This window comes from Aquarana catesbeiana, linkage group LG04 (assembly GCF_042186555.1).
Source record: "Aquarana catesbeiana isolate 2022-GZ linkage group LG04, ASM4218655v1, whole genome shotgun sequence".
Taxonomy (NCBI): Eukaryota; Metazoa; Chordata; class Amphibia; order Anura; family Ranidae; genus Aquarana; species Aquarana catesbeiana.
Window position 1 is genome coordinate 106,535,521 of NC_133327.1, and position 56,204 is coordinate 106,591,724.

The 56,204-nt window shown below is 42.7% G+C and overlaps 2 protein-coding genes across 2 annotated transcripts; one reads left to right on the forward strand and one right to left on the reverse strand.

Annotated features, from left to right (window-relative positions):
* Positions 1 to 1,064: 1,064 nt before the first annotated feature.
* Positions 1,065 to 19,948, reverse strand: LOC141141189 (protein FAM200C-like). The gene is made up of 3 exons (XM_073628885.1): positions 18,556 to 19,948; positions 2,985 to 2,988; positions 1,065 to 2,888 (listed from the first exon to the last, which is right to left on the reverse strand). The coding sequence occupies exons 1-3, from the start codon at positions 19,946 to 19,948 to the stop codon at positions 1,073 to 1,075; spliced, it is 3,213 nt and encodes a 1,070-aa protein (XP_073484986.1). The 3' UTR covers positions 1,065 to 1,072.
* Positions 19,949 to 26,274: 6,326 nt separating this feature from the next.
* Positions 26,275 to 53,615, forward strand: ADI1 (acireductone dioxygenase 1). The gene is made up of 4 exons (XM_073625426.1): positions 26,275 to 26,475; positions 45,356 to 45,475; positions 47,050 to 47,229; positions 51,564 to 53,615. The coding sequence occupies exons 1-4, from the start codon at positions 26,356 to 26,358 to the stop codon at positions 51,681 to 51,683; spliced, it is 540 nt and encodes a 179-aa protein (XP_073481527.1). The 5' UTR covers positions 26,275 to 26,355; the 3' UTR covers positions 51,684 to 53,615.
* The last annotated feature ends 2,589 nt before the right edge of the window (positions 53,616 to 56,204 follow it).

Consider the following 56,204-nt stretch of genomic DNA (forward strand, 5'->3'; position numbering starts at 1 on the left):
AAAAGGCTTTTTTAAAATAAAAATATACGCACACGCACACACACGCCTTCAGATGGTAAATGGCTGGTCGCCGAATCCCTTGATAAATTTAGCAAGGAAGTTACCAGGAGAAAAGTAATTCTAGCCCACAATAAAACAGCCTACAGCTACTTCCTCTTAGTAAAAAAGATCCTTTCACTTCTCCCAGGTATCCATCCTTAATTTGAAGTTAAGTCCATACAATTGTTGCAAGCCTTGAACTCTCAAACCCTTCAAGCCTACCCAGATGCCCTCTTTACAATGGAGGGGTGCCCTTACTCCCCAGTGTTGGGGAAACCCTGTTGGCCTTTGTGTCAGTTTCACTCAGGCGTCCTGAACCTCTAGGTCCAATCTAATTTTCAGGGGCTACGAAATATACAGTGATTTCTGTTCCTGCCACTTCCTCAATTCTTATCCTTCAATCTGCTAGCTTCCCCTCAAAGACAAGCAGACTTGTAGGCTGCCCTGAATCAACTTAGTTCCTGCAGAAGAAATATTCAAAACGTTTCAATTAAATCTGATAAATATGGATAGCTGGGGGAGGAGGCAATAAGTTCCTCCTTTTGCTCTGTGAGTTTACTAGTACCACATCCTCTAATACAGTGGTTCTCAACCTTTCTAGTGCCGTGACCCCTTGATAAATTTTCCCAAGTTGTGGGGACCCCTAACAGTAAAATTATTTTCGTTGGTCCTTCATTGCTGTAATTTTGCGACTGTTATGAATCAAAATATAAATATCTGATACGCAGGATGTATTTTCATTCTTACAAATTTAACATTTTAAAGCGTAGTGATTAACCACAAAAACAATCTGTAATATATAGTGCGCAATATTTATAATTAACATATAAGTTACAAATGAATAAAATGTTTACGACCTTTGTTTATTTATTTTTTATTCATTGTGTATTGAAGTGTATTCACTGTATTGTATAATCATGTGAAAACAAAGCGTAACAACGGTAACAGTCTTAATTAGACAGTCTTAATAAAATAACAGTAAACGAAATTGCTACAAAATTTTTGCGAAACCATGCATCAAAAAACTAAAGCGTCAGTGCGAACGCTGAGGTTGCTTCTTTCTCACCAGATCAGAAATTCTCGGGGAGGTCTTTGCAAGAGCACAACGAAGATCATCTTCTGCAACAAGTCTACTTCTGTATTTAGACTTGATAACCAACAAGCTTGAAAAGCCTGTTTCACAAAGATATGTAGTTGGAAATGGAAGAAGAAGGCGCAACACAATCTCAGACAGAGCAGGATATGACTGCAAACATTTGATCCAGAATTTATTAAGGGACATGGAAGAGAAATAATTTTTTGCTGCATCGCTGGTAATGAGATCAATGAACTCCTCTTGTGCATTCTCAGGAACATCTTCAACTTTGACTGTGAATGGACTTCTAGCAAGTGCAAACGGGGTGTCAGGAAAATTTGGAAAGTACGATGAAATTTCGTCCGCAAGCATTTGCAAGTGTTCTTTGACAGAACTTATTGTTTTAATCCTTTTGTCAAGTTCAATGTCATTTTCCTCAAAGAAAGCAGATAAGTTGGGCAACATGTAAATTCTATTTTCATCCAATTTTTGTTGCCAAAGGTGAAGTTTCATTTGGAATGATCGGATCTTTTCAGACAAATCGAGGCATGTTGCATTTGGTCCTTGAAGAGATAAATTTAACTCGTTCAAGATTGCAAAGATGTCAACCAAGTAAGCTATTTTCTGCAGTTCATTTTCATCACTGAAAAGTGCTTCAAGCTGCGGTTTTGCTTTCTGATTAAAAAATGTTTTTAGTTCATTACGAAGATCAAAAACACGTTTTAAAACTTTTCCTCTTGACAACCATCTCACTTCAGTGTGAAATAACAGAACATTAGCAGAAGCTTCCAATTCATTACAAAGTTTTGAAAAGAGTCGACTGTTTAAAGCACTCGCTTTTACAAAATTGACAGCACTTATGACGCTTTTCATTACTTCTTGTAACTCTTGTGGCAATGTCTTGGTTGCTAACATTTGTCGATGAATCATACAGTGAGTTCCAATGGCTTTTGGCGATTCATTCAATACCAAACGTTGAAATCCAGACCGACATCCTAGCATAGCTGGAGCACCATCTGTGCAAACACCACAAACCTTTTCCCAAGAGATTTTGTGTTTTTCCAGAAATGAACCAATTGTGTCAAATACATCACGTGCAGTAGTTGTTGTTTCAAGAGGTTTGCAAAATAGAAATTCATCTTTAAAGTCGCCATCATGAATATACCTCACGTAAACCAGTAAATGAGAACAGTTTGCAACATCTGTAGATTCATCAAGCTGGATGCTAAATATTCCAAGTGGAGCAGATTTCATTTCCTGGATTACCTGATCAATAATATCAGCAGACATGCCATCTATTCTCCTGCTGACAGTGTCGTTAGATAAGGAAATTGCACTTAATTTCGTAACAAATTCGGCTCCAATCATAACTCGAACAATGTCTTTGACTGCTGGCAACAGCAAATCCTCGGCAATGGTGTGAGGTTTCTTAGCTCTGGCGATTCTGAGAGCCACTAAATATGAAGCTTCAACGGCTGCTAGGTTTTGCTTGTGGTACTTGCCACCAGTATCAAGTCTGCTTTTCTTGACGCCATCAGCTTTGTTTTTAAAATACTGGATATCCTTACCAGCAAAGCTCGGATGCTTGGTATCAAAATGACGTTTCAGTTTGTTGGGCTTCATAGATTCGGCTGATAGAACTTTATTACAAATAATGCATTGCGGTTTCTCAATTCCTGCTGCAATTATTGAAGTAAAACCATACTTGAAAAAATCGTCACTGTAGCTTCTCTTCTTAAGGTTCTTCTCTCTATGATCCATTATCATGGGCTCACTGATAAAAATATTATAAGAATAGCTTCAATAACACAGACTATTAACACTTAAGACTCCCCCCATCCCAAGATCTCATCCATGTCTTTTGACTTACACATCTACAGACAGAATTACAAAAGATAAATTCCCTTTCAAAAATCCATGTGCTCAGCCACATAGCTCGGTAAAAAAAATTACATCATAGCGGACCACACCAAGTTCTCAGACAGTGTGAGTCTGATCAACAAGCTGTTTATATGCAAATCATAAAATATTACTTACCTAAGACTACCCTGCCTACAGGGTGACACCGCCGCTGTGTGATTTCACTGCAGAACATGGATCGTTGTCACTCTCCTCCAGGAACAGGAAAAATAATAGCTGCACTGGCAGGGCAACAGGTGATAAAACTGCTACAGGGGATTCAGGGATACCAAACATTGCAGTGTGATGTTAGTGACAGAGCACATCATAGATGGCAGTGTCATCTTCCCTAGAGTTCCACCTGAAGGCATCGGGAGCAAGCTTGAGGACAGCAGGAGACACTGCCTGGGAGTCTCCATGGAGGAAGCAGACATGTGGTCTGGGGAGTTCAGTCAGAGGACTGAAGAGCATGCCTGATGGGACTGGGAGCAGTCTGGGATGGATGGAAGGTCAGTCAGGAGGACTGTGGAGTGGGCAGGAGAAAGGGGCAGCTGCAGCCAGGAGGGCTGGCAGTGCCTGAAGAGGTAGTACTGGGCTGCCAGGCAGACGGCAGGCTGAAGGGCACAGTGGCGGCATTTGATGGCACAGTGGTGACAATTGACGAGCACAGTGGCTGCATTTGATGGCACAGTGGCGGCGTTTGCTGGCACAGTGGCGACAATTGATGGGCACAGTGGCGACAATTGATGGGCACAGTGGCTGCACAGTGGCGACGTTTGCTGGCACAGTGGCGACAATTGATGGGCACAGTGGCTGTGTTTGCTGGCACAATGGCGACAATTGATGAGCACAGTGGCTGCATTTGATGGCACAGTGGCGGCGTTTGGCACAGTGGCAACAATTGATGGGCACAGTGGTGACAATTGATGGGCACAGTGGCTGCACAGTGGCGACGTTTGCTGGCACAGTGGCGACAATTGATGGGCACAGTGGCTGCATTTGATGGCACAGTGGCGGTGTTGCTGGCAGTGGTGACAATTGATGGGCACAGTGGCTGTGTTTGATGGCACAGTGGCGACAATTGATGGGCACAGTGGCTGCATTTGGCACAGTGGCAACAATTAAAGGGCACAGTTCCTGCGTTTAATGGCACAGTGGCAGCGTTTGCTGGCACAGTGGCGACAATTGATGAGCACAGTGGCTGCATTTGATGGCACAGTGGCGGCGTTTGCTGGCACAGTGGTGACAATTGATGGGCACAGTGGCGACAATTGATGGGCACAGTGGCTGCACAGTGGCGACATTTGCTGGCACAGTGGCAACAATTGATGGGCACAGTGGCTGCGTTTGCTGGCACAGTGGCGACAATTGATGAGCACAGTGGCTGCATTTGATGGCACAGTGGCGGCGTTTGCTGGCACAGTGGCGACAATTGATGGGCACAGTGGCGACAATTGATGGGCACAGTGGCTGCACAGTGGCGACGTTTGCTGGCACAGTGGCGACAATTGATGGGCACAGTGGCTGTGTTTGCTGGCACAATGGCGACAATTGATGAGCACAGTGGCTGCATTTGATGGCACAGTGGCGGCGTTTGCTGGCACAGTGGCGACAATTGATGGGCACAGTGGCGACAATTGATGGGCACAGTGGCGACGTTTGCTGGCACAGTGGTGACAATTGATGGGCACAGTGGCTGCGTTTGATGGCACAGTGGCGACATTTGATGGGCACAGTGGCTGCACAGTGGTGACGTTTGCTGGCACAGTGGCGACAATTGATGGGCACAGTGGCTGTGTTTGGCACAGTGGCAACAATTAAAGGGCACAGTGGCTGCGTTTGATGGCATAGTGGCGGCGTTTGCTGGCACAGTGGCGACAATTGATGGGCACAGTGGCTGCATTTGATGGCACAGTTGCAGCGTTTTAATGGGGGGTTGGGGGTTCTGATTTTTTCAGTTTGTTTGCGCCCCCACCACTTATTTATATATAAACGTCCCAGTTGGTTCCTCAAAAGTGGTTATTCCGTGCCAGTGCTAGATACACAAAGTGTATAGCACCCAAACATGTATCTAGCACTGGCACGGAATAAACACTTTTGAGGAACCAACTGGGACATTTATATATATATATACGTTTATATATATATAAATGTTAAGTAACATAATGAAAAAAATGTTATCTTGTCAGCTTCTCCTGTGTGTCTGACTTACCAGATGTCACAGTGACACAGGTGTTCTTTTTCAGGAGTTTCGTTGCCTCCCTCTTGGTACACTCATCCAGCAAGCGGACTTCGGTGGGTGTAACAAGATGTCCGCTTGCCGACTTCTAAGTCAGCATTACTGTGGACGAGAGTACCAAGATGGCGGCGACGGAACGTCACTTCCGTGCAGTCTCTCCTCTGCAGGAAGTGACATCTCGCTGGCCGAGACGGACGGACTCCGGCTGTAACTTCGGGTCTGTCTCAGCCAGCATCTCAGGCAGCATCTCGGCCAGCATCCGCGACCCCCTGGAGAATCGGCAATCGACCCCCCAGGGGGTCGCGACCCCCAGGTTGAGAACCGCTGCTCTAATATATAAAAGGTTAAAATCATCTCATCAGGGAAAGCCCAACATATGAAAGCAAAGGACTAAGACCGATCTATAGAGATCCCATATGGAAGTAAAGAACACCAACACACATATATATACATACACACACATACACACATACACACACATACACACATACACACACACACACACACACACACACACACACACACACACACACACACCGGCCACTTTATTAGGTACACCTGCTCAATTGCTTGGTAACACAAATTGCTGATCTGCCAATCACATGGCAACATCGCAATGCATTTAGGCAACTAGATGTGGTGAAGATGACTTGCTATAAAGTTCAAATCGAGCATTAGAAAGGGGATTTAAGTGATTTTGAACGTGGCATGATTGTTGGAGCCAGACGGGCTGATCTGAGTATTTCAAAAACTGCTGATCTACTGGGATTTTCACACACAACCATCTTTACAGTTTTAACCAAAATAAAGGCATTACGGCGCTACTCCTAAACCAATAAAGTGAACATAAGGTATTAGTGCAAAACTCCCTATACAAAATATTTACATAAGGTGGGCAAAAAATCTAAATTTTGTATCTGCTCGAGTACAATATGTAAAAAAACACAAAAACTGACCAGTGAGACCAAACAAATATTTTAAAAAGTTGTAATTATCCACCCCAATACAGTGCACATGCACCCCCTTCCTGCCCAGACCAATTTTCAGCTTTCAGCGCTCACACTTTGAATGACAAGTACTCAGTCATGCAACACTGTACCCATATGAAATTTGTGTCCTTTTTTTTTTACACACAAATAGAGCTTTCTTTTGGTGGTATTTAATCACTAGTGGGTTTTTTATTTTTTGCGCTATAAATAAAAAAATACCGGAAATTTTGTGAAAAAAAAGCCCCTTTCTTTGTTTCTGTCATAAAATTTTGCTAATTGGTAATTTTTCTTCATAAATTTTGTCCAAATTAGTGTATATTATTTGGTCTTTGTGAAAGTTAGGCTGGCCATACACTATACAATTTTCTGATTCAATTTCCTTTAGATTTACCTTCAACTATGTAGTGCAAGGGCCTGTCTGATTGCATACAAATTGAAAGGGTTTAGGTTTGACCTCATATTATATGGTTTTGGTAAATCTAAAGGAAAGTTGAACAGGAAAATTGTATAGTGTATGGCCACCTTAAGAGTCTACAAACTATGGTGCCAATCACTGACAATTGATCACACCTGATTAGGCCTTCAGTATATCAGGTGAATCTCATTTCTTGAGACACTAACAAGTCAGGAAAGTAAGGCTGGCCATACACTATACAATTTTCTGATTCAATTTCCTTTAGATTTACCTTCAACTATGTAGTGCAAGGGCCTGTCTGATTGCATACAAATTGAAAGGGTTTAGGTTTGACCTCATAATATATGGTTTTGGTAAATCTAAAGGAAAGTTGAACAGGAAAATTGTATAGTGTATGGCCAGCTTATAACCCCCCCTCCCCCAAATGACCCCTTTTTAGAAAGTAGACATTCCAAGGTATTAAGTAGCATGGTGAGTTTTTTTTATGTTGTCATTTTTTCCCACAATTCTTTGCAAAATGAAGATTATTTATTTTTACAAAATTGTCATATTATCAAGTTATTTCTCACACACACAGCATATGCATACAACAAATTAAACCCCAAAATACATTATGCTACTCTTCCCGAGTATGGAGATACCACATGTGTGAGACTTTTACACAGCCTGGCCACAACATTGAAGTAGCACCTTCAGGCGTTCTAGGAGCATAAATTGCACCTCTCATTTCATTTCTACCTATCACACTTTAGAAGGTCCTTGAGCACTAAGACAGTGGAATTACCCACAAAATAACCCCATTTTGGATAGCAAACACCCCAACTTATATTCTATGAGGCATGGGCTTCAGATAGGTACTCGGGTACTCTGATGGGCTGCAGAGAGGTACTCTGATGGGCTGGAGACACGTACTTGGGTAACTTGATGAGCTGCAGACAGGTACTCCGGTACTCTGATGGGCTGGTGACAGGTACTCGATTACTCTGATGGGCTGGTGACAGGTATTCAAGGAACTCTGATGGCCTAGTGACAGGTACTCGGGTACTCTGATGGCCTGGTGACTGGTATTCGGGTACTCTGTACTCATATGAACTGCGACGGGTACTCAGATGGACTGTAAAAGGTACTCGGGTATTCGGATGGACAGTGACAGGTACTTTGATGGGTGGTGACAGGTCCTCTTTATTGGGGGGGGGGGGGGGCAATCAGTGTGTGTTGGTGTACACTGTAAGAGGTAGCGGGATGTTACCGCAATCTCCTCTGTTTACATTTAGTGAACGGCTGTGAAAGGATCACAGCCGATCACATGGTAAACAGCGGAACGGATCACAGCCAATCACGTGGTAAACAGCAATCGGCCAATGGCTGTTTACCAGCGTCGGTGACGAGCAGTGTTCCCGGGAACACGCTGCCACCTATGTGCACGCGCAGCGCGATTGCGCACATGCTCCGTGCAAAGTGGGGCGGTATGGTTTAACTGGACGAACGTCCTAGGACGCCCACCCAGAACAAGAGCCGCGCCGCCTGGCCGTCATATGAGGGCGGGCAGTAAGCAGTTAAGTAATGTGTTGCTTGGGGATCAAATACTTTTTTTTTTTTTTCTCGATTTTTGGTTGCTAATTTCTATCATTTAAAATACACTTAGGATAAAAATAATAGACCCTTCATTTCTTTGTAAGTGGGCAAGCTTACAAAATCTGCAGGGGATCAAATAATTATTTTTCTCACTGTATATCTGTCCCTTTACGTCTGTCTCCTCCTGATGCACTTTTCTTATTTAGTTGGAAGGCCTGGGATTTTGGGGTCCGTTCAGTCAATTGCTTTGCTGTTCCTCATTGGTTTTTATGATATGACATGCTCTGTCAACCTTTTATAGTGGCTAATATGCATTAACCACTTGCTGACCCCGCCACAAACTCCTCTCCACCGCGATCATTCTCCATGGCTTCTGAGTATAAAAAGCTCCTGACCTATACTCAGGAGCCATGGAGAATATACCTTAAATACACGGTGAGCGGAGACCAATTTGGATACTTCAGATGATCGCGGTGGAGAGGAGTTTGTGGCCGTGATATCCTATGCTGTTTGCCCCTTTTGGGGTTGCGGGATTCGGTGAGTGGGGACCCGTGAGGGGGAGCACAATAAGTCACCATTATCATCTGAAAGCACCTCAGTCACAGTTCCTTTGGAAATTATTTTGAACATTGGATGAAGATTTTGATTACCATATGGACTATAATTATTTAATATTTATTATTATTACTAATTGCTTTGCACACACTTGCACTAATCTGAGTAAAAATGCACTTGGAAGTTCATGTGATATAAGGGAAAATCAATGATCTAGTACACTTAGGACTATTACCACTGGTTATATTATTTATTAATTTAATTTGGTTTAAGGTGTATGTATGGTTTTTGTGAATAAGTCACTAATATTTATGCTGGCTTGTTGGTGAAGATCTATCATATAATTAGGGGTTCAGCATATAACCCCCCCCCCCCCTGCTTTCAGGGTGGTCACATGTATGATTCATGAATATTGGAAATGTTTAGTTTCTTTACTTATTTACTTTTTCTAATGTGGTCACATGTATGAGTTATGAATTGCTTCATTGAAGATTGCACTGCTGCACATTAGGTTTTTTGCACTTTATAGGGTTGATGGTATTCTGTACCACCATTAGGGGTACAGTTGGAGTAAATAACTAGTCACAAGGAATCGCACAACAAAAACCCCCCCTACTACTCTACTACCCTATACCCTAAAGGGAGCGCCATACCCCATTATACAATTTAAACACTTTGCGGAGTCTCCTTAAGGAAGCTTCTTTAGGGGGGCTGCATACCTTACATTCTGTTATAAGCGCAGCGGTTTCAGATACACTTAAATAGAGCCAAATGGAGGCCATCTTGCCCTCACTCGACTTCCTGCCCAGCAAACGGCTGCATTGGATTATTTCCGGGCTTAACGGACGGCTCTGGTAAGCACAAGCGATCGGGTTGGGGGCACTTTTCTTGCCGCCTCTAAATGCAATCTCACGGCTGGGATTACTTTTATCGGAAAGCCAGTTGTCTAACAAAAAAAAAAAAGATACCTGGGTTATGGCATCCAACTGCAGCCATAACCCCAGTATTTAACATCAAAAACATGATGTGCATTTACAGTTAGGTGGTCGGCAAGTGGTTAAATAGTTAATTCACATATACGCCACCTGTATGTCTGAATTAAGTTAATATGGTAGGTGATCTGTGTCTTCATATGTATAGTAAAAAGCTTTGTCCTTCTTGAAGAAGTAGGTCTTGCGTCGAAGAAACCACCTTGACTCCCCGTTTATTTTTGGGGTTACAATACATCATATTTGTCCAGTGTGGTACCGACTATGCAAATTGCTTCAGGTTGTTGCATATGGAATTTATCACCTTTTTAAGATTGTATTATTAACCATTTCAATACAGGGCATTTATGCACCCTTCCTGACCAGACCAATTTTTAGCTTTCAGCGCTCTCACACTTTGAATGACAATTACTCAGTCACGCAACACTGTACCCAAACAAAATTTGTATCATTTTTTCATACAAATAGAACTTTCTTTTGGTGGTATTTAATCACCACTGGGTTTTTTTTCTTTTTTTGTGACATAAGTGAAAAAAGAGCAAAGATTTTGAAAAAAAAACTTTTTTTAGTTTCTAGGATAAAATTTTACACATAAGTAATTTTTGTTCCAAAATTTGGGCCAAAATTTATACCGCTACATCTCTTTGGTAAAAATAACACAAATTAGTGGATATTATTTGGTCTCTGTGAAAGTTATAGAGTCCACAAGCTATGGTGCAAATCATTGAAAATTGATCACATCTGATGAACTGACGACCTATTTCATTTCTTGAGGTCCTGAAATGTCAGGAAAGTACAAATACCCCACAAATGACCCCTTTTTGAAAAGTAGACAGTCAAAGGTATGTAAGAGGCATGGTGAGTTTTTTGAAGTTGTAATTTTTTCCCACAATTCTTGGGAAAATGAATTTTTTTTTCGTCATAAAAACAAGTTATTTCTCACACACAGCATATGCATACTTCCAATTACACCCCAAAATACATTCTACTACTCTCGAGTATGGCGATACCACGTGTGTGGCTTTTACACAGCCTAGCCACACAGAGGTCCAACATGCAGGGAGCACCATCAGAGGTTTTAGGAGCATAAATTGCACCTCCAATTTCCTAACGACCTATTAAATTTGTGAAGGCCCTGGAGCGCCAGGACAATGGAATTGCCCACAAAATGACCCCATTTTGGAAAGCAAACACCCCAACATTATTCTGTGAGGCATAATGAGTCTTTTACATAGTTACATACATAGTGGGTGAGGTTGAAAAAAGACACAAGTCCATCAAGTCCAACCTATGTATGTGATTATGTGTCAGTATTACATTATATATCCCTGTATGTTGCGGTCATTCAGGTGCTTATCTAATAGTTTCTTGAAGCTATCGATGCTCCCCGCTGAGACCACCACCTGTGGAAGGGAATTCCACATCCTTGCCGCTCTTACAGTAAAGAACCCTCTACGTAGTTTAAGGTTAAACCTCTTTTCTTCTAATTTTAATGAGTGTCCGCGAGTCTTGTTAAACTCTCTTCTGTGAAAAAGTTTTATTTCTATTGTAGGGTTACCAGTACAGTATTTGTATATCGAAATCATATCCCCTCTCAAGCATCTCTTCTCCAGAGAGAATAAGTTTAGTGCTCACAACCTTTCCTCATAACTAAGATCCTCCAGACCCTTTATTAGCTTTGTTGCCCTTCTTTGTACTCGCTCCATTTCCAGTATATCCTTCCTGAGGACTGGTGCCCAAAACTGGACAGCATACTCTAGGTGCGGCCGGACCAGAGTCTTGTAGAGTGGAAGAATTGTCGTTTTATCTCTGGAGTTGATCCCCTTTTTAATGCATGCCAATATTCTGTTTGCTTTGTTAGCAGCAGCTTGGCATTGCATGCCATTGCTGAGCCTATCATCTACTAGGACCCCCAGGTCCTTTTCCATCCTAGATTCCCCCAGATGTTCTCCCCTCCCCCAGTGTATAGATTGCATTCATATTTTTGCCACCCAAATGCATTATTTTTCATTTTTCTACATTGAACCTTATTTGCCATGTAGTTGCCCACCCCATTAATTTGTTCAGATCTTTTTGCAAGGTTTCCACGTCCTGCGGAGAAGTTATTGCCCTGCTTAGTTTAGTATCGTCTGCAAATACAGAGATTGAACCGTTTATCCCATCCTCCAGGTCGTTTATGAACAAATTAAATAGGATTGGTCCCAGCACAGAACCCTGGGGAACCCCACTACCCACCCCTGACCATTCTGAGTACTCCCTATTTATCACCACTGAACTCGCCCTTGTAGCCAGTTTTCAATCCATGTACTCACCCTATGGTCCATGCCAACGGACCTTATTTTGTACAGTAAATGGGGAACTGTCAAATGCTTTTGCAAAATCCAGATACACCACGTCTACGGGCCTTCCTTTATCTAGATCAGTGTTTCTCAACTCCAGTCCTCAAGGCGCCCCAACAGGTCATGTTTTCAGGATTTCCCTCAGATGAAAGAGCTGTGGTAATTACTAAGGCAGTGAAACTGATCAAATCACCTGTGCAAAATAATGGTAAGCCTGAAAACGACCTGTTGGGGCGCCTTGAGGACTGGAGTTGAGAAACTGATCTAGATGGCAACTCACCTCATCATAGAAGGTTAGTAGATTGGTTTGGCAAGAACGATTCTTCATGAATCCATGCTGATTACTGCTAATGATACCGTTGTTATTACTAAAATCTTGTATATAGTCCCTTATCATCCCCTCTGCACCTAAATGAGGAGGGTGCAGATCTGCTGGGAATGAAGATGGCCAAAAAGTTAGAGGGGTTGGATATTCCAGAGGGTAGTATTGGGGGCATTAGTGGTAAGTTAACCAAAGCACAAAAACACAAGGTAAGTATAGTAGCAAGTCCTAGTTGCAATCTCGAAACACCCAATACAAGGACAATATGCGACCAGTCTAAACTATGTGGCATGTTCACCAATGCCAGGAGCATGGCGGACAAGATGGGTGAACTAGAGATACTGTTGTACGAGAAGGATTTGGATTTTGTGGGAATTTCAGAGACATGGTTCAACAGCTCTCATGATTGGCTGGCAAACATTCAAGGGTATACCCTTTACTACAAGGATAGAGAGGGTAAAAAAGGGGGAGGGGTATGCCTATATATCAAGAATAATGTACAAGTGAATGTGAGAGATGACATCACTGAGGGAGCTAGTGAGGAGGTGGAATCCTTATGGGTAGAGCTCCAAAGGGATGAAGCTAAGGGGAAAATAATACTGGGAGTATGCTATAGGCCCCCTAACCTGAGGGAGGAAGTGGAGACGGATCTCCTATCACAAATTGGATTAGCAGCAAGGATGGGAAGTGTTATAATAATGGGGGATTTTAATTATCCAGACATAGACTGGGCGGAGAGAACCGCGCATTCATTTAAGGCTCGCCAGTTCCTTAATGTCTTGCAGGACAATTTTATGGGTCAGATGGTAGACGCACCAACTAGAAATAAAACATTACTGGATCTACTGATTACCAACAATACAGACCTGATCACAGATGTGGAAATACGGGGCAATTTAGGTAACAGCGATCACAGGTCAATTAGTTTCAGTATAAGTCACACAAATAGGAAACATGAAGGGAACACAAAGACACTGAATTTCAAAAGAGCCAACTTCCCTAAACTACAAACCTTGCTAAAAGGCATAAATTGGGATAAAATATTAGGAACAAAGAATACGGAGGAGAGATGGGTTTGCTTTAAGAGCATATTAAATAAGGGCATTAGCCAATGTATCCCATTGGGTAATAAATTAAAAGAGCGAACAAAAATCCTGGATGGCTTAACTCCAATGTAAAAATGCATATAAAAGCAAAGGAGAAGGCCTTCAAAAAATACAAGGTTGAGGGATCGTCCTCAGCATTCAGACTTTATAAAGAATGCAATAAGAAATGTAAGAGTGCAATTAGGACGGCTAAGATAGAACATGAAAGACACATAGCGGAGGAGAGCAAAAACAATCCCAAGAAATTCTTTAAGTATGTAAACAGTAAAAAAGGGAGGACAGACCATATTGGTCCCATAAAGAATGATGAAGGACATCTGGTTACAAAGGATGGGGAGATGGCAAAGGTATTGAATTTATTCTTCTCAGTATTCACGAGTGAATCGGGGGGCTTCAGTAACCAAAACTGCAGTGTTTATCCTCAGGACACAACACAGGAATCACCTACATGGTTAACAGAGGACGGAATTAAAATTAGACTTGAGAAACTTAACATTAATAAATCACCGGGACCAGATGGCTTGCATCCGAGGGTACTTAGGGAACTCAGTCAGGTGATTGCCAGACCGTTGTTCCTAATTTTTACAGACAGTCTATTGACTGGAATGGTACCAGCTGATTGGAGAAAAGCCAATGTAGCACCAATATTTAAAAAGGGCCCAAAAAACATCCCTGGGAATTACAGACAGTATTCGCCCTCGATCGGATGATCAAGGAATGCATACATGCATGTACATACATGTACAAAGAGTCGCCTCTCCACACCCGCCGGGCATCGTACCTATTAAATTTAGTGAGGATTAGGGATTATACCCTGTCCAAATTACCTAACACCTAACTTCCTGGCACTAATACTCAAGACAATACACAGGTACACAAGACAATACACAAGTACTCAGACCTACGTGCACTCGCAATACACAAGTATACAGTACACAAGTACTAACGATCCACACACACTACTCAGACAACACTCAGGTACTCACACTACACAGGTACTATGACCCCTGTTATAACCTCCTGTTTTAAACTCTGGTTTTAACTCACCACTTAGACCAGTTCCACTAACTCTGGTTTTAACTCACCACTTAGACCAGTTCCACTAACTCTGGTTTTAACTCACCACTTAGACCAGTTCCACTTGGACTGAGTTCCAACAGCCTCACAAATGAGCAGGCTCAGTATGAGTCCTACACAATGTTATATAGGCCTTAAGCACCTGTGAACAATTAACCACTCTCCTTAATTGGTAGTCTGAAGGAACCAAGAAAAAAAAAAGCTATTTAAAAAGTGACAGAAAAAGGTGATGGAAAAGCCCCAAAAATGCAATCCAGCAATCAAAAAGCAAGACTTGTTCACTCTCCACTCAAGGTCCCCCTCCCCTCTGGTTTTAAGAAAAATATATCGCGGCCTAAGTTGCAGATAGTAGTAGATAAAGGTACCATCATCCCAAAACGTCATGATTAAAGAAAGTGGGAGTGTGAAGACGCAGTCGCAGTTGCTGCTACTGACGACTCCTGTCTTGACCCCCCTAATAAATAGAAAAAGTGGGACTATTCCGGTACTCAAATATTGGTGTATCGTAATTAATGTAATGATAAGTTAAAAAACCTTATAAAAATATAAATTTTAATCAAAACAACAGAATAAAATTACAGGGGGGAAAAAAGGGGGGGGGGGAGGACAAGAGATAGACTAACCAGACCACCACCAAAAGAAGGAGGGGATACTAAGGGCTCAAAATGATAGTTCAAAACAGGGCTACACACTGGTAACAGGCGCTAGCACTCACCAACTATGCATTGATTACTGTAAGACGCATGAGCTAGATAGGTTGCAGAAGTTCCACTTATAGAAATTGTAGGTAGAGGTGATCATATAAAGCCATCAAAAGTACTGCTTCCGACACCCAAATTAGCAGGCTAGTGGGTGCATCATATTAAAGCCAATCCAACTAGGAATAAAATTGTAAACGTCTAAGTGAACTACTAGTATACATATATATATATATATATATAAGGATATATAAGGAAAGGCTAATAATTGGAATGTAGGGCAAAGAGTGTTGCACACATAGATCCCATAGCTAGCACGCCTGCTAGGATATATGTAAGGAGTGAAAAGTACAATGACAGGCAGTAAAGATGATAATAGTACAGCCCAGCTAAAGCTGCAGGGGCAGAGACACAGGGCAATATCAGTTTAGTCTGACATTGAAACTAAACCAGTGTACTGGGTAAGCATGATAGTAACATGAAAGAAGCAAGATTTTTGTGTATGGAGAAAGACCGTACACAATAAACAAAAGTATAGCAGTCAAATAGAAGGAGTGGTAAACTGACCAGTTAGGGAACGAAGCCAAACACAGCTCTGCGTCAGGAGGCTGTCAGGCTCAAATAGCGTCCAGAATGGCTGCCATTTGAGCTCCCCAACCCGGAAGTCAGGGCACGCCAAGGTGAGCGGCCTCTGACGTCACTGGGTCAGTTTGCCCGCACAGCGCAGGTGCACCTCGTTCTGCTACTGCGCATGCGCGTGCTCCGGTCAAAGGGAATCGCGTTCCCAGACCAGGAGACACAAGCAGCCAAAAGGGCTGCCAGGGCAAACATGTGTCCGCCGCAGGGGAAAGGGCATGAATCCAGCAACCACTGAACAACACCTGAGGAAGGGGGGAAGGGAGGGGATGGGGAAGGGTGAGGGGGGCGAGGAGGGAGGAAAGAGGGGAAAGGGAAGGGAAAGGAGAGGTTGTCCTTGTACAGCAATTGATTAAACATATGCAAAAACAAACATTTACAAAAATAAAGCAACATGGGTTATATTTTACATATAATGATAACAATTACAATGTCACCCAGGGCTAGTAATGTCCCAACAGCACCAGGGGAGGTCTCAGATCAATATTGAATATTAGGATATATACAACATAGAGCCACCCCAAATAGAAATTGGGGGGGGGGGGAACCCAAATTCACAAAAATGCCTTATATGATACTGCCTCATTGAGGCCGGGCGGAAGGGTGGCGTTGAGTCGCTCGATCCACAGGGACTCCTTCTGAAGAACCGAGCGATCCCAATCACCACCCCTGGGGCTGGGCTGGACCACCTCAAGGACCAAAAATTTGACGACCGTATTGTCAAATCTGTGGTACAAACCGATGTGGCGGCCAGTGGTAGTTAATTTCCCATTTTCAGAGTCATAAAGATGGTCGCCGATTCTTTGTCTAAATTTCGGATTGTTTTTCCTACATAAAATGCTTTGCATCTATAGATCATTAAGTAGATCACCCCTTTAGTGGCACAATTAGCAAATGTGCGGGGGACCAGAAAGCTCCCCGTTGGGTAGGACAAAGTGTCTGCTCTCATGGACCCAAGGGCACCGGGGGCAATCCCCGCATTGGAAGGTGCCGTTTGGTCCAGTTCTCTGAGGTTTTTTGGAAATATAATGACTGGAGGTCAGTTTATCCCGCAAGGATCGAGCCCTCTGAAAAACCACTTCTGGGGTGGATCGTACATATTTGGCCAGCGTATAATGCTCAGCCAAAAGGTGCCAATTTTTGGTTAAAATGTTACGAAGCAGGTTATGATGTGCGGAATAAGTCGTAATAAACCTCACAGTGTCCTTGGGAGGGGAAGGTTCCTTATGTTTGAAGAGAAGGGAAGTCCGAGAACGTGACACTGCTTTGTTATAAGCTTTCCGAAGATTGGTGGGGGAATAATCGCGTAACAATAAACGTTCGCGCAGTGCCCTAGCCTGAAGTCGGTGTCTCGTGTACAATTTCTGCGTAAGCGCAGGTACTGGGCATATGGTATGCTCCGTACCAAAGCGCTTGGGTGCGCACTGGTAGCAAACAGGAGCGTATTGCCAGCAGTCGGCTTTCTGTAGAGGTCAGTGCCCAAAGTCCCGTCCGGTTGTTTCATAATATTTAGATCTAGAAAGGAGATCTGCTCTGGGTCAATCTTAAAGGTAAACTTTAGATTTAAATCATTGATGTCTAGTTCACGGAGAAATTGTAATAGTTTGTCCCTTGAGCCTGTCCAGACCAATAGTAGGTCATCAATGAAACGATACCACAAAAGGATATCGTCTAGAAATTCAGAGTATTTATCGTTAGCATGGATATATTTCTCCCAGCCACCCAGATATAAGTTTGCGTAGGCTGGGGCGCATGACGTCCCCATTGCAACTCCCTGTATTTGCAAAAATAATTGGTTGTTGAAAGTAAAATAGTTTTTTGTTAGTATGAAATGCAATAATGCAAGTATGAAGTGATTCAGGGGCCATGTAGTTGTGTCTTGTTCGAACAAAAAGGAACCAGCTTTCCGTACGCCCTGCTCGTGGGGAATACTCGAGTAGAGAGCCTCGATATCAACAGCCACGAGCAGGGCGTCCGGAGGGATCTGGATTCCCTCGAGGCGTTGTAGTAAATCGGTAGTGTCTTTGATATAGGACGGAAGACTATGGACTTGGGGCATCAAGAATGCATCAACAAATTTACTGGCATTATCAGTTAAGGAGCCTATCCCTGAAACAATAGGTCTTCCCGGAGGGGTTTGCAAATTTTTGTGTCTTGGGTAGGGAATAAAAGGTCGGGGTACGGGGAAATTTGGGGACCAGGAACTCCAAGGTGTCTTTGTCAATGAGGCCCGAAAAATAGGCCTCAGTGCAAAGAGCCTGGAGTTCCTGTGCAAAGGATGATACATGGGATTGGGTGATGGATGTGTACCAATTTCTATTATTAAGGATGGCAAGGCACATTGATTGATATTGGTAGTGTGTCATAAGGACAATATTCCCGCCCTTGTCCGATTGTTTAATAACCACGTCTGGGCGTCTCTGTAGGGACTGGAGAGCTCGGATTTGATTAGGATTGAGGTTAGAATGAAAGTCAGACCATTTTTGTTTTTTGAGATCGCTAATAGTTGCTCGAAGAAAGGACCAGATCTCGGGACACGTATTTAGGTCAGGGAACCTTCGAGAACGTAAACGAAAAGATTTAGTAGGTAGCATTTGCTTACGGGTAGTCAGGCTAGAAGCATTAGTTTGAGAAATAGCAGACGGGGGGAGCGCCCCCCTCTGAGATTCACTTGGGGAGATATCATCGGGGGACCCGTCATTTTGAGACGGGACAGGGTCCCCGGTGTCACCTTCGTCAAACAGGAGCATGAGGTCACGGAGCGCCCAAAACTCCTCCATGGAGAAGCCTCTGGTGCGCTCCGTGAGCTCACGCTCCAGACCGAGGTTAACACGATCTTTATCATACATGAATCTAAAAGTTAAGTTACGTGCAAACAAGTATAGATCCTTGATTGTCTCCGTAACTTTAAGCGCATCCAGAGGACAAAAGCCAAGTCCTAATTGTAACAATAAAATTTCTTTGTCATTAAGTGTATATGGAGTAAGGTTAATTACGTTGAGATTGGTGTGATGTGAGGAAGGGGATTCTGTTGGGGTTGTGGAGGTTTCAAAATATAGGTGTCTAGGTTGCTCTGTTGTTTCTTCAGGTCTAAAAAAAATCGCATCCTCATTGATTTTGGTGTATTTGTTGGTCATAGTGGTTGAATTTAGAATTTTAGGGATCGTGCCGTGTAGTGTAGAGTGACCAACTGCCCCCTCTAAAGGGGTAGTGGTATCATTAGGGGTTTGTGTTGAGGGTGCCAGTGTAAATCTAGGGCCTTTGGGGCCTTTCTTGTCTTTTTTAGGGTTCGTTGGGGGAGTGTTGCCTCCAAAGCGAAGTCTCTTGCGTGAAGAATTAAGTGCAGATGAGGCATTGGGTTGAATAGTGCTTAGGGAGGACAGGGTGGAAGATAAGGAAGAGTCTGATTCAATGTCTGTAGTGGAATTCCTGCTACTGTTGGTGCGAGGTGGGCCCCGTCTACCCTGGTTCCTACCGGGCCAGCGGTAGGCCAGGCCCTCAGCAAAGGCTAATTTATCTTTCCCAAATTTTATTTGTTTCTTGACTATAATATCTCTATTTATGCTTTCCAATCGTTCTTTGAGTTCTTTCCATTTGTCCTTGAATACCACATTGTCGTTTAGATGAGAGTACTCAACATTGAGTCGCTCAACGTCACTATCAAGAACGGTCATATCACGAACATACTGAGTGACAAGAAGTCCTATCAAATCAAGACTGCTCCTTGTTAATACATCTTCCCCTGCTTTCTTAAAGTCAGCTGAAGGGTCTTTTAAGGTAGGGAATATCTGGCCCCTTAACCCGAGGGGGCAGATATTCTCACTAACATAAAGTTTAAAGTATTCAATGTGCCAATGTAAGTGTGACTTACGTTTAAGAAGTTTCGACATTCGGGCAAAGAAAGCCTGGATGTCATCATCAATTTTGTGTTCATTCAAGCAAGCAGTCTTAAGGTTTGACATAAAGCCTACCCAATCCGTGCCTAGGATGTCCATGTTGTATTTGGCTGTAACCTAAAGCCCTTAGATTATGTTGGGGTGACAAGGGATACAGAAACTAATAAGTAAATAACTGAATCATAAAGGAAAAATAAAGGCACAAGCAAAGACGAAGTATTGAATGGGATACTTAAACAAAAACAAAAAATGGGTGTATTATCCACCCTATGTATACTAGAAAAATATATTGCGGCCTAAGTTGCAAAATAGTTAATAGTAGATAAAGGTACCATCATCCCAAAACGTCATGATTAAAGAAAGTGAGAGTGTGAAGACGCAGTCGCAGTTGCTGCTACTGACGACTCCTGTCTTGACCCCCCTAATAAATAGAAAAAGTGGGACTATTCCGGTACTCAAATATTGGTGTATCGTAATTAATGTAAGGATAAGTTAAAAAACCTCCTCGCCCCCCTCACCCTTCCCCATCCCCTCCCTCCCTCCCTTCCCCCCTTCCTCAGGTGTTGTTCAGTGGTTGCTGGATTCATGCCCTTTCCCCTGCGGCGGACACATGTTTGCCCTGGCAGCCCTTTTGGCTGCTTGTGTCTCCTGGTCTGGGAACGCGATTCCCTTTGACCGGAGCGCGCGCATGCGCAGTAGCACGACGAGGTGCACCTGTGCTGTGCGGGCAAACTGACCCAGTGACATCAGAGGCCGCTCACGTTGGCGTGCCCTGACTTCCGGGTTGGGGAGCTCAAATGGCGGCCATTCCGGCCGCTATTCGAGCCTGATAGCCTCCTGACGCAGAGCTGTGTTTGGCTTCGTTCCCTAACAGGTCAGTTTACCACTCCTTCTATTTGACTGCTATACTTTTTGTTCATTGTGTACTGTCTTTCTCCATACACCCAAATCTTGCTTCTTTCATGTTACTATCATGCTTACCCAGTACACTGGTTTAGTTTCAATGTCAGACTAAACTGATATTGCCCTGTGTCTCTGCCCCTGCAGCTTTAGCTGGGCTGTACTATTATCATCTTTACTGCCTGTCATTGTACTTTTCACTCCTTACATATATCCTAGCAGGCGTGCTAGCTATGGGATCTATGTGTGCAACACTCTTTGCCCTACATTCCAATTATTAGCCTTTCCTTATATATCCTTATATATATATATATGTATACTAGTAGTCCATTTGGACGTTTACAATTTTATTCCTAGTTGGATTGGCTTTAATGTGATGCGCCCACTAGCCTGCTAATTTGGGTGTCGGAAGCAGTACTTTTGATGGCTTTATATGATCACCTCTACCTACAATTTCTATAAGTGGAACTTCTGCAACCTATCTAGCTCATGTGTCTTACAGTAATCAATGCATAGTTGGTGAGTGCTAGCGCCTGTTACCACTGTGTAGCCCTGTTTTGAACTATTAGAATCCCCTCCTTCTTTTGGTGGTGGTCTGGTTAGTCTATCTCTTGTCCTTCCCCTTTCCCCTTCCCCTTTCCCCCTCCCCCCCCCCCCCTCCCCCGCCCTTTTCTCCCCCCCCCTTCCCTCCTCTTCCTCCTCCTCTTACCCCTCTCCCCCTTGCCCCCCTTACCCCCCCCCTTATTTCCTTGGATCTTAGAATTATCCTCTATACCGACACTGAAGGCTCTTTATAATCTTACGGCTATGGCACACCCCTTTAGGATCCCACTGGCACTGAGATGCTTACAGTTTGGTTACTTATACTCTTATCCATCAGAGGCTGTCTGTCATCCCCTGTGTCCGCAGCGGGGGGATTTTTATTGGGTTCTGCATACTTACGGAAACCGCCTGACTGGGTGAGCTTGTCCTTATTTTTACTATACGTGTATGATGTATTTGATTATTTTTGGTAAACAATGTTGCTGCAATGATTTTTTGTATTTTTTGTATTTGCTTGTATATGCTAAAACTATGTTACATCATGTTCTAGATTGCTTCTCCTGAGGAAGCGGTGTTTAACCGCGAAACCGGTCGAGATTTAAAGCTCCACATACACTTCTCATCTAAATCTTGCAGAATCCACCTGTTTTGCTTGTGTGGTATTTCCCTTTTATGATGATATGGAGTGATGTTGTCTATAATTGCAATTGCAACTGTAACTGTTATTTTATTCTGTTGTTTTGATTCAAATTTATATTTTTATAAGGTTTTTTAACTTATCCTTACATTAATTACGATACACCAATATTTGAGTACCGGAATAGTCCCACTTTTTCTATTTATTAGGGGGGTCAAGACAGGAGTCGTCAGTAGCAGCAACTGCGACTTCACACTCTCACTTTCTTTAATCCCTCTGGTTTTAACTCATCACTTAGACCAGTTCCACTTGGACTGAGTTCCAAAAGCCTCACAAATGAGCAGGCTCAGTACGAGTCCTACACAAAGTAGGACTTTTGAACGGTTCATTTTTTTCCACAAGTCTTCGGAAAATGTGGAAAGAAAATGAAAACTTTTTTTTTTTTTTTAATACAAAAAGTGGTCAGGTTATAAGATATTTCTAACTCAAAGCATGTATATAGCAAAAATGACACCCCAAAAAACATTCTGCTACTCCTGAATATGGCGATACCACATGTGTGAGACTTTTGCACAGCCTGGCCACATACAGAGGCCCAACATGGAGGGAGCACCGTCAGGCATTCTAGGAGCATACATTACACCTCTAATTTCCTAACAACCTATTACACTTTTGAAGGCCCTGGAGCACCAGGACAATGGAATTACTCACAAAATGACCCCCTTTTGAAAAACAAACACCCCAATGTATATTCTATGAAGCATTATGAGTCTTTTGAATGGTTCATTTTTTTTTACACTTCTGAAAACGTCGAAATAAAATGAAAATCTTTTTTTTTTTTCTACACAGTTGTCAATTTATAAGATGTTTCTAACACATAGCATGTATATAACAAAAATTACACCCCAAAACACATTCTGCTACTCCTCCTGAGTATGGCGTTACCACGTGTGAGACTTTTACACAACCTGGCCACATACAGAGGCCCAACATTGAAGTAGTACCTGCAGGCGTTCTAGGAGCATAAATTACACATCTCATTTCATTCCTACCTATCACGCTTTTGAAGGTCCTTGAGCACCAGGACAGTGGAATTACCCACAAAATGACCCCATTTTGGATAGCAAACACCCCAACGTATATTCTTTGAGGCATGGACTGCAGATAGGTACTCTGTTACTCTGATGGGCTGGAGACAGGTACTCTGATGGGCTGGAGACAGGTACTCGGTTACACTGATGGGCTGGTGACAGGTACTCGATTACTCTGGGCTGGTGACAGGTACTTGGGTACTCTGATGGCCTGGTGACAGGTACTTGGGTACTCTGATGGTCTGGTGACAGGTACTCGGGTACTCTGATGGGCTACAGATAGGTACTTGGGTACTCTGATGGGCTAGCGACTGGTACTCAGGTACTCTGGGTGGTGACAGGTACTCGGTTACTCAGATGGGCGGTGACATGTACTCAGATGGGCGGTGACATGTACTCAGATGGGCGGTGACATGTACTCAGATGGGCTGCGACAGGTACTCAGATGGGCTGCGACAGGTACTCATGAACTGTGACAGATACTCAGATGGGCTGTGACAGGTACTCGTGTACTCAGATGAACTGTGACAGGTACTCGTGTACTCAGATGAACTGTGACAGGTACTCGTGTACTCAGATAAACTGTAACAGATACTCAGATGGACTGTGACAGGTACTCGGGTACTCAGATGAACTGTGACAGGTAATCGGGTACTCAGATGAACTGTGACAGGTATTCGGATGAACTGTGACAGGTACTCTGGTACTCAGATGGGTTGTGACAGGTACTCAGATGAACTGTGACAGGTACTCAGATGAACTGTGACAGGTACTCAGATGAACTGTGACATGTACTTTGATGGGTGGTGACAGGTCCTCTTAGGTGGGGGCAATCAGTGTGGTTGGTGTACACTGTAAGCAGTAACGAGATGTTACCGCAATCTTCTCACACACGTTTGGTGTGTGAGGAGGAGAACCCGGTAACATCTTGTTACCGCGGTTTGTTGACATTCTGTGACCGGCTGTGATTGGACACAGCCGGTCACGTGGTAAAGAGCCAATTTAATTGGCACTTTACTGCGATCAGGGCTGGGCTGTGTCAGCGTGACAAGCCTTGTCCCAGACGCCGCTCTGCGGGCGCCCTAGGGGCGTGCACATGGACAGTACATGTGACCGACTGTGATTGGACACAGCCGGTCACGTGGTAAAGAGCCATCCTTTATTGGCTCTTTACACGGATCTGGGATGGGCTGTGTCCGAGGGACATGCATCATCCCCGATTGCCGCACTGCAGGGGCCCGCAGGAGCGGCGAGAAGCTGAGGACGTCATATGACTCCCCGCCTAGGATGGGAGATCCCATCTGCAGACATCATATGACTGGCCCAGTATTGAAGTGGTTAAAGATGACTTTTAATATAATTATGGTGTGGTACCATTAAAGTCCTATTTTGTTTTGTTTAGGGAATTATTTTTTTTTGCTCAAACCTATTTATGGTCCCAAATCCGAATGGAGGTATTCACCCTATTTTGGACTTGACATCCTTGAACAAATATCTGCATGCCCTCAAATTTCACATAGAGTCCACAAAATCTGTCATTGATTCTCTCAGATCAGGAGAATTTCTGGCATCAGTGGATATCCAAGATGCCCAACTTCTTATTCCCAATTTTCCCCATACACCAGCTTTCTATACTTTGCTGTGGGAGACCAACACTCAGTTTTTCCTTCTTTTTGGACTTTTTTCTGCACCAAGAGTCTTCAAAAGGTGCTTATTCCCCTCTTGGCACTGCTGAGATCTCAGGGGATTCATATCATGGATTACCTAGACGACCTGCTGCTGAAATACTTCTCAGCCACAGTTCTGTCTTTCAACATATTTAAAGGGTGATTCAGTTTCCTCAAACATCAACCACGGGTTGCAAGAAAGGAAATTTGCATAATTCCCCCACCAACACTGACAGTGCTAGTCCTCCTGCGAAGCTCATGTCTGCTCCTGCCATCCCCGCTGTGAGAAGACAGTGATTACGATAATTGTAAGAGAATCAGGTAGGCTGGTTGTACCCAAGTTGATCGATTTAATCAACTTGGTTCATTCAGCCTGCCCATTAATGGTTCAAGTTTCGGCCAGTTCCTGCTGATCATGCGGAGATTTGAGAACCGTGTATGGTCCGGCCTTCGTTCTGTTGGGTGTGGTTGGGTATTCTGCCCTTCCAGCTAAGGTCGTTACCACAATCATGCAGGACTTTAAACTCAAATTAATCAGCAGACAAACACACTCCCACAGCTTCTCTAGCAGATTCTGTTTCTGACTTATTTTCCTTCTCATTCATTGGGGGGGGGCGCCACAGGATACAGAGACAACTGTGTTATTCTGTCGCCTTTTGAAGGTTATAAATAACTGGCAAAAAAAAATGTGATCAGCCTGATATAACCCCCTGGACTGCCATTAGAAATCATGGGACCCTGTACAGTCTACTTGGCAGGCCAAATCCCCCCCTGCTCTGTGTAACTGTCAGTGCTAGCGTATGCAATGTGTTGAGTTTTGTTGCTGAGTAGTACACATAGTAAGTGTGATGAACAGTATGCAGTGCAGAGCTATGGAGTTGGGTGGTATGTAACAAGAGGAAAGTGCAGAGCAAAGAGTATGCAGTAGTAAAGAATTTCAGGGCCATGCACAGTACCTAATGTCTTTTCAGAGCAGGCAGTGAGCCTGCTCCAGTATATATACTATAGTTTGTAGACGCTATAACTTTCACGCAAACCAATCAATATACATTTATTGGGTTTTTTTTGTTTTTTTTTACCAAAGACCTGTAGCAAAATACATTTGCCAAAATGTATAAGGAAATTTCATTTATTTTTTTATTAGATATGTTTTGTAGAAGAAAGTAAATGTTTTTTTTTTTTCTGTCCTTTTTTAGTTTATATCATAAAAAACCCAGAGGCCATTATTACTACCAAAAGAAAGCTCTATTTATATAACTTTTGTTTGCGTAAAGTGTTGCATGACCAGGCAATCGCTAGTTAAAACAGCACGGTGCCGAACTGCAAATAATGGCCTGGTCATGAAGGGGGGGGGGGGGGGGTACAACCTGCTAGAGCGGAAGTGGTTAAATTCTAGTGTGTGTGTGTATGTATGTATATGTACATGTGTGTATGTGTGTATATATATATATATATATATATATATATATATATATATATTCATATTCTTTTCCTGTTAGGCTGGGATAGTACTGTGTCTTATCCAGGAGCAGTCATGTGCTGAGCTGAAAGAGAGAAGCAAAAGGGTGCTGGCCCTTTAATTTTCCCAGGCTCTGTGTTTACGCCTTCCAGTCTCCACCCACCTCATGGCTGACATCACTTCCCTGTCCTTGCTGGTGGGCAGTCAGCATGGTGCAGGCTTGGTACATGGATGATTCTGATGAGGATCAGAGGAGAGAGCATCGGCTGAAGCCAGACCAGCCTGTGTCAGTGGAGGAGCTGCGAGCACTGGGGGTCTTCTACCACAAGGTGAGAGCAGGATCTGCCTGCAATGTGTGCTGGGAGTCAAGGATCTGTCACAGGGCATGGTGAGGACTCACATCTTATACATGAACTACCTGATTACTTACAAGTGTCCAGACAAGGCAGCTGATCTGTTTGGTAGATTCAGGTTTATTCTGGTAGCCATACACACAGCAATGTTCTCTCCATGTCAACCACATTGTAAAATCAACTAAGCGAGGGGGACCCACCAGTATGATTGTCTAATACAAAGATGACAGTGGTGACAGACAGTCATCATTCAGTAATTTTGCTAGATTGGAGTGTGTACGACAAATAGTGCTGATTTTATTTAAAGGGTAACTCCACTTTTTGTGGGAAAAATATAGCTAATTAAAAAAGATAATATTGCACATATAATTGCTATACAGACCATTATAATCATGTAATGTTATTAAAAATGTATCTTTCATTTTAAGTCTGTAGTGCTATAAGTTTTCTCTAAAATTCAATGCAATACGGCAACCTAGAGGTGTTCTGTACACAGATGGTATATAAAACTAGGGTTGCACCAGTATCGGTGCCAAGTCCAAGCATTTGCACAAGTACTCGTGCAAATGCTCCGATAACTAAAACTGATACCTTTTTGTGGTGCGATTTGAGCCCATATAAAATGGGTTCAAATCGCACTGCAAAAAACTGCATGTGATTTGAACAGGAATGCATTGTGATTTGTGTCCGAATCACAAGCGGCTTCTGTATGATCCCAGGTTTGTCATAGAGATTTCAGCCTGCGTTCACACAGGAGCAGTGCGCAAAACCACATGTGATTAAGGGAGGTATCGCAACGCATTCCTGTTCAAATCGCATGCGATTCTTTGCAGTGTTATTTGAGCCCATTATTTTGTATGGTCGGTCGGTACTCAGTATCGGCAACTACTTGACCGAAAGTATCGGGACTCATCAGTAAAAAAAAAAAAAAAAAATGGTATTGGTACAACCCTATACAGAACACTTTCAGAAATGTCATTCCCTGCTTTTGTGATTGGCTAACTGATTTTCTCAGAAGTCTGCACAAAGATACAAGTCAGATTTTAGGCATCCTCTGTAATACAAATTTTATTTTTGCTGGGATGCTCTAAAGCAAGGATATGCAATTAGTGGACCTCCAGCTTTTGCATAACTACAAGTCCCATCATGCCTCTGGGTGTCATTCTTGTGGCTGTCAGTCTTGCTATGCCTCATGGGCCTCATAGTTCTGTAACAGCTGGAGGTCCGCAAATTGCTTATCCCTGCTCTAAAGGGTTAATCACTTCTAGTGGGATGTAGACTGTGCAGCTTTCCTCGTTGGAACACTGCAAGTGCATAAGCTGATCAATTATGAAAAAAAAATCACTCCTATTCAGATATAGTATCCAAAGACAGAAAGTGGAACAGCCAACCTTTTTTCTCAGAGTGGAAGCAGGTAGCAAAAGTTTTAAGTCTGTAACAAAGTTTGTTAGAAACTTTTTTTATTTTTTAGGAACGAGTGCAAGTACCAATATTTGTACTCACCGATACCCTGTGTGAACCCAGGCTGAAGTCACTATGACAAGCCTGGGTTCATACAGGAGCTGGGTGGAAAACGCATGCGATTTTTGGACAGGGAAACACACCGCATTCCTATTCAAATCACATGCATTTGCAGTGCAGTGCGATTTGAGCCCATTCATTTTTGTATGGGCTCAAATCACATCGCAAAGGCAGCCCTCAAAAATTCCACTCACCTGCTCACATTTTGTGTGTGTGTGTGGGGGGGGGGCTTGGTGCATGCACTGACGGCAGCCTGGGTTGAATGGGAGTCCTCCCAGTGATCAAGGAGGGAAAGAGAGGTCAGCCGCCCGGATGATCAGAGCGTAAGGAACACATCGATAACGGCTTTCATTTCACATTGCTGTGTTCCCCGCTGTCACATATAGCCCCTCACCTGTTCTATCCGGGGCGGGCGATCTGTCAATCAAAGTTCCCCGGCCAGGGGGCAGGACTGTATGTGACATTGAACGTCGGGAACACAGCAATTGAAATAAAAGCTGCTTTCCCTGCGCTATGATCATCTGGGCGGCTCTCTTGTTCCTCTCCTCCCCTGCACAGGTAGGCTGCATGGTGGACACAGGAAGAGTTGTTAAATGTTTTATGCAAAATTAAGTTATAAATATTAAGTGTCATTTCATGAGATAATTTATGAGGGTGTGTTTAGGGGTGGGGCATGGTTCGGTGGGACAACCCTTGAGGCGTGGCTAGTAGCTCAGGACTTGAAATTTTGAGCCCAAAGGTATTGGTTTTAGATATCGGAGCATTTGCACGAGTACAAGTACTCGTGCAAATGATTAGTATCAGCATAGGTGCAACCCTATTAGAAGAAGTCTATAATTTTAATGGTAGATTCATTTTAACAGTGAGACACAGAATAACAACAAAAATATCCAGAAAAACGCATTTCAAAAAAGTTATAAATTGATTTGCATTTTAATGAGTGAAAAAAGTATTTAATCCCCTACCAAAATCAGCAAGATTTTTGGCTCCCAGATGTCTTTTATACAGATAACGAGCTGAGATTAGGAGCACTCCCTTAACCACTTGCTTACCGGGCACTTAAACCCCCCTCCTATCCAGACTAATTTTCAGCTTTCAGCGCTGACGCACTTTGAATGACAATTGCGCGGTCATGTAACACTGTACCCAAACGAAATTTTTATCATTTTTTCCCCACAAATAGAGCTTTCTTTTGGTGGCATTTGATCACCTCTGCGGTTTTTATTTTTTGTTAAAAAAATTTAAAAAGACCGAATTTTTAAAAAAAAAAATTATTTTTTTTTATATTTTGTTATAAAATTTTTTAAAAGGGTAATTTTTCTCCTTCATTGATGTACGCTGATGAGGCAGCACCAATGGGCACTGATGGGTGGCAGTGATGGGCACTGATGGGTGGCAGTGATGGGCACTGATGGGTGGCAATAATGGGCACTGATCTTGTACACTGCTAGGTGGCACTGATTGGCACCACTGGTGGGCATTGATAGGTGGCACTTGTAGGCATTGATAGGTGGCAATGGTGGGCATTGATAGGTGGCAATGGTGGGCATTGATACGTGGCACTGGTGGGCACTGTGATGTGGCAATGTCAGGTTGCACTGTCAGTGGGTACTGTTGGCACAATTGAGGCATTATTGCCTCCTCCTCTTCGGGACCGATGTCCCTTGCTGCTGAGCCGGTGATCGGCTTTTTTTTTTCTCCTCGCACTGTCAGCCCCTGTCAGCCCGAGGAGGAAAAAAAAACGATCACAGAGCTTTTGTTTTGATCATGTGATCAGCTGTCATTGGCTGACAGCTGATCACATGGTAAGGGGCCGGGACCGGCCCCTTACACAGATCGGTGATCACCCGAGTCTCAGTGACTCGGTGATCACAGCGCGCTCCACGCGCGCCCTGCAGGGCACGTGCACAGGGGAGGCCGTCATATGACGGCCTCCCGGGAATTCAGGTCCGCGCTGTAGCCGTCATTCGGCTATAGCGCGGATGCCAAGCGGTTAAAAAGGGTGCTCCTAATCTCAGCCATTTACCTGTATAAAAGACACCTTTCCACAGAAGCAATCGGATTCCAATCTCTCCACCATGGCCAAGATCAAAGAGGTGTCCAAGAATGTCGCGGACAAGATTGTAGACCTACACAAGGCTGGAATGGGCTACAAGACCATCCCCAAGCAGCTTGGTGAGAGGGTGACATTAGTTGGTGCAATTATTCACAAATGGAAGAAACACAAAATAACTTTCAATCTCCTTCGTTCTGGGGCTCCATGCAGGATCTCACCTTGTGGAGTTTCAATGATCATGAGAAAAGTGAGGAATCAGCCCAGATATACACGATTGGTAACACACTATGCTGAGAAGGACTGAAATCCTGCAGTGCCCGAAAAGGCCCCCCTGCTCAAGAAAGCACATGTACAGGCCCATCTGAAATTTTCTAATGATCATCTGAATGATTCAGAGGAGAACTGGGTGAAAGTGTTGTGGTCAGATGAGACCAAAATCGAGGTCTTTGACGTCGGCTCAACTCGCCGTGTTTGGAGGAGGAGGAATGCTGCCTATGGACTCAAGAAAACCATCCCCACCGTCAAACATGGAGGTGAAACCATTATGCTTTGGGGGTGTTTTTCAGCTAAGGGGACAGGGCAACTTCACTGCATCAAAGGGATGATGGATGTAGCCACGCACCATCAAATTTTGGGTGTGAACCTCCTTCCCAGGGCATTAAAAATGGGTTGTGGATGGGTATTCCAGCATGACAATGACCCAAAACACGTGGTTAAGGCAACAAAGTGGCTCAAAAAGAAGCACATTAAGTTCCTGGAGTGGCCTAGCCAGTCTCCAGAACTTTAATCCCTTAGAAAATATGTGAAGGGAGCTAAAGGTTCACGTTACTAAATGTCCGCCTCAAAACCTTAATGACTTGGATAGGATCTGCAAAGAGGAGTCGGACAAAATCCCTCCTGAGATGTGTGCAAACCTGGTGGCCAACTACAAGAAACGTCTGACTTCTGTGATTGCCAACAAGGGTTTTGCCACCAAGTACTAAGTCATGTTTTGCGAAGGGGTCAAATACTTATTTCACTCATTAAAATGCAAATCCATGAATAACTCCTGTTTTAAATGCGTTTTTCTGGATTTTTTTTTGTCTCACTGTTAAAATAAACCTACCATTTAAAATTATAGACTGATAATTTTTTTCAGTGGGCAAACGTACAAAATCAGCAGGGGATAAAATACCCTTTTCCCTCACTGTATTTCACACCAACAGTTTGGCCAGGACTTTACAATAAAGGAAGAAAGTACAGTTACAATCTAATTCAATACAGGAGGGTTAGGAAGTATGATCTGTATTTCATACTTGGATTGGTCCAGGTTATTAGCACAATGTAGCTATGCATATCTAATATCTAAAGGGAAGATGGGAAGGTTGAAAATCACTAGAAGTCGGTGCTACTACAGTGATAACTATGAGCATCCACATCCTCTGCCCTACTGCACATTGACCACAGGGGGCCACTCAGCACCCCTGTCATTCACAGCGGGCCTTGTATTTTTTTTCAATGAATACAAGGCATTCTCTAATTGGATGAGATAGAGAGGAGGGGCAGTGATGTCATAATCTCCACCTTGGCTAATCAGAGAATGTCTTGTATTCATTAAACAATTACAAGGTGTACTTTGAATGGTGGCAGTGCCAAATAAGCGACCCCCCTGTGGTCAGTGTGCAGAGGTGTAGCCACTCGGCACAGGACTTGAAAGATTGCAACTATCACTAATAGTGCTGACTACTACAGTGATTTCCAGTTTCCCCAGTGCTCTAATGGCTGGCTGGTGGGTGGGTCTGGGCCCAAGTTTCCTTTTAGTACAATAAGGTCTTTAGTACAATAAAGATGACAAAGGGTTGCAGCAAAAGAGGCACAGGAACAATGGCTTCAGCACTGGCTACTCCCCCCATAGAAACATCTGCGCAGTAATATTTAATTTTTTGATTTTTTGGCCCAAAGAAGCACCCATAAATTAGGCTTCAGCCTGGGGTGGAGCTACAGTGAGCAGAAAATAAATGTTATTTTATTACCAAACCACAGCATGGATCCGAAAAGAATGAAGTGCTATGTGTACTGGGCCCCCTGGGGGATTCAAGAAGGATTTTAAACTTCTGGTGATGCCACTTCTTTAATGGTACTTTAGCTTCCAATTTGTGTGGTTCTTACTCTCTGTGAGTCCTTGTTGATACCATATAGTAAGCTCTAACGAGCAGGGCCCTCTGATTCCTCCTGTATTGAATTGTATTGTACTTGTACTGTCTGCCCTAATGTTGTAAAGCGCTGCGTAAACTGTCGGCGCTATATAAATCCTGTATAATAATAATATAATACATGAGATCCATATAGCATAAAGAGAGCTCCATGATTTGGATAGCAATGTGTTCTTGCAGATGCACCATGGATGTGCTATCCGTTTAAATGCATACACAAACGTTTCATAAGAGTACTAGGGATTTTAGCTGTACATCTATTTCTTTTATTGCTATGTTCAGAACCAATTAGCTGGGTAAACGGTTGCAGAACTTTTGTTTCCATTCAAAAAGTCTGCGTTTTTGTATTTTACAATAAAACCAACACAGCAGTTTGAGATTAGAGAGGGAATAGTTAAGGGCTGTCGCTCCTGCAAATAGATGAAGAATTATCTATTCTTCATCTATTTACGAGTTTGGTCTGGTCATATGTTAATCACATACAGAGGGAATATTCTTTAACAAGTGCCAAGACAATGCAGCTCCTTTGTTGTTTATAAGCAGATAAGACCTCATACTTTATGTTCCATAATCATGACTGGATACAGTATTTAAAGGGACCCAATAGAGGGTTCTCACTTACTATAGTGGCCTACTGTATGAATATCTCCAGATTGTCCTAGCAACCTCAGATTTGGATCCCCAAAAATGCAAATGGTGACCACAGCTTCCTGACCTCTACATGTTATGTTTAGCCATCAAATGGGATGTGTGGCTTCACTGGCAAGGGAAGAAGGGTTGCAATATATCTAGAAATGGAGATATATAGAGCTGTACCGAAGCAATGCATTTCAAATCCTCTCCACATAATCAGTTTGGAATGAAACAGTGAACTGAAAATATTCTTAAAGCTGAATTCCGGGTTAGCCCAAAATATTTAAATCTGTCCCCCCCACCCTCCAACATACACTGGGGAAGATAATTTATTTGATCTCCTGCAGATTTTGTAAGTTTGCCCACTTACAAAGAAATGAAGAGTCTATAATTGTTATCATAGGTGTATTTTAAATGATAGAGACAGAATATCAACCAAAAATCCAGAAAAACAAATTTTTCCGCTAGCGACAGAAGAAAGCGTTAAAACCGCTCGTGTTGGGGTGCTTCCAAAGCACTGCCTATTCATTCCAATGGGCAGGGGCGGTGTAGAAGCACTGTATACAGCACTGCTACACCGCCACAAAGATGCTGCTTGCGGGACTTTTTTCCCGTCCTGCAAACGCACCGTCCCAGTGTGAAAGCATGAGGCAGTTTTCAGGAGCTTTACAGGTGCTATTTTTAGAGCTAAAACGCCTGAAAACTGTCTCAGTGTGAAAGGGGTTAGTATTTGATCCCCTACCAACCAACAATAATTCTGGCTCCCACAGACTGGCTACAGTATGTGCTCATGTGTTACACAGATTAGCCTTGTCAATTTAACCACTTGACCACTGGGCACTTAAACCCCCTTCCTAACCAGACCAATTTTCAGCTTTCGGTGCTCTCACATTTTGAATGACAATTACTCAGTCATACAACACTGTACCCATATGAAATTTGTGTCCTTTTTTTCACACAAATAGAACTTTCTTTTGGTGGTATTTAATCACCGTTTTGGGTTTTTTATTTTTTGCGCTATGAGCCCGGTTTCACACATGTGCGGTGATAAATGTGATAAAAATCTCCTGTTCAAAGGAATCACTGCGTTTATAGCTCAGGATCAGTGAGCAGGGAGAGGGGGAGGTGTAGTGAGGAGAAGTAGAAAATCCATGTTCAGAACGCAATGCATCTGCGAAGCAGATGCGTTCCCATAGAAGATAAGGGGCTTCTTAATTTGCACCGCAATGCCCCGAAAACGCACACGTTTTTTGTGCAATGCGCAGTGCGAATGCAACGCACATATGTGAACCAGATGCATTCATATGAATGTATTTTAAAATGTCCTGCGAATTAGATGCTGTGTAAGCCGCATCTAATTCGCATAGGTGTGAACCTGGGCTAAAAGAAAAAAGACTGAAAATTCGGTAAACAATTGCTAGAAAATTACATAGAACCCCAAAACATTATATATGGTTTTTTTAGCAAAGACCCTAGAGAATACAATGGTGGTTGTTGCAACTTTTTATCTCGCGGTATTTGCGCAGCAATTTAAAAAAATTTTTTTTTTTTAAATAATTTTTATTCAGAATTTTGTCAGTTTACAAAGATATACATCACATTTACATGGTGCAGACGATATCGTAAACTGGAGTAAAAGAAAAATAAGAAAAAAACAAACAAACAATAGAGGCTAACAGATACATATAACTTTGTAGGTTCAGTACAATACTTTTAATTTTGAAGAATAGAGCAAGGCAGGAGAGACTATATACCTCCGCCAGTCACCCCCTTGGGAACTAACTGTGGCACAGCGGAGGTACAGCCTACACATGCCTACATGTCCACATCAGTATTAATCATTTTATTTCTGTTCGCATTTATATAACAAGAGCATATAGCTCATAACTAGAAAAAAAGTAACTATTGTGTGAATTATACAGGATCAATTCAGAAGCCATATGGAAAGGGAAGGATAAGGTTCTTGGAGAGCAGAAAAGTTTGAAATAATTCACCCTAGTGGTAGTAAGTGGGATCATATTGGTTTACGATGGGTGTTGTACCAATTAATCCAGTGTTGCCAACGTGGGAGAAATATGTTGTACTTTCCACTAATGGATGCTAACATCCTCTCATAAGTGTAATGCAAAGACAATGTAGTTACAGTCTCTTCTATATCAGGTGGATCTAACGATCTCCATTTTCTTAGAATCACTAGTTTAGCAGCTAGGAATAAGTGAGTAGTAAATTTTCTATACAATGGCGGGATATTTTCTATGCCTATGTTTAGGATGGCTAATGAAGAGGAGTTATTTATGTTGAGATTTGTTGTTTGATGTAGGATTTTGAAGATGTGGTACCAATATGAGGTCAGGTGTTTACATTCCCGTAGGAAGTGATAGATAGTGCCCGGATGCCCACAATTCCTCCAACAAGTGGAAGGTGTGGAGCGGTCAAATTTAGCTAATCTATAGGGTGTTAAATACCATCGTTGTGTGATCTTATGTGAGAGTTCCCAGAGGTTGGTGCTCTTGGTGGCTGAATGGATATGTTGCAAAGCCTTGTGCCATTGTTGTGGGGAAAAGGAGTCGTTGAGATCTCTTTCCCACGCTAGCATGGAGTTTGTTTTGGTAAATATACTTTTATCATGAAGATAAGTATAGAATAATGATATACCTCCTTTTACGAGGTAGTCTGGCATTTAAGTATACATGAATCTGCCAAAATAACTTGTAATGGATGTCATGTGTTTTGAGATAAGAGGCAATTCTGAAATGCTGAAATCTGTCTGAAATAGGTAGGTCATAGAATGTTTGGCATTTATGCTAGATCGTTTGACGATCTACAGAGTACACATCTGAAACCCATTGTATTCCTTTCGCTACCCATTTAGTCACGGGTATATCTGGGATCAATAGAGCCAATGTTGATAGAGGGATTGACAGAGATTTGGTAGGGGATGATCTAGATTTGGTATTTATCAAGGTCTTCCATGAGTTTAGTGTTGCTAGAATCGGGAGAGAGAGGTCAGAAGGTTTAGATTTAAGATGCATAAAAGCTAACAAATAATCAGAGGTTGCCACCTAGTATTGTAGATTGTTCAGTAATGCACCAAAGCGGTGGTTGGTGGTGGGGAAACCACCCTCTTAGTTGTGCCAGGATTGCAGCTAGATGGTAGTCAGCTAATATCGGTAAGCCAACCCCTCCTGCTGTTTTTGTTTTACGGAGGATGATTAGGGGACTTCTAGCTTTTTTGCCTTCCCATAAGTATCTAGAAAGTGTGGATTGTAAAGTTTTAAAGTGCTGTTGAGGGACTGGAATGGGAACTGTACGAAATATATAGAGTATTTGTGGCAAGATTTGCATTTTAAAGGCGGCCAGTCTACCGGACCAAGACAATGTGCGCCTGCTTATGGATTGTAGACCCGTATTTAAAGAACGTATCAACGGAAGGTAATTAGCATGAAATAGTTACGCAGGACGGGACATTGGTTTAATACCTAAATAGGTTATTTCATGGGAGTCCCATATATACGGGTATCTGTTTTGCAAAATTATTCTATCGTTTGCCGCTACACCAAGATCCAATATATAAGATTTGGTTTCGTTTACTTTGTAGTATGATATTGAGCCATATTCGTGCAGTAAATGAGACACGTGTTGCAGGGAAGACACCGGATTTGTTAACATGAGGATCACATCGTCTGCGAAGAGACTTATGACATGTTTGCGGTTATTAATGGAAAAGCCTTGTATAGTAGGGTTTTGCCTTATGCTGGACGCTAGTGGTTCCATTAAGAGGTTGAAAATGAGTGGGGAAAGGGGACATCCCTGGCGGGTGCCATTTGTGATCTTAAGAGGTTTAGATAGCATACATGAAGTGTATACCCTGGATGATGGTGAAGAATATAGAGATAGTATGGCAGACAGTATGTGGCCTTTAAAACCAAATTTTTCCAAGGTGCTTGCAAGATATGTCCAATGTACTCTGTTGAATGCCTTCTCTGCATCCAGAGCAAGAAGCAGAGAAGGCGTCCCGAGTACCAACTATATGAATCACATCTATTAATCTCCTAGTAGCGTCAGATGTTTGTCTGCCCTTAGTGAATCCACATTGGTCTGGGTCGATTATAGTAGGGAGAATGTCAATGAGCCTTAACGCTATCATTTTAGCATAAAGCTTTAGGTCAGTATTCAGTAATGAAATCGGTCTAAAGTTTTGAGGAACATCCGGTGTCTTCCCTGGTTTAGGCAGCGTAACTATCAAAGCCTCTAACATCTCAGAAGGAAAAGAAGATGAGACAGCAGCGGCTTCAAACACCTTAAGGAGGTATGGTCCTAAATATTGTTTAAAATTCCTATAATATTCCTCTGTCAGACCATCCGGTCCTGGTGACTTATTGGTGGGTAGAGTGTCAATAACATTCAGTAACTCAGTGTGAAAGGGGAATTCAAGGCTTGGATTTGAGAAGTGGAGAGACTAGGTAGATTAATATCTTTTAGGAAATCATTTATGGCGTTTTGTGACGGTTGGTTGATAAGATTGTCTTGATTTAAGTTGTAGAGAGAACAGTAGTATTTGCTAAATGCATTGGCAATGCTTTGAGGGTCAAACACTTTTTGTTTGGAGGAAGGGCTTATGATGTAAGGTATTTTAGTTTTGAAGCGTTGACCTTGTAGTTTGCGAGCCAATTCTTTCCCAGCTTTGTTGCTGGTCGAATAGAATGACATTTTGAGTAGTCGTTCCTTTTGCTCAAAGGAGTGGAGTAGTTCTCATCTGAGATCATGTCGCAGAATTGTCAGTTGTTTACTAATCAGGCGTGTAGGGTTTTTTTTATCTAGGTCCTCCTAGAAATTTTATATCTGCAAGAAGGGTATAAAGCCGCTGCTGTCTCTGTCTCTTAAGTTTTGAGGCCAATTGAATAAATATTCCTCTAATGTATGCCTTGTGAGCATTCCATAAAACAAACGGATCATTTGTGGAAGAGGAATTGATCTGGAAGTAATCAGACAAGTGGTTTTCTAACAGTTTTTTAGTGGCTGCTGTTTGTATTACTTGAGGGTTTGCGCGCCAGAGAAATGCCCCATTAGTAGGGTATTTATCCCCAAGTGTCAGGAGGATAGAGGCGTGGTCCGACCATGTGATGTTATTTATTTTAATTTGAGATACCTTTTGTAGCTACCACTTGTCCATCAAGACCAGATCGATCCTCGAATAAATACAATGTCTATGGGAATAAAATGTGAAATCTCGTTCACTAGCATACGTGTAGGAAAGCAGTTAGAGAAGGAGATTTTTTGGAATAGGTCGAGTCCATGTGTGGGTCAGGAGTAATATTGAAGTCCCCACTAATTATAAGGGATCCTTGTTGGATTCTCTTTAGCTTTTTCATCAAACTGTTGAGGAAGTGAATTTGTTTGGTATTAGGAACATACACATTCTCCAGAGTATAACGGGTGGAATTGATGTCGCATACAAGTATGAGGTACCGGCCCGCTTCGTCAGATATTTCGGAGTGAAGTTGAAACGATATAGAGTCTTTAATAGCCACCATAACTCCTCTCTTTTTCGCTTTCATACTGGAGAAGAAGTAGTGTTGGAAATTTCTATGCATTTTGGTGAGGCTGCGTGATGGAAGTGTGTCTCTTGAGCGCATAGAATATCGCATTGGGAAGAGTCAACTTCTTTCCAAAGAGATGCTCTCTTGGCTGGGTGGTTTAAACCGTGGGCGTTGATGGATAAAATTTTAACTGGCATGAGGCATGTTGGAGGGTATGCTATACGTCAAGGGTTGATAGTACTCACGTTCAATAAATGACTGCTGTACCAGGTTGGCTTTGCCTCTAGAATATCCCTTGAAGCGGACATTTGGAGTACAAAGGTTGTAGGTTACTTTCCATAATAGCGTAGGTGCGTATGGCTCTGTAGATGGTTGTTGATCCATAAAAACAGTAAAAAAAGAACAAAACAAGTTAGTGGGAATAAAAGGAAAGGTTACAGGGTGATAGGAGAATCCACAGGGGGATTCTTGATCAATAAACACTGTTCAATAAGGTTGAGGGGTATTGGAAAAATTTCCAAGTGTGCCTGCACCGGGGGAGTGTAGACATAAGGATCTAGTAAAATTATTAGGAGCAATCGGACATTTAAGCAGGTTTTTTGTCGCTTTTTTTTCTTTTCACCACCTGCCATTCTGCCTGCATGTATTGAGGAAAGTCAACTTGTATAGGAGATGGAGATGCTTCCAGCAATATTCCCCATTGCCTGAGGATGTGCAGACCTTCTTCCATGGTGGAGAACGTGGTGGTCGTGCTGTTATGTGTGATTGAGAGCGCAGCCGGATACTTCCACCTGTGAAGTATGCGATGGTTACGTAACGCTTTAGTAATGGTGGCTAAATTACGGCGTTTCTGGAGGGTATGCCTAGACAAATCGGGGAGTAGCTGAAGAGATGCATATTGAGGTGGGCGCTGATCGGGGTTGCGGAATGAAGCCAAAATGGTTTCTTTCGTTTTATAAAAGTGGAGCCTCAGCAGAACATCTCTGGGTACATCATCGGGCAAAAAGGACGGTTTCGGTATTCTGTGCACCCTATCCACCGTGAGCTCCAATGCAGACATTGCAGGGAGCAGCACCGTGAATAATTCTTGGACATATTGCGGTAATTGCAGTGCAGAGACAGATTCAGGAATGCCTCTTATTTTGAGGTTATTCCTTCTGGATCTGTCTTCAAGATAATTTATCTTTGATCCAGGAAATGTCATCTGAGTGAATGGTATGAGCATCCACCATTTTGTTCAAAGAGGATGCATGTGAGACTAGGGTATTCTCAATTTGATCCACCCTTCCTCCTAATGCATGTACTTCAGCCTGGCATTTTTGTACTGTCATCAGCATATCTTGATGTAGAGATGACCTTAGGGACATTAGCATCTCTTTAAGTACAGTATCTGAAATAGGTTGTCCTGAGGTGGGGAATCCCTCTATGGGATCTGAGGTTGCTGAGGCCTGAGAATGTGAGGTAATGTGTGCGCTCACCTCCAGGTATGGAGTGTTCATCAGGTATTTAAATGTTTACATTTAATTCATCTTCTCTTGAAAATCATATCTTAACCCAAAGACCCTGATTTCTGACTATAGCCATGTCAAAGTGAACCTCTACTGTCTCCATTTGATGCAACGTCCACTGATCTTCCACTGGATCCCCCTTGAAAATAGGTATGGGGTGTACATCCACCCTTCCTCCACTTCCCAGAGTGCCCGAGTGACCTGTCACCAGCCCAGCGCAAATGCTGACTTTGTCTAGGATTTTCCTTTCAGCAGTTGTCTCATTCCTTTGTATTGAAGATAGTACAGGATCTTTTTGAAAGTATTTGGTTTTTTTTTCTTCTCCAATAAGGTAATAGTAGGAATTCAGGATGTACTGATACTGGTATCAGTGCCAATATTGAGTATTTTCAGAAGTACTTGTACTCATGAAAATGCTCCCGAAACCAATATTTTCCAGTGTGATTTACATCCATACAAAATGAATGGGCGCAAAACCACACTGCACGGAATCTCGTGCAATATGAACAGGAATGCTGTGTGATTCCTCCCACCACTCGTGTGTGTGTGTGTGTGTGTGTGAACCCAGTAAAGAAAGTGAAGGGCCGTGTAGTGCAGCAATAGACAGTTTATTAAAATGTTATAACAACTCACAAAGTAAATATCTAGTCAAATCCATATCTGCAGTGTCCCCGTCCCGCTGATTATAGCAAACCACGGCCACTGGAGATGCTCACAGGGCTGGAGGAGAAGTTCCGGGACTCCTGTTGGTATAAGGCAGAAGTGATCGCTTTCTTTACTGGGTTCACACACACACACACACAGGAGCTGTGGGGGGAAATCACATGTGATTCAGACAGGAATCACACTGCATTCCTGTTCAAATTGCATGCAATTCTGTGCAGTGCGATTTGTGCACATTCATTTTGTATGGAAGCAAATCACACCGGAAAGTATTGGTTTCGGTATTGGGAGCGTTTTCACGAGTACTCTTGACAAAAATACTCAATATCGACACTGATACTGGTATTGGGACATCCCTAATTCCTACTATTACGTTGTTGGATAAAAAGAGCAGTGGGGAAATCGCATGCAATTCGGACAGGAATTGCACTGCATTCCTGTTCAAATCGCATGCAATTCTTTTCAGTGCGATTTGCGCAAATTCATTTTGTATGGATGCAAATCGCACTGAAAAGTATCAGTACTTGGTATCGGCGAGCACTTGAGCAAGAGTATCAGTATTCGCCGTTAGAAAAACGGGTACCTGTGCATCCCTAGTAGGAATATTGTGTGTCTGCTTTAAGACAAATCATTTTACAATTTGAAAAAGCCTGACAGGTTCACTTAAAAATAAAAATGGATATCATCCATGCAGAAGAATAAGTACCATACTGAAAAACATAATTTTATCAAATATAAGACATCTGTCTCCAGGAGAGAAGTATGCATGTTGTTTGGAAAGTCTGTGATTTACTGCGACCTTCTAATTTTTAGCTTCGGGATGCAAAGTAATTGACTGTGAACAGCTAAATTTAATAAATGAATTTTCCTTTGATGGCTCATTAGCTGAGGCTCCACGTTACCTGATGCCGTGGCAACTTCATCATTTACCGTTCATGTCTCCTCCGTGTTTTTGATTATGTCATTTTCTGTTCAAGATGGAATTTGGTCAGTAACACCTTCCCTTTTTTTTTTTTTTTTTTTTTTTAAGCATATTATTCATTTATCTACAGAGTCTGAAGCATGTTTTTCATGCTAGAAGTACAGTATAAGCAGCAAAGTAGAACAACTCCATAAATGAGATCTTGATCTCTCGTACTATTGCTCATCTACAGTATGACATTGCTGGTTTGAAATCGTAGTACGTTCCATTCCTTTGGGAAATATAAGTATCAGTTTTTTAAAACTTCTCCAAAACAATTTAAATATTCTCTTCCCACTCTGTATTATTGTGTTGAATTCCAGATAGGTAAATACACCTTTTAATGCAGTTTTATATTCCTGTAAAAAATAAATGTATTTTTGCATACGAGTCACCCAAAAAAAGTAAAATACGGTAGCTGCTTACTTTTAACCACGTTACCAGGCCTTTTCTGTAACTTTGTTTACAAGTTTTTAAATTGGTATTTTTCGCTAGAAAATTAGAATAATAGGGGGGATTTGGGACTTTAAATGAAGCACACGGTCTGTGCCTTCATCCCTGGTTCAGGTATAAGAAAAAGGAAGGTGGAACTTTGAATGAGGCTATTGATTTGTGGGGGTGAGATAATTAGAAAGTATATTTAATTGGCATATGAAGTCTGACAGTACATAACAATGATGCACATAGTAGAAAAGGTTTAATATGCATACATACATACATACATACATACATACATACATACATACATACATACATGGTATTGACCTCATGAATACATTACATATACATGTCAAAGGGACGGCATATAAAATTGAAAAGAGATTTAATAGGGTAAAATTAATTATTGCAGATTCATATGTATACACCTCATCTAAATGTCACTTTGAAATGTAAACAATGGTAAAAAACACATGATCGTTTGGTTGTAGATAATGAGTCTAAGTAGATTCCTATCAATAGGCAAAAGAATGCATCCTATAAGCCCGACGCACGTTTCGTGGATAATATCACTCTTCAGGGGCAGATGCATGTAACTATCATGATAAGTCTGGAAAATGGGGGACGAGGAATCAGAGGCTGTCCAAATTGTCTGTGCCGGGAGCTGTGGAAGGAGGAATTTTTTACAATTTTATTTTTTAACCACTTCCGGACCGCCCACCATCGTTACACTTCGGTATTTTGAAGAAGAATATAGTTGTTATGGCAGCAGCTAGCTGCCATAACCCCGGTATCCTCTTCTTCAGTGAGCGGTCCGGTTTCATGGCACCTACTTTTATATCCTAAACAGACATGAAGCCCACTCACACCACTACTTGGATTTCTGCCTTTCGTTCTTTTTTCTTGGGGATGATGTTTTGTGCACCTGGTCCCTCTCCTGCGGAAGTGACGTTTTGATGTTGCTTCCGCCGGGTGGGGGCCATCTTCCCCTCACTCGTCTCCATGTCAGGCTAGGGAAAACATCCGATGGCCTCCGTCGCTGCTGACAGCTCCGGTAAGCGGCAGAGGGCTCCGGGGCGAGGGGGGGGGGCCTTCTCCCGCTGCCGATTAAAAGTGATCTTGCTGCGAATCCGCCACAGAGACCACTTTTATCTGAAACCAGACCGCTCACTGAAGAAGAGGATACCGGGGTTATGGCAGCTAGCTGCTGCCATAACAACTATATTCTTCTTCAAAATACCGAAGTATAACGATGGTGGGCGGTCCGGAAGTGGTTAAAAAATAAAATTGTAAAACATTCTGACTGTCCATTGCTCTAGTGACACCACTCACTGGCCGCCAAAAAAGCATTTTGAAAAAATGAGAAAAAAAAAAAAATACAAAAAAATTAAATTGTAAAACAATATTAAAAAAAATAAAAATAAACTACTGACAACGTCCACTGCCCTACTGACACAATCCTGAACATAATACCCACCACTGTAAACTCCGCACTCCTCACCTGCACATTCTACCCACCACCATACACTCTGCACTCCTCACCTGCACATACTACCCATCTCCATACCCTTCTTCCTGAACATACTACCCACCTCCATACACGCCGCACTCCTCTCCTGCACATACTATCCACAGCTATACACTCCGCACTGTACATTCCCTATTTAACATTACTGCATTCTGCACTATGCAAGTCATCTCAGACTATTAAACCACACCCATTTAGCCATGCCCATTCTAGCTGCTGCCATAACCGTATTTAACGTCAAAGTAATGACTTAAATGTACTGTGGGTGGTCTTGAAGTGGTTAATCTAAGGACATTCACCTGTCCAGGGATCCATCAATGTCCTCATGTGTGCAGGCGCTGGCATCTTGGGTTAGGAAAACCCGCAGTAAAGCCTTTTGGCTTCACAGACAGTTTCCTACTACACATGCGCAAGCCGTACTGCACTCTGTGAATGTTCACGCTGTCTTCTGGGACCTGTGTTGTGTCCCAGAAGGCTATGGGGGAAAGGAGGAGGGGGCTTAACTTTTGCACAGTTCGCTGTAGCGATCTGACGAAGTGGGAGCTGGTACCTGTCAATATCCCACCCCCCCCACCCCCCCAAAAAAAGTGCCAAATGTGGCAGTGGAGGGGGGGGGGTGCAAACAAGTGGAATTTTCCCTTTTGGGTGAACAAACTCCAGGTTTCCTGTCACTTTAAATACTTTGTGCCTGCTTCGGTTAAACCAATTTATACTATACCAGAACACTATGGCCGCTGGGGCTGCTGTACTAGGACACTGTAGTAGCATTTGCTACAAGTAGTAAATGCTGTTGTTTTCCTTTTTGGGGGAAACTGGCAATTTCCCCTCTGTTGCTGAAAACTTGCATAGTGCCTCAGCCATTTAGGAATATTATTATTATTATTATTATTATTATTATTATTATTATATATATTTTTTTTAATGAATAAAAGGCTTTCTGTGAAATTTACGAGGTGGAGTTTGAGAGCTCATCTTCCAGCCTCTCTCTCCCCCTTGGACAATCGGAGAATGCCTTGTATTCTTAAAAAAATATAAGGCTGTTTCAAGGCACCCTTCAAGGAACATTTGTTAGATAAGACAGTACACATATAGGCATTTTAAGTGTGTAGTTAGCTTCTTGTCTTCATGAACTTGGTGATTAAATAAGTAAAAAGGAGTGACTTTGAAGGACTGTTCAAATGAAGAGGAGGAAGCCTGCGTGAGTGCTGAATAAAGTAAGTGACCTTACTCTCTAGACCAGCTTTTCTCAATCTTTTTAAATTTGAAGGAACTCCTGATATAATGTACAGGTCTCAGGAAACCAATGCCAATAATTACTTCAACCACAGCTCAGGACGCATTATTGTGATGGTCACTGAGAAGAATGCCCCTTAATTGGTGGCCAAGGGGAAAAAATTCCCCCTTAAAGATAGCTGAAAAGATCATTGGTGTCCATGGTAACTTACCTGAGAGTCAAAACTTGCTCAGTGCTTCTAGAAACCTCTGGAGTAACCCTGGGGTTCCACAGAATCCTGGTTGAGGAAGACTGCTGTAGACAAAACAAGCAGTGTGGCAGAGGAGGACTGCAAGATGAAACTTTAACGATATCTGGAGTTCAGCTTAAAAAAAAAATAAAAATAAATAAAAATGTAATCGGATTCGTTTTCTGTGTGTAATGTGTATGGAAACAATGAACCTGACCGTAGGATATGGCAACATTTGAAATCTGCATTAGATATTTTTCCAATAATCTTTGCCAATATGAATGTATCCAAATCTCCTGCTCTGTTCCTCTGAGATCAATACATATGTCTCTGTATTTTTTTCCCCCCACCAGTTGGATGCCGATAATTATGAGAGTGATGCAGAGCTGGCCAAGATCCGCAAAGACAATAATTACACATTCATGGATATAATCACCATACATAAAGACACACTGCCCAATTATGAGCAGAAGGTGAGCAGCTGGATCTGGGATTTATGTATATGATGCATTTGACAGTATTTTATACTTTGTGCTTCCCAAGGAGTGAGATATATAATGATGCTGGTAGACTTCCCTCTGGGTGGTACGTGGCAGTGCTTGTAATATAAATGACAGAATGGATGGAGTTCTTATACTCTGTTTCCTAGTTAAAAGCAAACCTGTACTTTTGGCCATGTAGACAAAGCAATGGTTTTGCTTTAATTAATGCCCTCTCCCCAGCAAACACTACTTACCTTTCCTTTGCTCACCACTGCTCCATTTTGCCCATTGAAGCAAAGAAAATGGTACCTCTGGGTATGAAGTTGTGTGTAACTCGCTCCCGTTCCTCTCATGTGACGATGCAGGTGATTGGTCCAGCTCTGTCACAATGCTTTAGGGAGATAGCCCAGTTATTTGTAAGCACTGACTCAGGAGCTGAACATGGCTTTCTTTTTCTTGTTCCCAGACGTTGAACAGAATGGTAGTGTCCAACCGGTAGCAACTTTGTACAACGTAGAGTCTGAATTGAATGGTGACTTTCTTGGACGGTCAGTTTGGTTAGAAAAAAGTTGCTTTACAGACCCAGAGAGAATGTAAAAGGGGCTGTAAAGACATTCATGTGGCAAGACCCCATAAGATAAAGCTGCTATAGTATGGGTAGTTGATACATGTGGCAAAAATGATTGCTGCTAATGGCAGGATTGTAGCTGGCACATAGGCCAAAGGCTTGACAGTGGCCCCTAACCATTTCAAGTTTGGGATTCACTGGTATTCATTTAAAAATACAAATCTAATGTTCAGTGATATTGAGACCAGTAATATAAATAAATGCAATGGTGTCTTCAGGTCATTCCCTTATGCTATGTTATTGCCTCTTACTGTAAAAGAACATTGGTTAGGTGTTGGAAAATCGTGAAGAACGTCACCACTCCCAAGCTTTGGGACAGTGTCTTCCACTGTGGGCATGTTGAGTGCTAGTTGCTGGATTCTGTTCCAGCTCTGTGCAGCCACTGTAAAATAGATAGGGGGGTGACGTCCCTCCCTTCAAAAGTCTTTATTAAGGAAAACCATGCACATTGAAATCTCCACCTATTGGACCTGCCCTAGGCCACCCCAATTGGTTTAAAGCTTAACTCCACATTTAATGGCCTTTTTAAATAGTTTGCTTTGGCCAAGCTGGCCCAGACAGCAACAGAAACGGGGTCAATTGCATTTGTCTCTAGAATTTAGTGCCATGTATAATTTACCAGAAACTGGGTGAATCAAAAATTGTGCCAGATGAGTTTCCTTTTAACTGAATGTTAGAACTAGAATATCCTATTCAGTAAAATAAGTGAAGGGAAATTCTCATTCAAAGTGACCAGTTCACCCAGATTGGACGTCTGTGGCAGCTTTCAGATCTATTCAGTCTGTGTCAGGCCAGTGGCAATTATACCAAATCCACTGAATCCATTGTGGACCACAATACTGTATTTACTTTTATCTCTGAGGTTTCAAATTTCCAGGTAATGCAAATCCTGAACTAATTAAATTTTTACATCGTCTGAAACAATCTCTTTTTCTAGCTAAAGATATTCTACGAAGAACACTTGCACTTGGATGATGAGATCCGCTACATCCTGGAGGGAAGCGGTTACTTTGATGTGAGAGACAAGCAGGATCGATGGATCAGAATCGCCATGGGGAAAGGGGACCTGATCACCCTTCCGGCCGGTATCTACCACCGCTTTACACTGGATGAAAATGTGGGTAGAGTTATCACTTTTATGTAATAGTTATAGTAGAACTGAAGGCAAAACTTTTTTCCCGTTTTACATAAAATAAGGGAGGGTTATTACCCATCGGATTTATTTGCCATCTGTGTCCCATCGGGGAGATTTTTCCTTCACTTCCTGTCCCATAGCCAAAACAGGAAGCGAGAGAAGTTCTTGTTGACCCCAGGGGAGTTGCTAGGTCTCCAAAAGATCTGGGGCTAGAGCCCACAGCGACGTAAAGAAAGTCATACGCTTGAGCGCGCATACACGTGTGTATGTATGTATGTATGTGTGTGTATGTATGTGTACATATATATATTTTGTATTATTATTACAAGGTCCCCAAAGCCCCCCTCATTACATCAGGGTCCCCAGAGAGACTCCCCATTACATCGGGGTCACCAGAGAGCTTGTCACATTACCTGCCACAAGATGCAGATTGTCACCTACCACCATATGCGGATTGCTACATACAGAGAGGCTGGGTATACAGAAGATAGTCTAGGGTAGTACAGAGTTTCCCCCCTCCCCCATGGTCTGCACTTACCTGCTCAGGAGCTCTGTGTGAGAAACTTCCTCCCGACTCTATGATATGGGCAGAGCAAGGAGGAGACTCGCTCTTATACTCATCTCCCTTCTCTGGCCGTCACTGAAGCACGGACAGAGTGTAAACTCAGTGAGAGTGCCACGGCTGTGCAGGAAGCGCAGTGTCAGGCAGCCCGAGACACTCTCATGGTAAGGCCAGCCCTGGACTCGGGGCTATGGGCCCCATATTCGGGCCTCTAGCCTCAATAGCCACCCTCTAGTGAGGCCACTGGTGTGGAATATCTTTTCCATTATCATAAGGGAATCTAGTCTTCTAATTACATGCAAGAAGGGAACCACCTTCAGTTATACTTTACCACTTGACTTCAGGAAGATTTACCCCCTTAATGACCAGGCCATCTTTTGTGATTTGGCAATGTGTTATTTTAACTTTTGACGATTGTGTGGTCGTGTGACACTGTACCCAAATAATATTGATGTCCTTTTTTCCCACAAATAGAGCTTTCTTTTGGTGGTATTTGATCACCACCTCTGCATTTTTTTTTTTTTTTTTTTTTTTTTTTTTTTGCATTTTACGCTACGAACCAAAAAAGACCGACAATTTTGAATAAAAAAATATATTTTTTACTTTCTGCTATAAAACATGTCCAATAAAAAAAAATGTAAAAAAAATAATTTCTTCATCAATTTAGGCCAATCCGTATTCTGCTACGTATTTCTGGTAAAAAATCCCAATAAGCATATACTGGTTGGTTTGTGCAAAAGTTATAGTGTCTACAAACTATGGGATATATTTATTTATTTTTATTTTTTACTAGTAATGGCAGCGACTTATAGCCAGACTGATTTTGCGGCAGCCATACTGACACTCTTGACACTAATACAGTGATCAGTGCTAAAGGTATGCACTGCCACTGTATTAATGGCACTGGCTGGGAAGGGGTTAACATCAGGGGTAATCAAAGAAGCCTGTGTTTTACTATACTGTGTGAGATGCTTTTACTAGGGAAGAGATGGATTTTATCCCCTGCTTTGCAGGGACACAAACTATATCCCTTCCCTCCTGTCAGAACGGCGATCTGCCTTGTTCTGTATGTCTGCCTGACGATTGGCGGGTGCTGGAGGACATTAGGTACCCACCGATCGTCTGCCACTGTGTGTTGCAGTAAAAATGCTATAGGGTGGACCTGAAGCAGTTAATGGAGAAGATCACCTTTTTAAAGTGAATGTCAAGCAAAAAACGTTTTTCTCTCATTTTTGATGGATCAGAATTGGGGAGTGGGGAACAATTGGAACCCTTGTTGGCGTTTTACTGCTATCATGGGTTCCATTAAAGAGATTCATCTTATTTCCTGTCCTCCTGTCACTGGAGAGGAATTAAGGGTAATCTGCAACAGGAACAAAAAACAAACAAAAAATAGAGTTTTTTTTCTTGAGAGAGTGCATGTGATCATCAGAGGGCCAATCTGCACTGTCCAGACAGTCCTGCAGTCAGAGGAGAATGAAAACTCCTCCTACAAGCTTTAACCAGACACTGATAGAAGTCGCAAGGCTGCTCATGAGAAAAGGTATTTAGCAGTTTATATTTACAAAAACTATTGCATTTCCATGTTGTGTGTATTGTGGGAGACCAGGTATAGTGAATGCAGGGTCAAGGGTTTAGTAACTTAACCATTTACCCAGCAGATTTTTTTTTTTTTTTTTTCCTGGTGTTTAGGAATATATTGAAGAGATCACTTTTACTAAGTATCGTTGGCTATTTTTGAAACTGTTTAGTGGTAATGCCCCATAGTTTTGGCTGAACAATGTGACAGATTCCTAAGCCACTTGCATATCTCATAATACCTGTTTTTTTATGCAGAAGTAAGCTTGACATTTGCATGTCCTAAATACAAAACACTTGCTACTTTGGGAATGTTCTTATTGGTGCTGGCATTTCATCACTTTTGTGGTGGTCCAGCTCTGGGAATTTCTGCAGCTTCTTCACTACACAAATGAAAGATCTTGGGGCTTTCAGGGTTTCTGCCAAATGACACTTTCCACACAGTGTATGTACAACACAAAATCAAGCACATCCAATATGTGGTCATTCATGAATATGAGCACATCATACAATCACTATTGCAAGGAATATGACCTAGGATTTACACATCACATAGTTGTTGTCAGCAAGCAACCATCATAAGCAAAAAGGAACTAGAAAAACCCCTCTCTTCCGTCTAGAATGACAGAATAAAAATAGACCTACAAAAGACTATTATTATTATTTTTTTTTTTTAATTGATTGGTATTTAACCCCCACTGGCTGGAATGCTATTACTAAAAAATGTATTGTTATACCGATTAAAAAAGACCCATATCTCCACTGCAGAGGGCTCATCCCAACCTTCAGATATGTATATCTGCTAGTGTAATATGTGGGCAAACATATTTTTTTTTTTTTTTTTTTTCTTGTCTATTGAGGAATTCAGCTACAGTGTGGTTATTCTGCCACCTACAGATGGTTTGGACACTGGCAAACAATAATTGTAAGCCAGGCCCTGTATAACTTCTCCTCTACCCGGTATGCCTCAGTTTTTTTTGCTACCGTCCTAGTAGGTTGGACCATTTACTCAGGACCCCTCAAAGAACCCAACATCTGCAAGCTTACTCCATATAGGACCTTGGGTCTATCATTAGTTCCTGTCACCAGCAGACAAGGCTGTACAGCTTAAAGGGGTTGTAAAGGTAAGATTTTTTTTTTTTTTAAAATAACAAACATGTTATACTTACCTTCACTGTGCAGCTCGTTCTGCATAGAGTGGCCCCGAACCTGGTCTTCTGGGGTCCCTCGGCGGCTGTTTCAGCTCCTCCCCGCAAGCATTAACCACCTTAATGCGAGCTCCCTCGCATGGTGGTGAGTGCTTGCGGGCGCGCTCCCGTGATACAGCCGGCGGCTAAAGCCGCTCGCTGTATCACTCGGCCCGGCGCGCCGCGTCATCAGATGTGATTGACAGCAGCGCGAGCCAATGGCTGCGCTGCTTTCAATCCATCCACTGCAGCCAATCAGCGACCAGGCTGAGCTGCAATGAAGATGACGAGAACGAGCAGCGAAGATTCGAGGCGTCAGGTAAGTAAAACGGGGGGGTTGGGGGTGGCGGTATTGTCAAAAGTTTTTTCACCTTAATGCATAGAATGCATTAAGGTGAAAAAATTTTTACCTTTACAACCCCTTTTAAACCCTTGCCAAAAATGTCTACTCCCTGTGTGCTGAGGTATCCTTTTGTCAGCAGTTTGGGAGAACCACTCTCAGGATGATCTCCCCTTCTATCAGTTTTCAGCTTCCTGCTCTATTGCTAAGGGGCGGGACTCTAAGCAACACGTCCGGATTGTCTATGTGGACCAGGTGGTCCCTGATGCTAGGGTGTTCCCACAGCCAGGGCTTCAGTCTTGCTCCCCAGAAAAAGATGGTTCCCGCCTTGATTCAGCTTCCTGGTGTGGACTTCATTGGACATCACCTAGCTGTTGCAATGTCTTTGTCTCTGGGCATTTTCTGAACGGTGCTACCCTCCTAAAATGTCCCAATACGACAGATCTGTGAAGCTCCCCAGACATGCCTGCACCCTGTCTTATAAAATGTGGCTGAGAGTGTAATGCATTGCACCATGACGGATATACATTTAGTACTGGTCTTCCTATGTTTTTAGTAGGGGAAGCAGAGCTCTTATCTGAATGTTATGTAACATTTGTTTGCGAATTCTAGTGCCTTATTTTTATTTATTTTTTTCCCCCCAATATAGAACTACGTCAAAGCTATGAGACTGTTTGTTGGAGACCCTGTCTGGACCCCGTTTAACCGTCCTGCTGATGATTTGGAGGCTCGAACAAAATATCTTCAGTTGCTGGAACTAAAAGCATAGAGAAATATGGCCTTATTATGTTTTACTTTGTAATACTTTGATCATTTATTACAAGAAATTTTGCTTTCTGTATGTAATTAATTTAATCTTGTACATTATTCCTTTTTTATGTTTTCTGAAAAGGAGGTCAGCCTTTATTCAAAATTCTACACCTGAAGGGTTCTCTCTCCCTACCAGCATCTCCCTCACACCACCTTCCACAGTGGCTGGTTTTAGGATTGTAAGATCAGGTTTTAGGATTGTAAGATCAGGTTTTAGGATTGTAAGATCAGGTTTAGCTGAAGGCTCTCTTCTGGTGGGACATGGTATTACAGCTTACAGCTCCTATCACATTAGTAAAATGCCATCATAAAGTTATGGGACTTTTTAGGTGCAAGAATGATTTCAGGAATGGACAACACTCAAAATATAAAATCACAACATTTTATTATGTATAAAGATTAAAAGATAACTACTGTGTCATACACATCTAATACACTCTCATAAGTATGTAACATAGTTACATAGTAGGTGAGGTTGAAAAAAGACACAAGTCCAACCTATGTTTGTGATTATATGTCAGTATTACATAGTATATCCCTGTATGTTGTGGTCGTTCAGGTGCTTATCTAATAGTTTTTTTAAACTATCGATGCTCCCCGCTGCGACCACCGCCTGTGGAAGTGAATTCCACATCCTTGCTGCTCTTACAGTAAAGAACCCTCTCTGTAAGTTTAAGATTAAACCTCTTTTCTTATAATTTTAATGAGTGACCACAGGTCTTGTTAACCCCCCTTCCGTGAAAAAGTTTTATCCCTATTGTGGGGTCACCAGTACGGTATTTAGAGATTGAAATCATATCCCCTCTCAAGCGTCTCTTCCCAAGAGAGAATAAGTTCAGTGCTCGCAACCTTTCCTCATAACTAATATCCTCCAGACCCTTTATTAGCTTTGTTGCCCTTCTTTGTACTTGCTCTATTTCCAGTACATCCTTCCTGACAACTGGATGCCAGAACTAGACAGCATGCTCTAGGTGTGGCCGGACCAGAGTCTTGTAGAGTGGGAGAATTATTGTTTTATCTCTGCAGTTGATCCCCTTTTTAATGCATGCCAATATTCTGTTTGCTATGTTAGCAGCAGCTTGGCATCTAATGTCATTGCTGAGCCTATTATCTACTGGGACCCCCAGGTCCTTTTCCATCCTTGATTCCCCCAGAGGTTCTCCCCACAGTGTATAGATTGCATTCATATTTTTGCCACCCAAATGCATTTTTACATTTTTCTACATTAAACCTCATTTGCCCACCCCATTAATTAGTTCAGATCTTTTTTTAAGTTTTCCACATCCTGCGGAGAAGTTATTGCCCTGCTTAGCTTAGTGTCATCCGCAAATACAGAGATTGAACTGTTTACCCCATCCTTCAGGTTGTTTATGAACAAATTAAATAGGATTGGTCCCAGCACAGAACCCTGGGGGACCCCACTACCCACCCCTGACCATTCTGAGTACTCCCCATTTATCACTACCCTCTGAACTCGCCCTTGTAGCCAGTTTTCAATTCATGTACTCACCACCCTATGGTCCAGGCCCCCGGACCTTATTTTTTACAGTAAACGTTTATGGGGAACTATGTCAAATGCTTTTGCAAAATCCGGATACACCACGTCTACGGGCCTTCCTTTATCTAGATGGCAACTCACCTCCTCATAGAAGGTTAACCTCCCTGGCGGTACGATTATTTCAGATTTTTGCGTCTCAATGCGGTACAATTATTTTGCATAGAAATTTGGCATTTTATATTGTAGGTCTGTAATTCTTAGCAATAACATACTTAAATCTGTCCACCAAGAGTCTAGTAGATATTCCGGGTAAGATGAAGTTTGAAACACAAAATCATAAATTATAATAAATATAAATAATTCAATAATATAATAAAATACATTTCCCCACGATTCACTATCGCTCAATTCTGCAAGTGTTCTAATTTACTATCGCTGTTTTCTAGCTGGTCTAAAGCCACTTTTGACGTAAAGGGACACTTTTTGGTTGCTATGGACAATCTCAAGTTTCCAGGCAGAAAGAACAGTATATATCATATAAAACTGCATGCAGGGCATGGGCCAAAGCATTGGGGACAAAAGGGAAGTGAAATGATTTTCATACAGTACTGTATTCTGTAAGATTACAGTACTGTATGTGTTATGTTTTTAAAATTTTTTTTTAATTTGCCGCCAGGCTCCGCCCCCGTGCATCGCGACGCTCGCAGGGGACAGAGCCTGGCACAGAGAGGCTTCGGGCAGAGGATGGAGTAGACTCTCAGTAGAAATTAGGAACAATTGTCTGGCAATTATTTGACTGAGTTCCCTCAGTACCCTCAGATGTAAGCCATCTGGTCCTGGTGATTTATTAATGTTAAGTTTCCCAAGTCTAATTTTAATTCTGTCCTCTGTTAACCATGGAGGTGCTTCCTGTGATGTGATATGAGGATAAACACTGCAGTTTTGGTTACTGAAGCCCCCCGATTCCCTCGTGAAGACTGAGGAGAAGAATAAATTCAATACCTTCGCCATCTTCCCATCCTTTCTAACCAGATGTCCTTCCTCATTCTTTATGGGGCCAATATGGTCTGTCCTCTCTTTTTTACTGTTTACATACATACTTTTCTCAAGTCATCTTCCAGGACGGCACACCTGAGAGATGAGAGGCTCCTCCCGACAGGAAACACAATCAATCAACAGCTGTTTTAAGTCCACACCCTTCCCCTTGATCCTCAGTTTTTGATTGTGTTTCTCCCTACACAGCGAAACTGTTTGTTTTTTTCCAAATGACCAAAGCCTGGGGCTGGTGGTCTCCCCCTGGGAGCCGGACCAAATGCCTGGGAAGCCTCTGGGTCTGGCAGGATATATTTATCCTTCCCGGGGGGTTCCCCTATCCTTTCTTCAGGGGGGGCAGCAAAAACTGGGAAAGCCCCCCTGATAGCTGAAGGCCCCTGGGTACAGTGGTGTACCCAGAACTTCAGGGGCCCTTATCCTGTCTCCCCCCTTACCTGTCCGGGCGTCCGTTCAGACGGGGGTGCTGGCCGTCGGTTCTTTCCAGGGGGATCGTATCCCCTGACTTCTGGGCCCCTGGTAGCTCGCGTGGGCTGCTGGGGAGGGCACCGCCTGAACGACCCGCGTTCTTACCCAGAAGGGAAGGCTGAGAGTTAGCAGGAGCAGGCGCCCACATCCTCCTTTCGAGGAGGCACCAATTCACTATGGTAATTGTCTGCCTAAACCACCTCAGATGGGAATGAGGAACGTATGGCATTGCCCCCCCCCCCATGTGTATATACTGACTGGTACAGTGCAGGACACAGCCTAACCTTGCAGCTCCCTAAAGGGACAGCAGTTGGAGGGGGGGGGCACTTTGGTGGCTATCCTCCTTGCGTGTGGACCATAAGGATGGAAAAGCAAGCCCGGTGGCTGTGGCAAAAGGGGGAAGACGACAACGGTGAGTCAAAAATCCCCAATCCCAGCCAGATGGTTTCTGGGCATTTGAGATCATCTGCCCTGGGGTCTGGATTCAAATAGCCCAGAAGCTTTTGCTAAGAACACCAGCCACAGCTCCCTCTTACATCAATGATGCTGTATGGTGGACAAGTGGTGCAGAGGAGCGAATGTGCCTAAACCACCTCAGATGGGAAAGAGGTAGGTAAGGCATTTTTTTCCCCTTCCACCTATATTTAGTGAGTGGTGCAGTGCAGTGCAGGGCCTGGGGTCTGCATAACAAAACAGCCCAGAAGCTACTGCTAAAAACCACCAGCCACAGCTCCCTCTTATAGCAGAGACACTGTGGTTATCACAATAGTAGGTTGCCAGCCTCTCCCTACATACCAGGTTGTGGTACATTAGTAGGGGTGAATATAGCAAAGGGGGTGACCTGGTAGAACAAAGAGTTTCTTACTGGCCAGGTATACCACTGAACAAATTATTAATGGTGATAGGTTACAGCTCGGTGCATGGCCTTCATTTTGCCCTTCTAGCAAAACTAGATGTAGCAGTATGAGTGTTCTCCTCCTGCTATAGATGTTAATCTCCTGAGTAGGCTCTCAGGCATAAGTAAAACTATAGATTGGGCATGCCTTAAACCCGGGGGTTAAGTTTTTGTTAATCTATTTCCCTTAAGTAGGTTTCCTTTCAGTCTTTGCTGACGTAAAGATAAAAATGAACAAAAAAGGTTGTCTGTCAGGGGCCCCCCTTTTGGCACTTTTATTTCCCTGGACAGAGTTGTGTTAAGACAGGCTCCCTTATTGATCAATGTAGTGTCCTTGTCTTACAACACAGCTCTCCGATTAATCTTTTTAGTGGTTCTAAGCAGCACCTATAGGCAGAATAGGCCATTGTTGTTAGATGTGTGACAGGCAACATTGATAACCTACAAGTTTAACATGTTTTCTGATTCCATCTTTAAGAGCCCACTCCACCTAGATCCTGCATCCGAAGCAGAGAAGGCAGGGACACCAGTGGAGTAGACCGGCAGATCAGCCGCATGATCCAGCTAAG

Excerpts from the sequence above, each read along its gene's own strand:
- ADI1 (XM_073625426.1), top strand. The coding sequence starts at position 26,356 with ATGGTGCAGGCTTGGTACATGGATGATTCTGATGAGGATCAGAGGAGA. Across the intron at positions 26,476-45,355 it reads TGGGGGTCTTCTACCACAAG|TTGGATGCCGATAATTATGA; the intron begins GTGAGAGCAGGA and ends TCCCCCCACCAG. Across the intron at positions 45,476-47,049 it reads TGCCCAATTATGAGCAGAAG|CTAAAGATATTCTACGAAGA; the intron begins GTGAGCAGCTGG and ends CTCTTTTTCTAG.
- LOC141141189 (XM_073628885.1), bottom strand. The coding sequence starts at position 19,948 with ATGGACATCCTAGGCACGGATTGGGTAGGCTTTATGTCAAACCTTAAG.